The sequence below is a fragment of the Varanus komodoensis genome, unplaced genomic scaffold (assembly GCF_004798865.1).
Source record: "Varanus komodoensis strain SLA01 unplaced genomic scaffold, ASM479886v1 scaffold34_3, whole genome shotgun sequence".
Taxonomy (NCBI): Eukaryota; Metazoa; Chordata; class Lepidosauria; order Squamata; family Varanidae; genus Varanus; species Varanus komodoensis.
Window position 1 is genome coordinate 1,144,641 of NW_025335855.1, and position 68,152 is coordinate 1,212,792.

Here is a 68,152-nt window from a genome sequence, read left to right on the forward strand (position 1 = left end):
CGCGGGCACGGCGGGGCGGCGCAGCTGGCGCGCAGCTCCCGGCGCGGGGGTCCCCTGCGGCAGCGCGCCTGGCCGCGGCCCGGACCCGCGCCCGGAGGAAGAGGCTCGCCCGCGCGCAGGGAAGCCGCTCCCGCTGGGCGCGGAAGGCCGCCGGCGCTGCCGGCCCCTCGGACTAACCCGCGCCGTGGGAACGGCCGGGCGCAGCGCGGGTCCGGGTCCGGGGCTGCCGCGGTCCGTCCCGCCGGCTCGGGCTTTCGCGAGATGCAGGGCGCGGGTGGCTCCCGGGCATTCTGCGACTCGGCCTGCCCGGTGCCGCCAAGCCTCAGTCGTTCAGGCACTGCTGGCTGGCCTCGGGCTTACCCCGCAAGGCAGCCCAGAGGGAGCACCGCGGAAACGGCGAGATGGCGCCCAAGGTTGACAGAGAACTGGTCAAGGAATTCCTGGATGCCACGAACACGTGCAAATCTCCAGGGCTCATGAAGGAGCTACTGGAGGAACTCTCAGAACCACTGGCTAGTATCTGTCTTGATAGATCCTGGAAAATAACCAGAGAAGGGTAGTCCCCATCTTCAAAACAGGAGAAAAGATGAACCTGGGAACTATCGGCCAATTAGTAGTCTATAATCAATACCTGGAAAAATGTCAGAGCAAATTATTTAAAAAATCAGTTTGCAAGCATCTTGAAGAAAATGCAGTATTTAATAGAAGCCAACATGGATTTGTCAAAAATAAATCCTGTCAGACTAATTTAATCTCATTTTTTGACTAGGTAACCTCCTATATGGACAGAGGGAACACTCTGGACATATTCTACCTAGACTTTAGCAAAGCTATATAGTGCCTCACGACATTCTGATAAGCAAAAACTGGACTAGATAGAAAAGCTGTTCGGAGGATCCAGAATTGGCTGCTAAATCGGAGTGTTCATCGATGGCACCTTCCCAGACCGGAGGGAGGCAACCAGTGGGGTGCCGCCGGGTTCAGTCTCAGTCCCAGCGTTCCTCAACATATTGATTAACGATTCAGATGAGGAAGTGCAAAAAATGATCAGATTTGCAGATGGTACAGAAGCGGGCTGAATAGTGAACACCCTGGAAGACAGAATGAAGATCCAGGGGGATCCCGGGAAGCTTGAGCTCTGGGCTGGAAGCAACCAAGGTGATTCGGCCGGGACAGATGCCAAGTCTCCCTCGGAAAAAGAAACCCGGTGCATCGCTCCGTGGTGGGGAACACGTGGCTCAACACACCCGAAAAAGAAGAAGACCTCAGAGTTACTTGGGCAACAGGCCAAACATGAGCAAACAATGCGATGGGCAACTGCTATTTTGGGATGCATAACCTGAAGTATGACTTCCAAATCATGAGAAGAAACAGTTCCCTTTGCTCCTCACCAGACAGACCTCATCTGGAATACCATGTCCAGTTCTGGGCAGTAGGGTCTAAGATGCATAAAAATTAGGGTTTGGAAGCACTGCCCTGCGAGGAGAGACTGGGAGGACTGGGCACGCTCAGCCTTGAGAAGAGAAGGCTGAGGGGGGACATGAGATCCCTCTATAGGAACCTCCCTCAAAGGCTGTCACAGAGGGGAAGGCCAGGTCTCTCCTTGCTGCTGCCAGAGTGCAGGACTCGGAATAATCAAGTCAAGCTGCGACAGCCCAGATTCAGGCTGGGCATCAGGAAGCGCTTCCTCGCTGTTCCCTGGAGAGGCATCTGGGGGCCTTCTGGCCCCTTCCAACTCTACTTATCTATGATTCTATGAAAGTCAAACCTTCTCCTTGCTAGATCAGGGTGAAGATTGCATGGTGCATCTGGACTGAGATAATAAATTCCAGCGCACAGTAATCTCTGTTCTGCTGAAATATTATGTCACTTCTGAGAACAGAGCATGAGCCTCAGCAGAAGAGCTCCCTGAGTCAGATGGAAACCACTGGGAGGAGGCAGGGAAGGGTCTGCAACTTCCAGCAAGCTGAGTCGGGCAGGATCTGAGAGCAGTTGACAGCATTTGAGCTGGGGGAGACCTCAGGCACCTGGGCCTGCTTTATCTGCAAATGTGCAAAAAACCCCTCTCTAAAGGAAAGGCTAGGTTGCATCTGACAGGAGGGCCGGGGGAGAACGCCAGGCCAGGCGGCAGGCCCAGGCGGTGCTGCACTTGTGTGTCTCGGGCAGGTGGCTGGAGGCCGGCGAGAGGCACCTCGGAGGGAAAGCGTGCATGAAGGAGGGAGCTTGGGCTCACTGAACTTTTGTCTTCTTTCTGTACTAAAAGTCAGTGAGATGTTTGGTGTGCTGTGAGTGCTGCCGCATGTCAAGTCACCCTTGCTAAGCTGGAAAGTTCCAGACCTGCGGCTGGAGGGGGGGCCACTGGGGGAAACGGAGGAGGTGGTTGGATCGGATGGCCTTACAGGCCCCTTCCAGCTCCACTTCAGTTCTATTCTATTGTGCAGTGGGAAGATAAAGTTCATAAATTGTACCAAACGCACTTGAGCGTTCATTATCGAGCCAATGCTGTGGCCATGGGGGCGGCAAAGAAGGAATTTTTCTCTACTTCCACAGCATCCTCACAGTGCTGTCCAGCTGAGCTTTTCTGGGTGGTGCGGGGTCTGTCACATTCTGGAGCAAAACATGACTTCATCACACCATGGGTGGCTCGCTGTGGTGACTTTGGCCATCGCTTCAGGAAAAAATCACTCTGATTCGCCACGAATTGGACTCCACAGCTGATATGGTCTGGAATGGGAGGTGCCCAGCGGGCCGCCTGGTCCACCTTTGATGGGTAGGTTTCAATTACTGCAGCCTGAGGATATGGACAAGGTGCCTGGACAAGTCTGACCCACCACATGTTCACTTGACCCTTGCCCTTCATGGCTGCTCACCAAAGCCTCGGACAGGGTGTGTACCTGGGTACAAGAAGTATTTAGTGCCTCTCGAAGGGAGGTTGGGTTGGGTTGGGTCCCCACATCCTTGGAGGAGGTGGTGATCAGACCCATCTTGAAGAGGGCAAACCTGGAGCCAGAGATTGCCTCCAATTAGAGACCAGTGGCCAACATCCCGTTCTTGGGCAAGGTGCTCGAGCGGTGGTGGCAGCACAACGCCCAGCTCTCTTAGAGGAAACTGATCATCTGGACCCATTTCAGTCTGGATCAGACCTGGCTATGGGACTGAAACTGCCTTGGTCGCCCTGTATGATGACCTGTGCAGGGAGAGGAACAGGGGAGGGCGTCCCTGTTGGTTCTCCTGGACCTTTCAGTGGCTTTCGATACCTCAACCAGGGTATCCTTCTGGACAGGCTGGCTGAGTAGGGGGCTGGAGGCGCTGCTCTGCAGAGGCTCCACTCCTACTTGACCCTACTGGACGGCTGATTCCAGAAGGCGGTGCTGGGGGGCTGTGGCTCTGCGCCATGGCAGCTCTGCCATGGAGTTCCGCAGGGGTCCATTTTCTCCCCCTTGCTGCTTGACATCTACGCGAAAACACTGGGAGAGGTCATCCAGAGGTCTGGGCTGCGGAGTCGTCAACTGTCAGATGCAGCCCAGCTCCACCTCTCGGTTACATCTGATCCAACCGAGACAGTGGCTGTCCTTAACGGGTGATGGGCTGGATGAGAGCCAACAAGTTGAGGCTTAATGCAGACAAGGTGGAGGCCCTGCTGGTGGGTGGTTCAGCTCTCCAGGCACGGGATCTTTGCCCTGTTCTGCCAAAGTACCTCCCCCGCTTTTTTTCCTCTTGTTCTTTTGGCATTGGGAATTTGGAACTGAAATGTTGAAAAAGGACACCTTTTTAACAGCTTCTATACATTTCATCGTTATATAAAATAATTATATTTGTTTATGTTTAATTTCTGTATCACCCAGTAGCTCTCTGGGCAGGCAACAATCGTACAATACAATAAAATACAAAAAAAAAAAAAAAAAAAAGGACCCACACACAATAAAGCACCATAAGATTTCAGTTTAAAACAATCTGAGCTACTAAACCAAGTTTCTCCCCAAAAGCAAACCACCCCTCCAGCCTTGCTTTAAACATCTTTAAAGGGGGAGCAGCGGGGCCAGCTCGACCCGGATGGCGCTGCCTCTTTCCTCGCAGGCCGCGCTTCCAAGACTTCTCTGCCTCACGACCATCTAGCAAGAATTACTGAAGTGATGCATTTGACGCATTAAGGTGCTCGGTGTAAAGCATAAAACCAAGTCCTGGAGTTGGTGCTTCCAAGGTTCTTGCCCTAAAAGTCTTCATGTAGGGAAAGGTGCTCAAGTCCGGAGCAACAGGAGCTGCCGTTCCCAGATCACGCGGTGTCCCCTAAATTCGGTAGTGAACACGAAGTGGCCTGAAGGGCCCACACACATCTGACCGACCAGCCGGTGTGGATTCTGTGTTGTGCTTGTCTTCACACTGGCCACAGTTTTACATCCTGTTTCGCTTGGTGAGAAGGCCTGGACAGCCAGACGGCTAAATTAAGCGGAACCAAAGCACGTGCTACGGGAAAATGCAACAAGGCTGTCAACCGGCCGTCCCCCTTCCTGATCACATGACGGGTTCCTGAGAAACCCATTGCTGGGTCAGCAATCTCTTATGCACATGCCCTTGACTTAGTAGAAGAGATTGGTACCGTTTCGGACTCTCACTAGATTTTAAAAAGCCCCCAGTAGGTTTGGTTGTGGTCAATATGGCTGAGTCCTGCGTTGATTTTCAAGTGCAGCTTCATCCCGCTCTCCAGGAAGTAGGGCCTCCCCATATTTACAAACGCACGTGGATCACTGGGCCCCTTGAGCAGGCTGAGGACGTCGCGTGAGCCAGCAACCAGCCGAACGGTGAAGTAGTCCTCCGTACGGACCTCCTCCAGGCGCGCCGCGTACACGTAGGCAAAATACACGCCCGTCTCCCGGATCTCCACCGTGGAGTCCTGCGCTTTCAGTGCAGAGCCCGTACAGTCCTGAGTCCACTTCCACAGGAGCTCTGTCTGGGCTGCCGCCGGCGCTTCCGTCCGCGAACCAGTGTGGGGAGGGCAGAGGCAAAGCATAAACAGCATTGTTACCACCAGTCGTCGTCGTCATCGTCCTTGTCTTCAGGCCCTCTTGCCTGCAACACTGCACCCAGCAAAGGAGCCCTTGCAGCAAGGCGCTCTCTGGGCCTGCTGGACCCCTCTGGGGAAGGCTGTCCCATCACGGGGGGCCGCTCCCAATCAGCCACGCACCTCCCGGCAGCTGGCACGGCCCCTGGGGGAGTCCTTCCGAGCCGGGGCACTGGGTGGCACTACAAAGGGGGCCCGGGAAGGAACTGCGGCTGAGGACCCGTGAGGCGGGATGGCCGGGCCACCCCATAGCGGCTGCCAGCCTCGCTGGAGACTGACTGGTTTCTGGGCACCCTCCACAGGCCGAGCCACAGCAGGATGCAGCAGCCGCCCAAGCGAGAGGCTCCCGGGGTGTCTCTCCCAGGCCGGAAGCAGCCGTGGCGCCTGCCAAGCTGCCCCGAGGAACCCTGCGGGGCAGGTTTTGCTCGAGCCCCCAGTGGCGGCGCTGCGTCAATCTGCAGCCCGCAGGCCCGGCTCAGCGTCACCCAGGCTCAGCTCTGGGACCAATTTTGTCCAGCCTCTTCACATGCCGCAGTTCGGAAATTGAGGAAGGCAAATGTCCAGGAAAAAGAGGCCGAGGCCTCTTGCCGCCCTCTGGCACCGCCAGCCCTGGCAGAGAGCAGCTGCGCCCCTTAAGGCGCTTTGGCCTCTGGCCTCGCTCTTTCTTTCGCATATTCCTGCCCTACTTTGGTTCGTCCAAGGAACCCAGGGCCGCTTCCCTATTTCCCTCCCCCTCTCAGTCTTCCCCTCACAGCAACTACCCTGTGCAGTAGGTTAAGGATGACGGGTGCCCGGCTGCGTGGGGACTGGAACCCAGACCACCGCCTCTGAACCACTATGCCACACTGGCTCGCTCTTCTGTGGGGTGGGGCAACTCGAGGTCCCCCGATCTCTCAGCCCACAAGTCGCATCAGCCCCGGCCAGCCCAGCGCATGGTGCCAGATGACGAGGACGGCAGGCAGAAGCATCCGGAGTTGCCCAGCCCTCAGTTAAGGGTTCCTTCTGGCAGCACAGACCCTTCGCCTGTCTCAGGAACTTTGGACACACACGAGTTCATGCTGCAGAAGCTGCACTTTTAGGCAATGTTGGGAAATGGGCTTGTCTGGGATTCTGTGAAAGGGAAGGTGATCTGGGCACTCTCAAGATACACGTTTCATATCTGACCGCTGTGAACAGCAACACCTGGAAGGGCGTGGGAAGATCAGTCTTGCAAAATACCTGTTAATTTATCTCAACTGTTACAGGTGGAAGAATAATCAGTTTTTTTCAATCTCATAAGTGTGTTCAGTGATAAACAAATGCAAATGGTAATAATCGAATTTCTCTTTGTAGCTTTAACTGTCATGAGATTTATCTTCTGAAGGGCGGTACAGAAATATCTTAGGAAGGAAGGAAGGAAGGAAGGAAGGAAGGAAGGAAGGAAGGAAGGTGTTCAAGATAAAGATGGTTAAAGACAAACAACACTGAGTACTTACAGAACCCGTGAACCCAGCACGTCTTGGGAGCCTGCAGGGAAGATAAAATGGAGCATTTTACTGGGCTGCAGCCGTCCAGGCTCTTGGCTTGGGGGGACCCCAGACTCAAACGTGTTCTTAGCAGCCAGGCTTGCTGACTAGGCTCAGACTAGAAGGGGCTTCTCTGCACAAGGCATTTCTTGTGTGCTTGTGGTTCCTCATTGGTTGAAGTTTGCTGGCCCTTTCCACGATGCCATCGTCCTCCAGGCCTCTCCCATGTTTCCCAACTATTTCCAAGGAAAGTGCAGTATTACATTTCAATCCAGAACAAACGGGAACGAAAGCAGAGTTAAATCACAGTTCTGTTTACTGTGGCTGCACTGCAGCGCCTCCCCACAGTTGGATAATGGAATATGCAGAAAGGCAGAGAAACAGGGCCAAGGGAAAGCCCCGTGGGAAAGGGCGGTGAGATTCAAAACTCCGTTAGACAGGATTCGAGTAGGTACAGGCAGTTTACTCCATTCAAAAAGCGTTTACAAAGGCTGGCTCAATGTCTCAGTAGTCTGAGAAACAAAGAGCAATTATTTCAAACATCAATGAGATTGTACACATTCCTTTCCTTGATGTTCAGCACTATCCCCACTTCGCCATTGGCTGGTTACGAGGAAGTCACAGTCTTCCCCATCTTCCTTTCAGCATGCTCCTCCTCGATATGCTCCCCCTCCCACTCACCCATCCCATGTTCATGCTCACAAGCCTGTTGCCCACGAGGGGGGTGGCAGTGATCATCCATGAACCTATCAAGTGTGCGCAGTACCTTTTAAAAGTTCAACAGGCCGGAGTGGCCTTGCAAATCCTTACTTGACGCCAACTTGCTTCTTAAATCTTGTGGGAGGATGAGACAGGAAGAACAGCCCCTCTTCCGAGCTCCTTCCAGTTTCTGTTCATTTGGATATGTGCCTGAATACTTGGTAGCAAATGGCGTCTTACTATGAAGTAGCTGTGCGTTTGCCAGTTTTTTCCTTCTTAAAAAGATCCTATCCTTGCTCTGTTCTCACAGGGCTGCCTTCTCCTCCACAGTGAAACCAGCAGCAGCAGGCGGGGCCCCCATCCCGCGGGCCCCAGGCCTCGCCTTCCTCGCAGCCGGGCAGCCATGAGGCTACAGGGCCCCGGGGATTTCCGTTGCCCATTGGGAGCCCTCCGCTGTCCCGCATCGCCAGGGTGCCTCCCCACTCCGGCGACCGTGGGCACGAATGGCCCTCCAGACGCCCAGGCCTTCCAGCCCTGCCCCACTCCTGCGGATGCCAGGCTGGGGCTTCCATCTCGTATTTGGTCCTCCTCCTCATCTTCCTCGTTCGACCTTCCTTCACATCATCACTTTAGCACACAGACGGTTATATGTTGCTTTTATGTATTTCAAGAACGTAATGACTGCCTGCTCCCAGTTCCTGCAGGAAGCAACGGGCTCCCTCTGTACATCTCCACATCTTTTGTGCTACAGCTTGGCACTGAAATGGATCTAACTGGCATCGTGGCCGCTGGATGCACACAAGAGCCCCAGCCCGGTGAAGGCGCGAAACACTTGTATTATGGCCCAAGCGTTAATCGAGCGAGCTGTGGTGGATACAGGAGTGGTCGCCCCTCTGCCGGGACAGGACGAAACAAGCCCTGGCACAGCCCAAGGAGCCCCGCAGCCCGAGCAGAGGAATGGCGCCCACCCGGATGCAGTTCCAGGGCTGCAGGGTCTCAGGCACGGGCCCCTTTCCCTGGAGGCCCCGGAGTGCGTCGGGGGACTCGTCCACAGCATCGGGAAGACCGAGGAGCGATCGGAGCAGCCCGGGGTAAAGCTGTGCCGAAGCCCCAGCCCAGCTATGCACGAACCCCCCGTGTGAACGCCCCAGAGCACAACTGCGCGATGGACGGCGCGTGGCTGCACCGTGTTTCTGCCTGGAGGAGGCCACCCCTTCTCCCTCAGGCTGGGTGGGCAGGGCGTTAGCCAGAGAGGCAACCAAGAGGCCAGTGGCTGCTCCTGGGGGGCTGGAGACCCACAGCTAAAACGGGAGGAACCATGCCTGGGGCAGCTGTCACCCAGGGGCTCCCCACCGCGGCGAGAAGAAAGCCGCTGCCGAAGCGGGCCCCGTAAGGCCTGTCGGGCGTTCGCGAAAGGCGTGTGGCAGGCAGGGCCGATGTGCAGAAAAGCCCTCTGGTCTGATGGGCAGAGGAACGGTCTGCGAAATGGCAGCGTGGTTCGGTGGAAGCGCGTGCACGGCAGCACATGAGCCCCCCCCCCCCAGGTGGCCCTTACGCCCTTCCGAAGCGGCTCTCCAGCCTGCGTGGATGCACGGCCTGAGGCGTGGGCCTGCCAGTGCCGGTGCCTCCAATCACAGAGCTGCCCATTCATTTCATGAAGCTCTCCTTTTCCCACCTCCTACTGTTTCTGACTGATGCATGAAGCCGCAGCAACGGCCAGCAGATTAGAAAGTAACTCTGAATCATTTTTTAAGCCTTCGGGGCAGGGAGGGCTGTGCACCCTAAGAAGTGGATGAAACTTCATTTAAAAAGCAATCTGGAGACTGTCACTGAAACTGGGCAATAGTCAAAAACAAAAGGCAAGAAAATCCGAGCAAAGCACTTCCTCCTTCAATAAAAATTGCCCCCTGCAGCATGAGCACACGCAAACCCAACCGGATTCCCAAGGAAGCCAAGCATTTTGAGTTCCTCGCTTCCCTTTCCTCTTGAAACAGACGCACCAGGCTGGACTGGGCTGGACACCTGCCTGTTCAGGAAACAGACTATAACGCGGTGCAGGGGCCCAGGGCTTTGATCCCCACCTCCTGCCCCATGTTCAACAGAGAGCTAGACGGGTGCTGCTGAGGCTGAGCAGATGTCAGGAGGAGGACCCCCGGCCCAGTCCAGAACCCCCTTGCCCTACATGGCCATCAGAGCCGCTCCCGTAAAGTCCCCAGGCAGCCTGGCATGGGTCGGTCGCAGTTAATAATCAACCGGGAAGAATGCAGCAGGCGGCAGCAGATGCGGCCTCGGGGACTTCGCCATCCGCTCCACGAGGCCTTTGCGTGCCCTCAACTGCCTCCATCTGGCCGGTTGTTACAGGGCCTGGCAAGGCAGAGGCCGGGCATCTGAGCTCGCATCTCTTCCCTGCCTTTGGTGCCGGGGCTTCTGGATGGGACCTGCCAGGTAGGACCAAGCTCCGTAAGCAAGCGCACAAGAGATGCCTCTGCAGAGGCCATGCTGTCTGCTTACCTGCCTGGGATGGAGAAGACAGCACGTGAGACACAGTGGGAGCAAACCCAGAACCAAGGCGACCCAGCCGGCCACCAGGCACAGGGGGATCCAGCCGCTTCTCACCCTGTGGGGGGCCCTGGGGAGTTGCTCCCCCTCCACCAAAGAGAAGGCCTTCATTTCAAGGAGCTCAGAGCAGGGCAGCACTAAAGATCCCCGAGCATTTCTTCAGGAGCTCGCAGCTCCACTGCAAAGGTATTTATGTCCTCTGAGATTATTTAGAGATGGGCGGAGATTGCATTTCATCACCATATGGGCACAGAGTCAACAAAACTGACGTAAGAGCGGAACTCTCACCGGCTTTACAGCTTCGACTATGAAATGAAACTTGCTGCATCCCAGAAAAGCACAGGGAAGGGGAAGCTCTCATGCAGCCCGTTTCTGAACACGAAGCTTGGTGAAAGTGCAAAGTGCCTGGAGAGTCTGCTATGATTTCATGGCATATAAAAACTTAAATAAATACGAGCTGCAGGATGGCATATGCTGCACTTTTGGGCACACGTTTATTGCTATTTAAAGTGCAGCTATCAACACTCCCTCTGAAAAGAGGGGGCGGGTTTCCTCGTGCAGCTGCCCACGTCTTGGAGTCCTGGGAATAGCCGAGGGTGGCCAGAGAACTGGCCAGGGTGTGAGGCAGCCCTGTGGCCCACCAGAATGGCCCATCCGCGGTGCCGTCCTGGCAGGGTGAGCTGCTCTTGGCAGGGTCCCCCGGAGCCCAACTGCTGGACCTGCCCCCCCCCCACCTTCAGCTGCATAAACAGCCTCGCCCCCATTTGCCCAGGCAGTGGAGGGACCACACCAGCACTGCCTAGTGAGGAGCGCAGGGGAACTACTACTTCTTGTGACTGGGGGTAGTACTTCTGTGAATGCATTCCAAAATAGCACTTGTGGTTTTGGCATTATTGGCTCATGTTTAGCCTGTTCTCCACAATTACTCCGAGGTCTTTCTTTTTCAGCCCTCTGCTCCGCCAGCATGGGCTGGGTGCTTCGTGGGCCACCATGGCTGGTCAGCTACCCTGCGGTCACGCGAACCAGGGGGTGCTTCTGTCTGTCTCTCTTTTGCACCTGTATTTTGACCAGCCGCTTCTGGCACCCTTGCGGACCCGCTGTGATGTCCCTAGCGTGAGCCTTCTTCAGAACGCTCTGCCCCCGCTCCAGCTAGTCCAGTGGCCATTTCTGGCTGACTTCCCAGCCTCCCCGTCGTTTTTTCTGACTTTATTCTCGAACTATGCTTCCTTCAACTGAGGACAAAAACAGAAGTAGCATTCAATGGCATCAAAGGAGAAGTTGCAGTGGCTTCTCCATCCGACCCCCTTGCCCCCCAAATGTGAACACCGCTTCACCCTGTCCCAGATGGGGGTCCCTTCCAGGCGGCACAGAAATGTGATGCGGGCCAGTGAGTGAGTGTGTTGGGTGCCATGAAGCCACGGAGGCCGGACGACACGACTCAGAGGTCACCGAGGCCTGAAGGGCAGGCCCGAGTCCCCCCCGAGAGGCGCCCTCACATGGGGGCAGCCAGGAGTCAGTTCCGCCACCCGAAAGGCAAGGCCGCCAGCCTGCTTTCTCTCCCGTGTTTTCCCTCAGGGCTCCACGCTGCGGCTGCTGCCCCGGGCCTGTCCCACTTCCGGGGGCCGCAGGCTGAGCCCTCCTTCCAAGCAGCCGCAGGGCGCCCGCCCTCGCCCTTCCCCGCGGAGCAGCGGAGCGCCGGGGCTGGCCGGGGAGGCCGGCGCTGCAGGCTCCACGAGGGCCTCCCTTCTGGAAGCGGCCTCTGGCGGCGCAAGCCGGGCTCCCGGGAGAAAGCGGCCGCCCGTGAATGGCCGCGTGTGCGCCCGGGGCGCTCTTCCCGGCGGCGGCAGCGGCTCGCGCCCCTGCCCCGCTCCGCCAGCGGCGCCCACGCAGCGCGCAGCCCGGCGCGGACGAGCGCTCCCCGGTGGAGCGGCCGCAGCGTGCCGCCGCCCGAGGCAGCAGCCGATGCCCGCGAGCCGCCCCGCCGCGTGGGTGCCTGGAGCGCCGCCTTCCCCCAGGGGGCGCCCCGCGCACGGCTTGGGCGCAGCCCTGACCTTCCGGGCCATCGGCCCCGAGCGCCAGGCTTGCTGGGGTTCAGGGTCTCGGAAAAGCCACCACTTCCTTCCCTTCCGGCTGCTTGACGTGAACTGACAACGCAGCTTTGGCAGGGCTTGAATTCGGAGGTGCTGCTGGAAGCCACAGTCTGTCCTCGCCCTGCAGTGACCCTCGGGCCCATGGCCTGCTGCGTGAAGGATGTGGCACATGGGAGGGACCCTGCTCAGCTGCCCGTCGCTGGTGGGTCGGCTCTGCATATCCACGGGATGTCCATGGACTTCTGCAACATGTGAGGATGGATCTACATCTGTGGAGCTGCAAACTGTCCCCGCTCCTAGGCCCATGTGGGGAGAGAGATGGGGAGAGGCTTCACCTGGGCAACCTGCCAGCACCACCTGTGGGAAGGACCTTGGAAGGGCCAGCCCCAGGGCGCATCTGCCCCACCCTTCTGTTCTCACAGTTGCCCACCAGATCTCTGGACTATGCGCGGTTTCATAAGCAGAACCACTGAAGGGAATTTTCCCCTGGAAGGGAGCTGAAAATCATAGTAGAGTTGGAAGGGGCCAGGAAGGCCATCGAGTCCACCCCCCTGCCATTGCAGGACACCACGTTACACCACCCACTCAGAGGGCTGTCCAGCTTCTTCCTGAATGTCCCCAGTGTGGGAGAGCCCCCCACCCCTCCGGGCAGCTGGTCCCACTAGCGCATTGCTCTGACCGTGAGGAAGCTTCTCCGGATGCCCAGCCTGCATCTGGGTTGCTGCAGCTTGACCTGACTCTTCCGCGCTCTGTGCTCCGGCTGCACCTCTTCTACCAACTTGCTATTGGAAAGATCCTCCGTGCTAGTCAAAGCATCCCAGGTGGTTTTTGAGCACCGAAGTCATCGTGAACGGGTGTGCGAGTGTGCCCGTGAGCACGCACGCAGACCCCTTCCCCTTCGCCCGCCACGGCTGCCTCTGAGGGGGCCCTTGCACTCCACCCCCTGCGTGGTGGCTGGGGCTGCCTATCCTTTTGTAAACCCGCTCGGGTTTTGTTTCTAATGAGCAGCAGCAGTCGGGCACTGTTGTAAAATAAAGCATTAATGGTTTCAACCTACAGTTTGTTATAAAATAATTACACGATTTCTCTACTGCTCTACATGCAATAAAATTCTGGAAAGGTGAACAAGGCCGGAGGAGAGCAGCCGCTCCGCGAGGCAGGGCAGGGCTGCCCGGCGGGTGCCCCGGCGGTGGCGGCCAGCAGGCCGGCTCCGCATCCCGGAAAGCGGGCGGAGGGGCGGCTGCGCGGGGTCGGCCGGGGTGCCCGCCTTCCTCAGCCGCGAGGAGGCGGCTGCGGGAGCGCGGCGCCCTTTCCAGGAGCTTCTCTGGCGGCGACGGGCGCGCTCCCTTTCCTGAGCGGGAGCAGCTCGGAGAAACGCGCTGCGCGGCGCGGCCTCTCCTCTCCTGCCCTGTCGTCCTGACCTGCTCTCGCCGCGCCGCGCCGCGCCTCCCCGCCTCGGCAGTTTCACCGGGACGGCCGAGCCGCGCGGGCGTTTCGCTTTCCCTTTCTCTCAGGAGCGCGCCAAGTCAACCGAGGGCGAGCCCGGCGCCTCCTCGGCCCTCCTCGCTCGCCGCGCCTGCCTGCCGCCTACCTGCGGCCCGGGCCTGGCCTGGGCTGCCCCCGCGGTGCGCCCCGCGCCTGCGTGGGCAAGAGGCGCCTCCGGCCGCCCAGGAAGAGCGAGGCGGGGAGGCCGGGCCACGACGCGCCGCTTGCTGGGGCGGCCCCATTCTGGGAGCGGCAGCGGAGGCCGTGCCGGTGCATGCCCTGCTTGGCACGCGGTGGGGCGGAGAGGGGGTCGCTGCGCTGCCGAGTGCCAGGCAGCCCCACGAGGCAGCCAGGCCGAGCGCAGGCCGGGCGTGCGCTCGGCCCACAGAGGCCGTGCCTGGGGCGGCCCGGGAGGGATACCCCCTTTGCACCGCCTTCTCGGGGGGCCCTGCCGCGCCGCGCTGCCAACTGGCGGGACAGGCTCCCCGACCCTCCCCGGAGGAGCTGGCTCCCGCCCACGTGCGCCTCGCTGCCCGTCGAGCTGGAGCCCGAGCCCTGGCGGGGCGGGGACGGCGGGGCCCGATCCGGAGCGGACCCTGGCGAGCACTCGGGCTCAACGTCAGGACACGTGTGCGCCCCGGGGCAGGAGCGGGCGCCCACTGACCGCTGCTTGCCCTCCGTAACAACGGGGCCTGCCACGTGGGGAGGGGCCAGCTCCTCCTCCTGCCCTGCGGGGCCCTCCCACGGGCTGCACCTGCCGCTCGCATTAGGAGGCCGGAGGCGCCGGGCCGGGCGGCAGGGGCGCCCCCTGGGGGCTGCGGCGAGGCCTTGCGCCGGCCGCGCCTGCCTCCCCCCTCGCGAGAGCCTTGCTGGGCCTGGCGGGAGCTTCGCGGCGGGGATCGGGCCGTCCACACGCGTGGCGTGGCGCGGCGCGGCCACGGAAGGCCACCTGGCCGCCCCGCTCAGCGGGAAGGGCGGCTGTGAGGCGCGGCGCGGCGCGGCGCGTCTCCCAGCGCGCAGCCAGCTGAACCGCGCCGGTGCGGGCAGCTGCCTCCCCAGGAGAGGCGCGAGGCAAGCCTGGCGCCGAAGACGTGCGTGCCTTTCGGCGGGGCCAGGTGGCCCACGGGGGGCTGGCCGCTTGAAAGAGGGTTGCGCCGGTGCTCCCCCGGCCCTCGCACAGGCTGGGGGGCTCCCTGCACCTCGCCTTCCAGCATGAGGCGCAATGGAGCTTCTGAGTGCGACGGCCCTGCTCCGGCCTCCCTGCAAAACTCCGCGGGCAGCACGTGAGCAACTCCCTTCTGGGCTGCAAGCCACCCTCTTATCTCCCGTGGCATGTCTGGCACAGGAAAACCTGCATCCTCTGTTTTAAAAAAGAACTGGGGGGGGGGGTGGCGGCGCGGCTGCTATTTATGATGCATCCTGCATTCCTCCTGCCTTTCCTCCTTGTTAAGGTTGGGGGAGAAATTCCCACATTGGGGGAATATAATTTGCACTAATTGATGTAAAATTTAGAATTAATCAGAAATACATTTCTTTTCTTTTGCCCCTTTAAATCGAGCCATCCATGCTACTGCAATGTCTGTCTGATTCCTGTAAATGATGCTGAGGGGCAGCTCAAACTTCTTCTGCCCTGGCAAGCTGCCCATGCCAAAAGGTCATCTGCACCACTCAAAAGGGCAGGAGGTCTGCCCTCTTGCATCCGGCCACCTTACACAAGGCAGCAAGAACCACATCAAGCGGGAACTGTATCACTCGCTTCTGTCTGTGGTCTCTGTTCGAGGACCTGGCAGAAACAGAACTGCCCTAGAGTTCAGGGCTGAAAGGCAAACACAACTGAGAGGAAATCCCCAGGGAAAGCCGGGCTGAAGGTCATGTTGGTCTAACTGCACTCAGTCAAGAAAGCTCATAAAAATGAGTCCTCTGTGCGGCATCAAACGCGATGATTTAGCGTGGTGCGAAGCGTTCAGTGCCGCTTGCCATCAGACGCAAACGTGCGCACACACAGCAGCAGCGGCGGCGGCATCGAGCAGGACGGCGTAAAGGACGAGGCCCGTCGCCTGGGGTGCCCAGCTGGAGCGCCTCCGATCGGCTTTGGCTGCTGCGCCAGCCACGCTCCCGTTTGGGTGAGGGCCGCCTCACCACGGCCACTCATGCACTTGCTGGCCTGCTCGAATGACCTCAACATGCAGCTTCCCTTGAAGACCCAACCCTCCATAAGTCCCTCAGAGGCTGCCACAGAGGGGAAGGCCAGGGTCCTCCTCGCTGCTGCCAGAGCGCAGGACACGGAGGAATCTGTTCCAGCTGCGGCAGCCCAGAGTCAGGCTGGGCATCAGGAAGAGCTTCCCACTGTCCTCGCGGCTGACTATGCCGTGTCAGGCCGTAAACAGCTTGGGACCTCACTGGCTCAAGGAGCACCTTACGGGAGGCACGTCGTCCGCACCGGTGCTGGAGTGCCCAGGGCGCTCCGGGGCGACCCCAAGGCCTCGGTCCCCCCACCCCCCGCTCAGCATCTCCTTTACTCTGTCCCTCATTTCCGAGATGTTTCCTCTTTTGAAGTCAAGCGCAATGGTACCTGAGCTCTTCAGGCATCTTCTGCCAAACCATGTGCTCCGTCTGCCCCCACTGCGCCCCTTGTTGGCTGAGGCTCGGCCTTTGCACCTGGCGCGATGGCCTGGTGGCTCCCGAGCCCCTGGGGACACGGGCTCCGCCTTCCCCTCCAAGCCCTACGCCTCCCGCACAAGGGGTTCTTGTGGGTTTGCAAATGCCACGAGAAGGGGTGCTGGGGCTTCCTAGCACCCGCTCAGCCCCCCGGGATTCTGCTTGGAAATGGAAGGACTGAAGGAACGACCCCAAAGTGCCCTCAGCAGGCAGCTGCAAGGTTGCGGCTTGGCCCAGGCGGGCGAGTCTCCACTGCTGCCTATTCCTTGGGGCTTTCCGGAAGGGGCGTGAAGGGAGCCCCCTGTGTTGCCACGAGGCAAAAGAGTGTTTTCGCAGCAAGAGTGAAAGCAGCGAGCACAGCCACGCGGAAAAGAAAAGAGATTTATTGCAACAGAAAGACAGGCAGCAAGAACACAGCACAGAATGTGCTTAGGGCGCCCCTTCGGCTCTCGTGAGCCCCAGGACGAGCGATCTCCTTCGGCCAGCCTGCACAGCTGTGCCCTGCAGGTCAGCCTGGGCTGCGGCTGCGGCGGAGCAGAGGAGGGCATCCCCCACCTGTACAGGTGTAACTACCGAGGTCGTGGCTGCGAGTGAGGGGAGAGGACGGTTGCCTGCTCAAGGCCAGGTTGCCAAGGCCGGCCGGCCGGCCGGGATAGCGAGCGCTTGTCCCAAAGGAAGTGGAGGGGCGCTTCATCCTCCCCAAACCCCCCCGCTGAGGGTTACTCGAAGGGATGCAACAGGCCGGCACAGGATTACACAGGCCAAAACTAAAGCAAAACTCTCCTGTGTGCCAGCAGAACAGCAGAGGAGGTCCAGCCAGGGAGCAAAAGCCCGGCCTTTGTCCGGCTCTGGACATAAGCTGCGCATGGGTGAGGCTGGCAGCGCGCAGGAAGGCGCAGGGAGCTTTCTGTCACGGAGGCTCCGACAAGGCCCCCCGCTTCACAGGCTGAGCCCCTCTTGCACAGGGAAGGCTCTTCTCCGGAGGCAGAGGGACCCCTCCCTCCCCCCTCCCCCCCCCCAGTCTCACTGGACTCGCTCCGCTTGCTCGCTGAGGGCTCGAGGTGAGTCCTTCACACTCGTGCCTCAAATGAGCTCCATGAACCGCAGCTGGGCTGTCCGTGTGCCAAACTAACCCCGGGAAAACCTCCGGAGTCTCGAGAGGCTGCCAAACAGGAGAGTGGCGGAGCTGTTAGCCAGGTGAAGCGCCCTCCTTGCTCTCACCTGGGCTCCCGGCAGCCCCACCGCTGCTCCTGCCCTTCCACCCTGGCATCCCTGAATCTTCTCCGAACGCCCTTCCCTGACCCCAGCCAGGTCAGCCAGCGAGTGAGCAGAGCTGTTGGGGGCAGAGCTCCTGGGCTGCCTTGCACACGCCCCACGCTCCCCCACTGCTTGAGGGGAGCAGCTGATCGGCCTCATCAGGGAGGAGGGTGGCCCCGCGCAGCTCACAGACGGCCTGGGTAAACAGGGAGAGAGCGGGGAGGAGAGGGGGCAAAAGAAAGAAGCTAACTCTGGGTTGTTTCCCATGTTCTTTTCTCTGCAATTGGCTGGTTTCCACTAACTGATCCTGAGTCATTTTCTTCTTGAGTACACCCTGGGTGAGGTCAACTCAGAGTCAGCTCGTTGGCGCAGGTAAGCATGCGAGCGAGCGAGCGGCAGCAACAGCTTCGCTGGGCGTGCGCGCCTTTCTAGTGGTCAGGGGAACAGTAGGAGCGAGGAGTCAACATGACGAGGCTCAGCGTCAGGTCCTGGGAGGAGTTTTCCTGACTGTCTGGGTTGTTGGGTTTATACTCCAAGAAGATCTCATCCTGAGAGTGAAACTTGTGCACCACCAGCTTTTCCACTTCCGTCATCTGGCTGCTGCAGTTTACCACCAAGAAGTCCCGGCCAGGCTGAGAGTAAGCCCTCAGGATCAGGGGGTCCTCGGCCTTCTTCAAGGTGACGGTGCCCTTCAGGACGACCAGGTAGAGGCCATCGCAGTGGATCGGGATGGAGCGGTTCAAAGCACCCACTTCCATGGTGCCGTACCTCTTCCTGATGCCAATGGGCTTCCTAAGGACGATAGACTGATCTGGAGGAAAGAAACGCCACGGACCATGGTGGGTGCGTTGCCTCGGCGCCCCGGGGCTTCCTTCCCACCTCCCACAAGCAGATTTTTTTCCCTGTGAGGAAGGGCGAGCAGAGATCCTTGTCCGAGGCATTCGCAAAGAGTCCCCTCGAAAGGAAGCAAAAAGGAGGGCACCCCGGTTATGGAATCAACTTCCCAAAGAGGGGTGCCTGGCACACACCCTTTATTCCTTTCGCCTCAGGTAAAAGCCTTTTTTTTACCCAATATTTGGCAGGGAGAAACGGCTTCCTCTCTCGGTGGCAAGCCTGCACTCTCCCCGCGCGCCTCGATGCGCTAGAGCATGGGCCCTCAAACTATGGCCCGGGGGCCGGATGCGGCCCGCCATGCCCATTTGGACCTGCTGTGCACGCACACGCCCGCTGCCAGCCACCTCGCCCCATGCGCAGGGAGGCAGCGGGCTGGTCACTCGGAGAAAACGATCTCCAAGTGAGCAAGCCGCTGCCTCGTGCCCCCCTCACGGAGCGTGCCCGCCCCCCGCCTCCCCATGCTGCGTGCCCTGCCCCCGCCTCGGCGCATGTGCCCACAGGCACCGCCCCCGCACACAGGCACCGCCAGCACCTCCTTTCCGGCCGGTGCCCCGTACCAGCACCTTTCACCTGCCCCCTGGTGAAGAGGTCTGAGGACCCCTGCACGAGAGGGAAGAGGGGCAGAGGAGGGCCGGATTCCGCTTCCCCTTGTCGGGGGGGGCGGGGTAGGCATGCTTGGGGGGGAGAGGAACTGCCCTTGAGCCTTTCCGTGGGACAGAACACCTGATTGCCGGAAACGAGCAAGACTTGGACTCTGCCAACTCACTGCTGGGCCTGATGAAGATCCACTGCGTCTGCGGACTCGGACTCTGGAACAGAAGCGGAACGGAGCAGCGTGTCAGGGGCGCCCCTGCAGCCAGGCTGGCGCGGCCAGGGCGGCTCAGGGCACCGCTGACCTGCCTCGTTCTGGAGCCCCGGGCAGCTTGCCTGGCCCTCCGCCACTCCGCCTCCTCCTGGCAGGGGCAGCCCGGGGGGGGGCAGGCCGAGAAGGAGCAGCTGCCCCAGGACCCCCAGCACCCCCCAGCACCAAGCAGGGAGCAGAACCCGGACCCCTCCCCCCCACACCGCATGGGCCCCTCGTGCCAGTGGGAGCGGGGCGGGCCATCAGCAGGAAGGTCCCGCGGGGCGCCTGGCAAGCGGTGGCCGCAGTCCTCCAGCGCCACCCACGCAGTGGCGCCCCATGCGCCGCCACAGAGGTGCCAGCTGGCCTCTGGTCCACCGCCAGGCGCCCAGGCCGGCCCATCCCTCTCGCGTATGTTCTGCATCTGCGGCTTTTCGCAGAAGAAACGCCATTGCTTTTCCTTCGGAAAATGTGAAAGTTGCGGGTTTTCTTCCAAACACAGGATTGTCAAACCGGCACGATACTGTTCCCATTCAATGTGCAGTCCACCCAAGATGTGGCCAAGTCCACGCAGGACGCCACGCCACCCGGAGGACGCCCCAGGGTGCAGTCCGTGGCTGCTTCTCTGGATGGGTCGTGGTGCTCCTGGCGGGTGGCTGGGGGCCACCCCCCCCCGCATGTGCCCCAGCTGCTTCCAGGGCAGAGCTCCCCTTCCCTCCTTCCCGGTCAACCCCCCCACCCAGAAGAGCTGCCCCCAAGGACACCCCTCCGCCCCCCCCAGGTGCGAAAGGGCAGCGATTCACTGAGCCTTGCGAGGGAGCGCAGCGAGGGGTGTGCAAGCCAGAGAAAGCTGGGGACGCCCTGCACTGCGCAGGGCTGCCCCGGGCACGGCCCCTGGGGGGCTTTCATGCATCGGGCCGCCCTAGGGCGCGGGTGACGTGCCGGCACAGACCACCAGCAAGCGCGTCTGCCTCCCCCGGCAGTGTTCTTTCCAGTTCTCAGCAGGTGGGGGGGTTCGGCTGGGGGAGGCACCGCCACGCTCCTGGGCCACAGGAGGCTCTGCTGGTCCAGGCCCACGCCTTGATGCCAGCCCATGGCGATCCCCTTAACGAAATGGCCAGCGAGGAGAGAGGAGGACGGTTGACCTGCACGGAGAGACCAGAGGGAGAAAAGGTCTCCTGCAGGGGCGGGGGAAGGGGTCGCTCCTTCCACAGGGTCCCCGGACGTACCCCCGGACGCCCACGGGAGACCAAGGGGGAAGGGGCCAAGGAGCCTGAAGGCGGCCTGGTCAGCAGCGTGTGCCGCACTGCCAGGGCGGGTGGGCGTGGCGTTCGAATGCACACACCGCGTCTCCTCCTGAAAGTTGCTGGGGCTGCTGCGGAAGGGCTCTTCCCACGGACTCGCAGCCTTGTCCATCGCCTGCAGAAACGCAGAACCTGCCCGTGGAGGAGGAGCTCCTGCGCCAGATGCAGAGGGCTCTGGAGCGCGGCTCCACTTGCCCTGAAGCTCCTACAAGGTGTCCAGTGCAGCAGAACTTCTGCAGTGCTCCAGCCCAGCTTTCTAGCAGCCCTCTGAGCATTCAAGAAACATATTGAGCACGCTATCTATCTATCTATCTATCTATCTATCTATCTATCTATCAAGTTTTTATATGCCATTCAATACTAAAAAGTCTCTGGCTGGCTTACAAAAAATTTTAAAAAACCAAAGCGACCATATACAGCAAACCACACACAACACACTGCATCCGATAAATGATGATAAAAACAAGGAGAAAACCAATTAACTGGGAAAACCAAACGGCTGAGGCCGAAAAGAATAAATAATTGCTTAGCCCCTGTCATCACCGCCTCGTTGATTCATGTCCCTTGACAGCCACGCTAATGCTATTTCAGAGCCTGAAAAGGGGGAAAGACAAAAGAAATAGGGATTTCCCCATCGTATCTCAGAAATAGCCCCCAAAAATGTCAGTACACTTTGGAATCCACCTACTGGGGCCTGATATTTGTAATGGGCATCTTCGTGGGGAAGAGCGGGAGCAAAGCCCCAGCCCCCTCAGCATGCGGCCGAGGAGCGGAGCTGAAGCATCCCTCTGACTGATGCTGGGGGGCAACTGCCCCCCCGCCTCTGATGTTGCAGACATCTTGTCTGAACCGCATCCCAGAAGCAAACCTCACCGAGTTCACATCCTCAGCCTTGAGAAGACAATTCTGTACCTTGAAGGGCCGAGTTCTTCATACTCCGGAGTGGCAGCAGAAGCTTTTTGCCTCTCTGACTCACTATGTCTCTATGTTTGCAATGATTTCTCCCATCCTACAATAATCCTTACGGGTCAGAAAACCTTCTTCTGACACCTCCATACCGGAAGGCTCTTGCGGCCTTCTCATCCATGGGTTCCAGACGCGCGAGGTCTGTCTTCTCGTCCTGAGTGCTCCGTGAGTGGAAGGATCACTCGCATCCTCCGAACGCTGCAAAGAGGCCTCAGCGCCAGGTCCAGCTACCGGGATAGCTCTGAAGGCCAGCAGGCCCCCATCTTGCCAGGTCACCTTTTTCCGGCTCTCCCAGGAGTGGCCCCACTCATGTAAGACACGCCAGAGGAGTGCCTCGCAAGGAAGCCGTGACGTTCTTCAGGCGGGATGCAGAGCCCAGCTTGGCCGGGAGGCGCTGAGCCCTCGCCCTGTGGCCCCCTCCCTCCCCGAGAAGCATCTGCCACAATGGGCAGACCTTGCCTTGAGCAGTGGGGGGGCTGGAGCCCCCACCGAGCTGCACAGTCCCACCCCCCCCCCCCCGGCTTGAAGCGGTCTGTTCTGCCAACCCATCATCATTCAAAGCCCTCTTCTGGCGGAGGGCTCGAGGAGGGCAACGGGGGACAGGACCCGCACAATTAAGGCATGCGCTCCACTGAGCCAGTCCTGTCATCCCTTGGGCCCTCCCAGCCGTTGGTGCCACAAAATGCCATTTTAGCGTGTCCCAGTTTTACAGCTATTTCAATTTGTTTTCAAAATGCCCATGTTCTGGTTCTTAGATCATGTTAACTTTGTCACTTTTGCAAACCCCTCCGTAAGTTTTGGCCGTCGTGGGGCATAGAGATAAGCCATCAGAAAGGAATGACATGAACCAAGAGTTCAAAAGTGGATATAGTTTTAGCCGCTAGCATGTTCTTTTTACATTTCTTGATCAGCACCCTCTGGAAGCCTCTGAAGCGTAGTGAAGATGCAGGCGCGGCGGCTCTTCTCAAGGCCCTCCGGGGCTGAGGCAGCCATGCCCGGCGCTGCCACCAGCGCTGCAGCTTCCTGCACCGTGAGGCTGGGCAGCCTGGCCACGGGAGCTTGGCCCGCGTGCCTGCGCAGCCCGCGGAGCTGTTTCCATGGCCGGGGAGTCGGCACCGCCCAGCCCAAACCGTGCTCCTCATCCCGAACGTGACGAGAGCCGGAAATCAGCTGAGCTCTCAGCCGCCGCCGAGGTGCAGAGGTGTCCTGACGGTACCTGCCCTGGCAGTTCAGAAGTTTCCCATCACCAGCTGGGGTCAATCCATGAGCCCAACGACCCCAACACCTCGCCTCCTCCCATCTCCCATGGCGCCTGCAGTCATAACTGCAGGCACAGGGCCTGCGCGGCCTGCACTGGAGCACCGCCACCTCTGAGATGGGGGCGGGAGCGCCCTTCGGCCCCCTCCGGGGAGCCTGCGTGGGGGTGCGGTGCTGCACGAGCGGATTGCACTCCCGCGGGGAGGCCTGTCCCTGACCGGAGGAATCTTGCCGGCTCAGGACGTGGGGCCGCTGCTGCGCTTGCCCACCTGGTCCTGGCCCATCACCCCGCCTGCCACTGAGCCAAGCTCTGGTGCTTTACAGATGCCTTGCGGAGGTGATTGATACAAGACTTGTCTAGAAAACATTCCAGTGTGCTTTGATAAATGCTGATATTTCCTAATAAAGAATAAAAGGCAGAATGACGTGTTATAATTGTCCAAAGACCTCAAGATTAGCACTCCTCAAAATTACCAGCAATTTAAAAATCACTGGTTCAGTTTGGCTATTGGACAGTGAGGTGTGCAGAATTCTGACTTTTCCCAATAAATGATGGGAATTCAGGTGAAGTCCAAAATGATAAAACCATGGAATGGTAGAGCTGGAAGGGGCCAGAGGACCACAGGGTCCAATCCCCTGCTCACGTAGAGCTGTCAGTGAAACCACCCCTCGCAGATTAGTCTTGAGATTTCCAAAATGGACCACCCCCCAGTGCGACTCACATGCCCCCGCGGGCCTCATGCCTGAGGTGAGGAAGCCTGCAAGGCGCCCCTCTGCAGGAAAGCAAAAACGGGGCTGCCCCCTTGGGCAGCCGCCTGTCACCCCAGGAGAAGGCACGGTCAGTTTTCTCACGATTTGCATGCCAGCTCGCGTGCAAACTAACTCAGGATAAAGTTACACTTAAACAGCCAGGCTTTGCATACAAGCGGACCTGCATACTCCAACCCCACGCCGCCCCCCGCCCCGCCACGCACCCCCGCGCTCTGCACATGGACGCGCGGCTAAGGAGCGCTTTTGCCAGCTCGCCCGCCCGCATGCACGCCCGCACGCCCGCACGCCCGCACGCCGGGGGAGCGAGTGGAAAGAAGCCCCGCGCTCGGGCCGGCGCTGTCCAAGCGCAGAAGCCGCGCCGCGCCGCCGGGCGGACTCACCCGCAGGTAGCACAGGCCGACGAGGGTCAGGCACGCCAGCAGCAGCACCCACTGGGCGGCGGCGGAGCAGAACAGCAGCGGCACCGGCCGGGCGCGCGCGCCCCCCGGGCCCCCCCGCGGGCGCTGCTCCATCGGCCGCCGTGCCGGGCGCGCGTGCACCAGGGGCCGCCGCCGCTGCTGCCGCCGCCGCGCAGAGCGATGCGCCCCTGCGGCCCCTGAGGTCCGGGGACAGGTGCTCGGTGCGGCCCGGAGGACGTCCGGCGCTTTATATGCAGACAGAGGTGGGGGACTTCTTTCTGACTAATCTGAAATTTCCCTTCGTTCTCCCTTTCTCTCCCTCCCTCCCTCTTTCTCTGTGGGTGATTGTGGTGGCTGATATTTAAGATGCTTCATTTCTGAATCAAGGCAGATACACGATCCCTGAAGTCGTTCTTGTTCGCTGTCAACAAAAAAGCCGCAGCTGCCTTTAGGAACTTTCTCCTCCCTGGCGAAATTCCCCTTGATGTGAAGGCGAGTTTCAGAGAACTGCCATACCTTGAAGCTGATGTTAAGAGAATACGCATTTCCAGCAATACCCTGCAGATGGGATGCCAGAAGGGCCAGGGCAAGCGAGAGTCTTGGGATCCAGCCCTCCACACGCCCACCAGGACCGGTTTCTTTGTGAACGAACGGGCCATGTGCTGCACGGAGGGTACCGTGTGCGGATGCTGAGGGAGCCTGTGCCCCGCGTCCACGGCACTGCCCACCTCTGCACAGCCCGAGACCACCGCTCCATGCTCATCGTTATTATTGGGGCAACTACAATCGCACCTATAACTACATGGAGTTTCACTGCAACGAAAGCATGGCCAGATATGGACCACTTCTACCCAGACCTTGGTACAAGGTCAATAAAAATCAATGACTTTTCAATCATTTTTAAAACTGTGAATCTGATGTTTAAATGTAAGCTACAAAAAATAAAATGCAATCTAAATTTCTCTCTTAAAAAGAAACATACTTAAATTTCAACATAGACATGCTTAAACCTACAGTCTGGTAAAAGCATAATGACATACGAACTAAACATAGGCATCCTTTCTTGAAAAAGCTTTGTCCAGCCTATTAGCCTAAATATGCATTTAAATAATAAATATTGGTGTGCTTATTGCATTTCTAGTCTGCCTGATGATCGATGATCTCTGGCTGGACGGCAGCGCTCTGGCCAGGGCGGGCTCTGCGAGGCCGAGGCCGAGCAGCGTGCGCACCGTCGCCATTGCGGGGCCTGTTTTCCGGCCAGGGCTGGGCCAGGAGGGCAGGGCAGGGCAGGGCAGGGCAGGGCAGGGCAGGGCGCGCACAGAAACGGGCGTTCCAGTGGAAGGGGGGGTTCTTTCAGCCACTTCAAACCTTGACCCGACCTGTTGGTCATGGGCACCAGCTTTCCTCCTACTGCTTTGCCGCCACTGTTTTCTGTTTGCTTGGCTTTGCTTCTTGCGAGGCAAGCGCATGCGGAGCCAAGCGGAAAGGGTCGCTGCCGGAGGGAAATCGAGGGGGCCAAATGCCCAGGGGCCCCTTCCTGCATTCCCATTCGAAGAGCACGACCACATACCCCCTAGCCTGCAAGTCAGTCCCACTGAATTCTGGGAATTTTCACTGTACCTTGTCATGGATTCCAGTCCTAAGAAAGACCCTGTGGAAGTATTACAAAAACATTCTCTCTACTGATATAAAGGGAAGCATTTTATCAGAGCATGCAGTGAAAGAAAGAACTGCAAAGGTTGCTTGTAAGAATGGAGCAGTGTACGTACACAAGGTGCAATTCATTGTAAGCTAGCAAGGCTGCAGTGGTCAATTTTGCATCATGGCTCAGGAACCCGATCGATCGATCGATCGATCGAGCTATCGTATTTGTATGCTGCCCCATAGCCAGAGCCTTTCTGAGTGGCTCACAGTGCAATATATTTAATTGGAAATGTGACTTCCATCAACTTTTTGTCCTGCTGATTTAAAGCACCGAGTTAAATCTGCACAATCGATTTCAGTCAGTCCGCCCTGAACGCATCATTCCTGTGCGGCAGGGAGGGGATCAGAGCCCTGGGGGCTGCATTCTGTTTCCAGCCTGAGGTTCGGGATCTGAAGACACTGACTGGAGGGTTGCAGGATCACACTCCATTTTTTAAAAGACCACATACTGCAGATTCCCATACTGAAGCATTGTTCTGTCTCTGTGGGTTTAAAAACATATGTTCCGGGGTCTATTTCCGAAGGCTCAAGCAGGCAATCTGCGACACCGTTCAAATCACAAAGCGTATAAATGACCACGAGAGGAAAGGGGGATTAATCGCGGGTCCAAAGGGAAAGCGGGCTTCTCCGGCGGGCGGCGCATCCAAGGGCGCCCCCTCGTGGCTCGGCCCGGTCGTTCTTGCTGCGGCGGCGGCGCCTCCGTTCCTAGCGAGCCCCAGGCTGCGGCCGGCTGGTGGCCACGGACCGGGAAACTTTGCCCGGAGAGCTCCTCCGAAATCGAGGGGCCGGGGCGCCGCTTTCATGCTGCAAAGCGCTGGTGCGCAGGGAGAGGGAACGGGGAGAGAGGAGGGCGCCGCTGCCCCTCGCCGGGGCGAACGGCTTCGGCGGAGCCTCCCGGCCCCGGCGCTTTGCGATGCTGGTGCCTCGCGCACGAGCTCCGCCCCGCGGGGAACACAACGAGAGGGGCCGGCGGAGGGCTGGGGTGCGGGAGCGGCGCACCGGGCGTCCGCTCGGGGGCCGGGAGGCGCTCCGCCCTGCCCCGCGGGCGGCACACGCAGCCCCCGGCCGTGCTGCCCCCGGCGCCGCGAGCCCGGCGCGAACTGGGCCCGAGCGGCTTCTCGGGCACGCGGACTCCCTCGCAGGGCATCGGGGGCCCAGCAGCGGGCGCCGCGTTCACGCGCATCGCCAAGGGCTGCACGGGAGTGGCTCCCTCCGCCCCACCAGCTCCGCGACGCTCCAACACGCGCCGCCTCTCGTCCCCTGGAGTGCTGCAGGTTCCTGGACTTGCTGCTGCGAGCCATTCAGACGACCACCGCACACGGAAAACAGGAAGAGGTGCGCCTGCCCTTTGGGGCCGCTCTCACGCGGAGCTCACTGCGCCCGCTCAGCCGCTACCGCCGAGCGAGGCTCCAGCCCAGGAAGGGGCGCCTCTCTGGACCGATTCTGGCCAGCTCCTGAGCGCGCCCTTCCCGCGGGAGCGCGCAGCGCGGACACCCGCCCCCCGGCCGCGCGCGGCCCCGGTGCATGTGCGTGGCCGTCCAGCGGGGGCGCTCCGCCCGGAGCAGTCTGCGGGCCGCCGGAAAACTACACGTCCCAGAGTGCCCCGCGAGCCGCGTTCCCGGCGGGCCTTGCGGCGGCGGGACGGAGGAAGGGCGGCGGGCACCTGAGCGCCGCGGACCGGCGCGCCATGTCGGGGCCGGGGCTGGGAGCGGGGCCGGACGCGGCGGGGCCGGGCAAAGGGGCCGCGGGCGGGGCGGCGCGCGCCCGGCGGAAGCTGCTCACGGCGGAAGAGGCGGAGCTGTTCGAGCTCGCGCAGGCGGCGGGCAGCGGCCTCGACCCGGAAGTGTTCCGGTGAGCGGCGGCGGGCGGCCAGCATGCGGGCCCGGTGGCGCCGTTGCGGGCGCCGCGTTTGCATCCCGCTCTCCTTCCTCTCGCGCGGGGCCCGCCGTGGGCTCCTGCCCCGCGCTTCGCCCCTGGCGCCCTGCCAGGCGGCTCCCGAGGGCCCAGGGAGCGGCTGGCCGAGCCGGGACTGGGTCGCCCTGGCTTCCCATCGCGCCCCCTCTCGGCGCCGGCCGTGCTCTGGTCGCGCGCGGCTCCGAATGGGCCGCGTTAAACAGGCCTCGAGGGCCGGATCATTCGCGGCTCCACATGGGACACGGTCGCCTTCCCTGCCCTGGAAGGGGAGAGCTGCCCTGGGCGGCCGTGCAGAGGGCCGCTCACGAGCGGGGAGGCGATCCGCGGCTGCTGGGCCTGCCCCGTGCGCCGCCCTCTCTGCCGCAACTGGCACACCTGCGTGCACCTGAGGCGCGGACGGGGAGCGCCTGCCCCCCCCCCCCGCTTGAGGCGTCCTGTGGGCGGCTGGTGTGCCGCCGTGGATGCGGAGTGCGGGTCTAGATGGGCCTTGCTGGGATCCCCCAGGGCTACTCTTACGTTCTCCCTTTGCGGAGGGGAGGTGAATGTGCCCTCTAGTCACATCTAGAATAAAGGCTTAGGTTTCATTAGCATTTTAAATACGCAGTTGTAACTGCTGTGTGGCAGAGAAGAAGCGGTGCACTGAAAGTTCCTACGAAGGCCCGTTTCAGGACCATGAAGTGGTCCGTATTGTGTTCTCAGGCTCTGTGTTCTCTGCTAGGATTTTGCTGGACCTTCTGCGCATGAATGTGGCACCTTTGGCCGTCTTCCAGATGCTGCGCTCCATGTGTGCAGGGCAGAGACTTGCTGGTGCCGAGGCTGCTCCAGAGCCAGTGCGAGGTCAGTGGTACCCCTCTTGTTGCTCATGGCCCCCTTCTGAGGCTCATTCACCTCTGTGACCCTCCTCATAGTTGCCTTTAGATGGAAAACATGCCTTACCATCTGCACCGTTTATTACCTAAACTGTGTTATAGTTTAATGCTTGGCTTCTAAGGAATATAATATTTCATTGTTTACAGACTGCCCTTTTTGTTAAAATGTTTATTGTAAGCTATAGTTAATTTTCAATATATATACTACCGAAATTAGTACAGAGAGTAAGATATGTGGATTAGTACAAATTGATTATACATATGACATTTCAGTTTGGATGGCCCCTTCAGAAACTTATTGTGGCCCCTTAGAAATATGGCATTTGGAGAACCACTGTGCTAGAGAAGTAGTTTAGCAAGACCTGCCATTGGTCAAGGTTTAATTAAGCTGGGGGATCAATGGAATCAGAGTATCTCCGAGCATCTGTGGAGTGTCTCGCCTCTGGTTTTTTTTTTTAGTTTGCTTCTATATAGGCGGTTGGTTTTGCATGCATGAGCTTCAGTACAAATTTATTTCTAGATGTTAATTACTGCCTTCAACTGCTGTGCCCAAAAGCTATAAAAATTGTGCAAATTTAGGCTTCCTGCCAACACTAAGAGTGGGACTTTGGATATTCTGTGCTGAATGAACAGTGACTGAATGCTCCAAAAAAAAAACCAAACAAACAAATTAATCAATAAGGTTCCATAGACTTTTGAAACATCCAATCCTTTAAAAAAATTTCTCTTGTTTATGTGACTAGAATTAGAATGTATAGAACACGTACTTCTGATTAATTCTTCAGCTTCAGCAAAAGAACACAAGCTTCATGTTCCCTTGCAGAACAGCTATCAAGATATGTACTTTAAAAAAATAGGTGACACACTTTATCTACTGCAGGCAAACTTCTCATTTTCAATCTGTAAGTGACACCCTTTCTAATAGGCACTGTGGTTACTACAAACATAGGAAGCTGCCTTGTGCTGAATTGGGTGAGTCCCCCGGGGTAGGCAACTTGAATGGATGCAGCCAGCAGTTTGAGTAAGTGTCCTGGGCACCAGTGCAGCGTGCCGCTGGGGGAGGTGTGGCCAGGCGTGAAGAACAGGTAGCCAGCCCACAAGCCGCAGAGGTGAGGCCTGAGCCCCAGCACGCCAAATGCCTTTGAACTCACAGCGTTCAGCATCGCAGAAAGCAACCCTTTCCTCGACCCCTTCTCACCAGCCAGCTCACCCCCGCCGGCTTTTTCCTTGCTCTGGCTTACCGCCTTCTCTCTCTCGGACGGGTCATGACGAGCGGGAGTGGGGTGGGTTTGCCACACAGAAGAGAGTCACCGGCTCTGTCGCTCCCTGTCCCGCCCCCTGCTCTTGCCACATATCCCAGCAGCCTCTGTTGTTCCCCTCAGCTGCCTTTTCCTGGCTGGTCCACTGCGGTTTTGGGCCAGGCTGTCCGTTTCCTATTCCTGCTTGCCTCTCCGTCTCTTCTTAGCCCATCCAGGCCCCCAGAGGGATTTTCCCCCACTCAAATAAGCACCTTTGCAGTGAACTGTCTGCTCTCGCCCTGTTTCGGATGGAAAGCAGGGTGGCAGGCACAGCCTGTAGGAACAGAGTAAGTGGTAGTGCGCGCTGCCAGTATCCTCAGGGTAGCAGAGAGCAGGTGCCTGAGGCAGTCCCTCCTGCTGCCACTCCGAGGGAGGGTGGTTCATCCGGAAAAACGCTGGAGCACTGGGCCCGGATTTCGCCACAGACCAGTGTAGTAAGTGGGAACTGTGCAATAAACTGTATCTGGGCAGCAAAACCAGTTGTGAAGATACAGTGCAACTGGGTCTGGGGGACGTGAGAAGCCCATGGTGGTAAATAACCAAGCTCTTGCAGTGGATGGTGGATGCGCGCTTTGCCTGCCTCCCCCCTCACAGATTGATCTCACCCCTCCCCAGTTTATCCTTCCTCCTTCCACACGCATAAAATTAACTCCGGTCTCCATCATGCTTGCATACGTCCACACATGGACAAGTGTCCCTTCCTTCTAACTGCAGGCATGTGTGACACCATGCTGCTTTTGGCACGCCCCCCCCCCCCCCGCTTTCTTGCGCAGGTGCAGCCCACAGTGCTCCAGACTTGCAGGCGCACAGCTCTCCTCAGCCGGCTCAGCCAGCCAGCTCGCCCTGCCCCACTGGGTGGCCGGCAGCCCCGCGGCCCCTAGCCAGTGCAGCTGCTTCCCTTCTGGCCCCACTGCCCTCCTGCTCCCCCAGGCTCCTGCAGCTTGCGCGGGGCTAGGGAGCCGTCACCAATGAACCTTTGTGCAGGTAGCGAGTCTGTGATAAAGCGTGTTTTTGGTGAAGGCAGCACAGCTGCACACACTTGTCTTGCTTTCAGTTTGGACCTAATCACTCTCGCAAAGCTTTTGACATAGTGCCCCACGACATTCTGATAAGCAAAAACTGGACTAGATAGAAAAGCTGTTCGGAGGATCCAGAATTGGCTGCTAAATCGGAGTGTTCATCGATGGCATCTTCCCAGACCGGAGGGAGGCAACCAGTGGGGTGCCTCCGGGTTCAGTCTCAGTCCCAGCGTTCCTCAACATATTGATTAACGATTCAGATGAGGAAGTGCAAAAAATGATCAGATTTGCAGATGGTACAGAAGCGGGCTGAATAGTGAACACCCTGGAAGACAGAATGAAGATCCAGGAGGATCCCGGGAAGCTTGAGCTCTGGGCTGGAAGCAACCAAGGTGATTCGGCCGGGACAGATGCCAAGTCTCCCTCGGAAAAAGAAACCCGGTGCATCGCTCCATGGTGGGGAACACGTGGCTCAACACACCCGAAAAAGAAGAAGACCTCAGAGTTACTTGGGCAACAGGCCAAACATGAGCAAACAATGCTATGCAGCCTCAAAAAGGGCAACTGCTATTTTGGGGTGTATTAATAGAAATACTAATTTGAAATCATGAGAAATAGCTGTTCTCTATACCCTTCACTCGTCAGACCTCATCTGGAATATTGGATCCAGTTCTGCGCACTAAGATTTAAGAAAGATGCAGAAAATCTAAAAAGGGTCCAGAGGAGGGCAGCAAAATTGATCCAGGGCCTGGAAAACTGCCCTTTGAGGAGACAGTGCGAAAGCTGGGCATGTTCAGCCTGGAGAAGGGAAACTGAGCGGGGACATGATATCCGTCTATAAGTATCTGAATGGCAGTCACAAAGAGGAAGGACAAGGTCTCTTCTCACCAGAGTGCAGGACACGGAATAGTCAGTCCAAGCTGCAACAGCCCAGATTCAGGCTGGACAACAGGAAAGGCTTCCTCACGGTCAGAGCAATACGGCAGTGGGACCAGCTGCCGGGGGGGGGGGGGTCTCCCACACTAGCCATTCAGGGTGAATCGGGAAGGTCACCTGAGTGGGTTTTGTGAGCTGGTGTCCTGCAGCAGCAGGGGACTGACCGAATGTGTCCTAGCAGCCCTTGTTCTTAGCCAAGGCTTCTTCACAGCATTAGAGCCTTGCTTGTGCTTTGCATTGCATACTGTCCACGAACGGCGCCCTCTCTGGCTTGCACTCTGATTCAGAAGAAGGGCAGTAAGAGGGCCCGATACACTGAGCGGCAGAGGCCGGGGAGCCAAGATGTACCTGACTCCTGCCTCTGGAAGAGCTGGCCAGCCCGAGGAACGCATGGCGGAAGGCAGGAAGGTGGGATCAGCCAAAGGCGGAGCAGGACAGAACTCTGGCACAAGACCCTGCACTCCATGGCCACCGCTGTGCCTCATGCAAAGCCGGATTCGCTGAGCGCCACGAGGGAGCAGGTGTCCAGGGGCGCACTGCTCGGTCACTCCTGCTGCCTGCAGAACTGGCTGAGCACCCCAGGGAAGCTATGTCTGTAGTTCGCTTGCCATTGCACCAAACCAGTATCTCTAGTTTATTCCTCTTCGGGCAAGCCAGAATCATGAGCCAGGATTGCAAGCCTGGCTTATGCTTTTGGCTTGTGAGGAGAGCGGCCGAGTTCCTGGTCTGGGAGTCTTGAGTCATGGTTTCTTCCCTGGCTTAGCTGCTCGTGCTGACGGAGGAGCCACGTAGGGGTGATCCATGTGCTTGTGTGCTGACCATCGGCCTGCATTCCTGGCTGTTCTGAAGCAGGCCCATGTTTCCTTTCTAGTGCCGCTCCTCAGCCTCGTGAGTGCTTGTTTGTGGGTCCATTTGCCTCCTGCTTCTCTTGGCACTCGCTTGTCTAAGCTATGGAATGGGACCACTTGGCTGGATGCCCCCCCCCCCAGCAGATAGTGAATTCTTGCGTAGGTATGGCTGAATTCTGTCTAGTTGGCTTGCTTGCTTTTCTGTGTGAGATCTGATACCGCAGCTTCTGTGCTCATGTTCGCTTCAATTCTGGCTGCTTCTCATGCTATTCGCTCGCTCGTCACCTCTGTAATCCCACAGTCCTCATTCTTCCCAAGTCAAAAAAGCAACTGGGAGGGTCTAACGGGGCCCAGGATACAGTTTTGTAGCATCATTTTGTGCTTTCTGAGAATGAAGAGGAGTGCCTCTAGCCTGCAGCCGCTTTCTCCTCGAACTGGGAATCTGAGAAGTGAGGGCTGACCTGCATACTGAACAAGCAGACATAACAAAGAGACCCTTTCTGCTGGAAAGAGGAGCAGCGGGCTGGGAGCCCAGAAGCAGCAGTGGAAAAGGTGCTTGCCCCTTTCGGCACCTGCTGCTTCTCCATCCCATAATCCCGCTGCCAAAAAGCACTCTTTGTGGGTTTCAGCTTTGTTTACCCTAACAATGCGTCTGGAGACCCACGTGGTGCCGGGGGTTCGGCAGCAAAGTAAAACTGGCAGGCAGGGTCCTCGGCTGATTCTCCACCCTCAGTTGCGCTTCACGTGCCTCCGCCAGCCGCTGGTCTTCCACAGCGTCGTGCCCCAGCTCTGGATGCTTTCTTGAGCTGGCGTCACAGAGACGACATCCTGTTGGAAGTCCCTGGTTTACTGAGGGTGGGCCTGGCCCCCAGGGCTTGTCCATCCCCTTTGAAAGACTGGCGCAAGGGACCACGGCCACATCTTGCGGCACAGAGCGCAGCAAGATAATGACTCCTTGTGTGAAGAAGCGCTTCAGCTTTGTTTCTCCCGAGCTCAGAGCTTGGCCCTGAGCTCCAGTATTTTGAGAGAGTTGTTTTCACGCATTACATTTCTGTACCTCCTGTTAGCCAAATATTCTCCACAGCAACCACAATTTTTATAAATGTCTGTAATGCTTTCCTCCCCTCCTGATCATCTTCATTTTCGGGACAAAGTATATTTCAGATCTTCCTCCATTGGGAATATGCTCCAACTTGGTCATCTCTGGGGTGGGTAGCCAGGGCAGCCTGTGGCACTCCCTCTGTTGCTGCACCCTCTGTGATATGTGCTGTGGCTGTCTGGGTTTCAGGCCCCTCCCTAGTCGTCTTCTGTGTAGAATGAGTCTTTTCCATGATTGCTGCACACCAGGCCAAGTCTCCATTGGGGCAGCCCCCTCAGCACGGATGTGGTGGGCTAGGAGGCGAGAAGGGACCCCCAGAGCCCTGGCGTGCATCTCTCTGTGTCCTGCAGGGGTGGCACCAGATGTGCGGCACCCGGTGGCGCCTTCTGCTTCTTCTGCACCTCAGTAGTGCAGGCACTCTGGAAGCATCGCTGCCTGCATTGTGCGCAACCGGCCCCGACCCCGGGGGCCCACTGCCTCCCTCCCGCCTTCCTGTGCCCTCTCAGCCCTTTCCTGTCCCCTTTCTTGCTCTTGAACCAGGTGCGGCCTCATAAGATAACTTTGCCATTTTGAAAGGAGGGGTTTAGTTCCAAGCTTCTTGAAACTCCAGGGCCTTCGTCTGCCTACCCTCTTGAAGCATCCCAAGAGACTAGGGAGGTGAGAAAGGCTTCCCTCCTCGGACTCCACCCTGATGCCTTTTTGCATATGTTCTTTCATATCTTTCCACCAAACAGGCTGAACAGCCTGCAATTTTCCAGCTCCCAATCTCTTTTTGAAGTTGTTCTTTACGTGAGGCACCTGCCCGGCTCCTTAGCCAGAGCGACTTACAAGCAGCAGCGGGGAGGCTTGCTTGGCCCTCGGGCTCTCCGTCTGCGGACCCAGCGCACAAAGCCAAAGGGAAGAGGGCGTGGGAGGAGAGACTGCAGCCCTGCCTCTCAGTCGCCTTCCCGGCCTCTTCTTTTAACGAGTCACTTCTTTTTGAGAGGCGATCACTAGTTCCACACTTGCTTTTTGGGGTATGTGCTGTCTCAGCCCACATGGCTCCACACTTCATCAGTGGCAAAGTAGGAATGCATGATCGTTCTTTTATAAGGTCATATAATTTTCGTTTTTTTCTGTGAATCAATGCTGCTTCAATCATGAGGCTTAGAGCTGTGTGAAGAGTTAACCCCTGGGTGACACTGACAGATACTGATCCTTGTCTGGCAGGCTGTAGGGCACGGGGATGCTGCAGCCTGGCCTCACGAGCTGGAAATCCGCCACCCCAAACCCTGCAGCTGGCATGGAAAGAACGGCCAGTCATGGAGGGCGGGTGAAGTGCTGGAGGACTGGAGCAGGGCTAACATCGTCTCTCGCTTCCCATCGCTAGTTGAATATGAGCCAACAGTGTATAGTGGCTGCAAAAAGAGCCAGTGCTATTTTGGGCTGCCTCAGGAGAAGTATAGCTTCTAAATTATGTGAGGTGCTTGTTCCCCTAACTCTGTCCAGCTCTAGGTAGGCCCCATCTCAAGTCCTGTGTCCGGTTCTGGGCACCCTTCAAGAAAGACGCAGACAGACTGAGCAAAGTTCAGCGGAGGGCGGTGCAGGTGATCCAGGGATCGGAAACGAAGCCCTGGGAGAAGAGGTTGTACGAGCTGGACATGTTTGACCCGGAGAAGAGAAGGCTGAGGCGGGATATGACAGCATTTTTCGAATGCGAGGCCAGGATACAACACTGGACTCCAATTACGGGAAGCCGGGCTCCCGCTAGCCGTCCGGAGAAAGGTCCTGCCTGTGAGAGCAGTACGGCGATGGAACAGTGGCCTGGGGAGGGGTGGCCCTCCCACCGGGAGCCATTCCAGAGGCAGCCAGGCAGCCGCCTGCTGGGAATGCTTTGACCTGGAGCCCGGCGTCGAGCAGAGAGCTGGACTGGGAGGCCCCTGCCTGCTTCCAGCTGTTCTGTCCTATGAGCCCTGGCCGACCTCTGAGGCCAGATGATTGGAGGTGATGTTCAGGGAGCTGGGGAGGCGGAAGAGTCTGGAGTGCGAGGGGTCCTGGCTTCGTCCCGCTTCTGCCCGAGCACCCATGGCAGGGGACAAGAAGCCCGTCCAGCACGATCCCAGCAGCCAGCGAGTTGGGCGGTGCCGGCTCCTCCTGCCAGTTTGTCCTCCCTGCAGCTTCAGCCTGGCAGGGCATTCAGGGCCACGGGAGCCTCCTGGTTCCAAGGGTTCCATCTTGCACGGCACACGGCACAGGGCTGTGCTCTGAGCTGTTTTGGATGGAGCATAGACTGAATGAGGCTCTGGGAAGCAGAACTGGTGTGAAGGCGTGTATATAGAGCCCCAGAAGCAGAGTGAGTCAGGAGGGGCCTCTGGGGCCATCTAGTCTCGCCCCTGGCGCCAGCCGGCTCCGCCCATGCAGTCCCCAGCGTGTGGCTCTCCAATGTTCCTCGGCTGGCCTGGATGCCGCGCAGGGAGCAGCATGGGAAGAGGAGGCATTGTGTGTGAGGCTCTACAGAGGAGGCGCTGCGGAGATGCCCAAAATAGCGTGGCGTTCCAGCGCGAGAACTTGCGCCAGAGAAGGAATTGGCTCTGTTCTGCTTAGCTGAATGCTCTGGGGCTGTACTGACTAGGCGTGGAGGGGGGACTTGGCAAGGAGGATCCCCCAGGGAGGTGGCGATGGCTGCAATGGCTGCAGCTGCACTGTTGCCGGAGGAGGTCCGCAAGGCGGCACCTGCCCAGAGAGCCGCCCTCCGGCAGGTAGTGTGCCGCCCGGGAGAGCTGCAGCTGAAGTTCCCAGTGGGCGCAGCCAGGATTTCCCTCCACTCACGCTTTTCTCTCCCACCCTGTGTCTCTTTTAAGGAGGGTTGATCAAACGTCGCTTAGCATCTCAGTAATAGAAGCTTATACGTAACATGTATTTATTTGCAATATTTAAAATCATTCAGTGCTTTGCATGTGGAATGACCAGAAGAAGGTTGAGGAGCTCAGAACAACCGCTCTGCACAGCTCCCTCTTTCTCCTGACGCCCTCAACCTGCTTCGAGCACAATATCCTAGTTCAAGTATTTGTGTCTGGACTTTTCTTGGTATACAGGTATGAATTGTATAGGCAGAAAGAATGTAACCGTGATAGTACCTTATGTAACGGCATTCAAGTTATCTGACTGTAAACGTTTTCTGAGCTTTCTGCACATGCACAAGTTTGTCTCTGTATCTCTCACCATGTGGAGTTTCTAATTTGTTTCTATGTCTCTCTTTGAATTAGAGCCCCCACTTGTCTCTGCCAAGACCAGTAAACTCCCTGCTCCACTCTCATTTTCCTCTGTCCTTCGACCGCCACGAATAAGAGTCACTAAGGCTGTGGTCTACAGTCCAGCTGCAGCTTGTTCGCCTCTCTCTCAAGGTCCCCCTGGCTCTTTCCAGTTTTCTTGCTGCCTGTTCTCTCCTTTTGCAGGTCGTGTGTATTAGTTGTCTACTGGGTTTTAGTGCAGTCCTCCGTGATAAGAAAGAATTCTCTTTTAAAAGTAGTTCAGTTGCCTCCTAAGAATGCTCGCTTGGCAGTCAGAACTGTGAATTTCAGCAAGATTTGCCTCTAAGTTAACGTGCTTTGCATTTTAACTTTAGACTTAAAACACGGGGCACTACACAGCGCAGTTAACCCCAGTTCTAACATCGGGGGGGGGGCGTGCGCATGCGCATGAAAAAGGATACCCTGAGTGTGGCTGACTTTGGGTTGGATAGCTGAATTAAGAGCCTGGCAGGACTGCGGCCTGTGGGGCAGAAACGCCTTGCGGTTTCCGAGGGAACCTGTGCGTAGTGCAGCCTGCAGACCTCCGAATGCTCTGGCGGTGGTTAGCGCCGCTCAACTGTGTCTCCTCTGACGGCTGCCCCAAAAAGGGAGTGGCATGTGGGGACTGAGCCTGATTGTGCCCTCGACGTGGACCCCCTTGCTCCTTTGGGGTCCAGCACAGCACGGCTCCACGTCCCTCGCAGTGCAGGCCCCACCTTCTGGAGTGCCCGGACGTTGCTGAGACGCTGGCCGAACCCAGTCCCTTAGTCTGCGGGGTGCCTGTGCTTAGTCCACGCTTTCTGGGAATGTCTGGCTGAGTTATTTTTCTGAAATGTTTCTGCTGAGTATGGATAACCTTGTACTCCTTTTCAACCAAGAAAATGCTGCTCTTTGTATCAGGGTAACTGTGCGTTGAGGCACTCAGAATTCTAGCTGATGGGCTGAAGTATTTTATCTTTTGTGATACTTGAACTGAATGTTCTTGGGAAAATTCTCCGGGAAAGATTACATGGGAGCACGTCGATCGGAAGTCGATTGTACTTTCTTCAAAAATAATGGCCAGACTACTGGCCTGTCTCCTTCACTGTGCCATTGCACGTTTGCAACAGAGACGGCTTCCTCCGCTCCCAACCCACCTTGTGCCCTCAGAGCTGGCAGCTCGCAGCAGCGGCCGTCTCTCCCTGCAGCCCTCCCTGTGTGCAAGGAAACGGGGCGGCCGGAGCGGAACACCGCCGGGGCAGACGCAGCCACCTGTGCAGGGGCAGCTGCTTGGGACAGGGCGTGCCCCCCCGCCCTTTAACTGAGGGAGGCTGGTTGAGCTCCTCAGCCCCACGGGGTCTGAGGGCAACCCTGCATTTGCCGCCTGAGTGCAAGCAAAAGCTTCCTCCGACTCTCGGTTTGCCCACCGCGGTGAGGACCTGGGCAGCTCTGTGCGAGGGCAGCAGAGCACGGGGCGGAGGCGTGGGACCCAGTGGATCGCTGGCTTGCCTTTGGGGTGGGGTCGTGTGCCGGCTGCTGCCCGAGAGGGCTGCTCAGGAGGCTTTGGGGGGGGGGAGCAGGAGGACTTCTTTATATTCCTCCTCCCAAGAAGAATTGATTTCTACTGTGAAATTCAGCTTGGATTCCAGGTAATGCACAATGTTAGGAATGCTCTTAACGCATTTAGCAAATGACACAGGAGAGTACAAACTCCAGGCCCACCACTCTGGAACCCAGGAATGACGGGGCACGTGAAATGCCTCCACCCCCTTTGGAGAACTCGGGCTGACAGGAGTGGCCCTGTATGTTCAAGCATCCGGTTGTGTGGGGGGCAAGGAGAGGGTCATGCCCATGGTGACCTGCCTGCTCCACCCGTCCCGCCAGAGCAGGAAGCCAGAGCCAGCCCTCCTGTGCCCCTGTTCTGCCCTCCTCTCACTGGGGATGGCGAGTGTGCGGCAGCCGGCACTGGGCGGGGGGAGGGGGGGCTCCTGGCCGTACGGGGCCCTCGGCCAAGACTGTCCTCGCTCGTGAGTGGCCTTAGACTGGCTTTTCAGGAATCAATGGATTATTTAAAGGATGGTGGCACACTTTCAGTCTCCCTGGATGACATTTGAGAAAATAATATTGGTTACATTGCTTCGAACCAAATTATTGCTAGGACTAGTTTTTGCCCTAAAATACAAAATATTTTCTAGAGCCCTTTTTCATGAAATTAGACCCAACGAGGAGGAACAGGAGGTGCCCGTGAACCTCTGCCCTACCAAACATCTGGAGGATGCGTTGTAATCTATGATTAAAGCTTTGATAGGTTGACCTACCCATTTCAATGGACCTAAAGCACGGAACCTTAACTAAGTGTGGAATAGTACATTTCGTAATACAGGAAGCAGGACTAGTTCAGAAAGTGCCACCCGTTCCGCTTCTAGAAGACCTTCTGCTTGGGACCGTGTTGTAGTTGTCGCTGCTCTCAAGCAGCCGCCCACAGCCACAATTCCATCCCGTTGTTCCAAGAATGGAAGCACAAGTGCTGAATCGAGAGGTCTTTGGCTGGGAAGAAGCAGAAAGAGGCCCCGCTGCTTCTCTTTCCTGCCTAGGTGTAGGAAGCGCTGGTCACTGGAAGCAGCGGCTTGGCAATGCTGCCAGGTAACTGCTCTTTCAGCAGGTGGGGCTTAGGAAAAGAGCCCGGAATAAGTGCCGATTGCTCCAGAGGACCCTTGGAGCAGGCAAATGTCTGCTCAAGTTGAACTGAGCGCCTTTACTGGTCAGAGTGCAGCTCATCCTCGTGCGGGAGGCTTATTAAATCCGCGTCTCCTAGGTGAATGTTGACACGTCGGAAACACTTGAGCAACTCTCGCACTTGCTGCCTTGCTCATAAAAAACCCTGAACTGAGCTTCTGTTTTCCTCCAGGGAGAATGAGGACCATTTCTGCAGCCGCCGCAAACCAGGCGCTTTCGGATCACAGCGGCCGAGAAGGCTCCGGCCAGCGCGTGCCTCGGCAGCCGAGCGCCAGCAGGCCGCAAAAGGCCGGGTGCCCCGGGAAGAGCGCGTAGAGGCTGGGCGGGGGGCCGCGGAAGGCGTGTGTCCCGCTGCTGCAGAGAGTGGCGACGCGGCTGCCGCCGGCGCTGGAGAGCGAGCGGGAGCACTGCGGAGGCCGCACGCAGCTCAGACCAGGGAAGCCCGTGCCCGGGAGCCGGCGGACCGCCGCATCACGCGTCCACTGATAAAGTTGCCAGTGGAACCATCCTGCTTCGTGTTTATTTCCTGTTTCACCGTGTGTGGTTGCGGTTGCTGGCGTGTGTGTACTTTTCACCTGCATTGTGCCCGTGCTGCTGCCTCATAAATGCGTATCCTCCCCATGTCCTGTTGGGCAGCTCGGTATGTGATGTGCTGCCACCGCCACTTCTTTCGCCGCTTGTGACCCAGCACTATGCAAAGCTGCTTGCTTCTGCCTAAGCTGACTCAGGCCTCGGCCGCAGCCCGGCACACTCTTCCTGTGGGAGGCGAGCCCGTTCAGTTTCAGGCAGGCTGTTACTGGAAAAAATTCTTAAAGAACATTGAGCAACTGACCAGGCAGGCAAGACAGCCTCCTCAGTTTGAGATTAGCATTGTTGAGTTTTGCATTGTAGCCCCTCCTGTCTGTGCCATGTTTCTCCTCGGGAGTAGAGCTGCTCCATCTCTTCTGGGTTTGTCATTTCCAGCATAAAACACTTTGTCTGACGGGAAATGCCCCATTCCAGCCCACTTTAGTTCTCTCATACCAAGTGCTGCAACGTTTGGCCACTCCACTTCCTGCCCCTCGGCAGTTCCGCTCCCCTCGTCCCCATGAGCAAGATCCACCCCCTTCTGCTGATGTGGCTGCTCAACCGAAGAGGAGGGTGCACCTGGGACTGTGTCTCCCCTTTCACTGCCCCGCCTCGGGTGACCCTGCGAGGAGCTCGCCTGCTGAGGCAGCCTCGCCTCCTGGTGGCATCGCGCTCGGTTTGAGCATGAGCCCGAACTGTGGACTGAAGCCTGAGACCTTGATAAGGAAGATACCAAAAGATGATTCCCGTGGCAAAAAGCCTAACATTGTGCACTACCTGGAATCCAAGTTGAATTTCACAGTAGAAATCAGTTCTTGGGAGGAGGAATATAAAGAAGTCCTCCTGCTCCCCCCGCAAAGCCTCCTGAGCAGCCCTCTCGGGTAGCAGCCGGCACGCGGCCCCACCCCAATGGCAAGCCAGCGATCCACTGGGTCCCACGCCTCCGCCCCGTGCTCTGCTGCGCTTGCACAGAGCGGCCGGTGGGGCTGGTTTGACTGCTTGGGGAGGGGCTCTCGGGATGGGGGTGGGGGGTCTCGGCGCGCAGAGTACAGGAGGGAGCAAGAGCTTGTGGGGATGGCTCGCCAAGCAGGCGTCCTCTTGGGTAACGCGGACTGAGCACTGCCCCGTGGCTTATCCGAAGGGGGTGCTGGTGTGGGTGGTGTGTGGCTGCCTGGACTCTGGCCAGCGCTGTTTGCTCACCCTTGTCCCTCGAGCTGCAGCCTGTGCAGAGTGACGCCATCTGGCATCTGGCAGGGACTTCCAGTCCCCTGTCTCATCCCTTGGACAGCCCTTCCAGCAGCATTGATCCCGCTCCTGCGCTGACCTTTCCCCTGCATTTCCCGGCGGTCTTTCGGCCCACCTGGGCAGGCAGCTCCTCGCACTCGTCACCGTCGCCCAGATGCCCCCTGCTGTTCTGAGGGCTGCATCCATGCAGGTCCCCTTTCTTCAGCACACCTCAGACACGAGGGGCCTTAGGGTGCTACCTCTGCACCTCGCGGCATCAGCGTGAAGTCAGCCATGGCCTGAAGGACGAGCTATTTCATTCCCTCTAAATGTTCCTCTGCTTGGAAAAAATCTTACAAAAGACCCGGAATTTGAAGCTGAGGCTTTGTGCCCTTGAGGCCTCCCCTGTGAGCAGTCAGTGGGGCTCAGGGCTCTTTGTGTCCGTTCCACAACAACCTGGCTAGCAGCTAGAGCGAAATGGGCCAAAAAACAACTTCGTTAAACACTCCCAGCCCAGCTTGCCATTGCCGATACCCCAAAAGTCGCCTTCATTTTTGAGGCTGGCTAGGGGGGTTTAGGAGAGGTGTTTCAGCATCAGCCCTACTGCTGCATCTCTAGCACAGCTGCCATAGAAACGGCTTCAATGGCGTTCTGCACATGGATTGCTGCTTTTCCTAGCTGTGTGCTTAGCCAAGAAAAGCGCAGCTGAACGAGCAAGTTTAGGCGGTATGTTTGCTGCATCCTCTCCTACTCTGAGCAGCTGCCGCTGGCATGAATTGCCTGCTAGGGCAGGGTCAGGTTGGGCGAGGTGCAGGCCCCAGGTGATGTCCAAGGCCAATCCCAAGGGCATTTCGGGACCGTTCCCGCAGCCGTCACGGTTTCCCCTGGCGCGCACGGGGCTGAGACGGAGCTGCCGAAGCGCGGAAGGGAGGCGCTGAGTGAGCGCAGCGTGCCACGGCTGCACGGTGCGGCATCAAAGGGTCCCGGGCGGTGCCTGCCGGCTTCCCAGCGCCTGCCCTCCAGCCACCGCTCCAGCTGCTCCGTGGCTCCAGCCCTCCAGCAATGCGGAAGGCAAGTGGGGCATAGAGTCGAGCTGGACAGAGACCCGCTGGGGCTTCACGAGCAATGGCCATAGCAACCTGCAGGCTCCCTGGAGACCGGGTGACCCCTTTACCCTCCGGGGCTGAGCTGGCACCCCTGCGGGGCTGAGGCGCCTGAAGCCTTTTGGGGGCCTGGAATGCTGGCCAGGTCTGGGTGGTCCTCAGAAGTGCGTGCGCATTCACACTAGATGAGCAGAGGTGCAGGGCATGGATGGGGGAGGTGGTGCTGGTGAAGGGGGGGTTTGCTTCACCCTTCCCTGCGTGCCATGTCCCTCAGTTTAAATCCCACCTGCTTGGGTGCCGCTTGCTTACCTGGGAAAGCATCCCGGCGCCATGCAGAGGGAATCCACCTTGCGGCGGACTGGAGTTACGCAAGGGAGAAGGAAGGGGTGTAGGGGGAATGCAGCAGGCCTTCACGGGAAAGGAGCCCACGGGGGCCAGCGGGAGGGAGAAGCGGGAGGGCGTGGGAGGCAGCGATGGCCAGTGCTTTGAGTCAGCTGATGCGGCAGGAAAGCAGCCCAGGCCTTCTCCGTCCGTCTGCTGGCTGTGACCTTTGGTTGCGCAACCGTGAAGTAGACGTTACTGGCTGCCCTGATAAGGCCAGGATGGACGTAGCTGGGCTTCGGGGGCGGGGGGGCAGGGAACATCCTTAAAAGCCGTGGGCCGGGGAGGCACATGCTCCGGAGCCTAGCCTGACTGCCCAGCAAGCCGTGAACATGTTCCGGCTCCTCAGCCACACCAAGCGCTGCTTGCAGGCGCAGCGGGTGCTGCAGCGGCCGCTCCGGCCAGTCCAGCTTCCGGTGATGGTGCAGCAGAGCAGGTGAGCAGCTTTGCGGGGCCGGAGCATCCTCTCTTCTCGTGCCTTAGCTTGGCTTGGCTTCCCGCCTAGAAGCCCTGGCAAGAGAATTGCACTCTAGTCAGCGTGCGTCCTGGAGTCAGGGTGGACATTTCCTGTAGGTCACCCCAAATCCTTGGAAATGGGGGAGGTGCCCTCCTAAACCCCTTTCTGATAACCACACCTTTGCCTCTCTCTGCATGCCATGGCGTCGAACTCCAGGGTGGTTTTGCTTAATACCTGCAGAGCCCACTCCTGTGTTTTGTGGTTCCCTAATTCATGGGATGCTGGTCCATGTCAGTGCAAATGCAGGACAACGTTGTTCTGCTCAGCCGCGTTTTTCCAGGCGATGCGCAATATGAACACCACACCGGAGACCAGGCTGGCAGCCTGGGGAGCCCCTTGCTCCACAGCTGCGCGTGAGCGTCACGGGCACAGCCACGTCGCTGTGGCACTTTGGGGCACCTGGATGCATCGCAGCCCCAGGAGCCCTGGCCTCGCTTCGTCTGCACATACTCGCGCTTGAGGCTCTCCCTGTAAGAAGGCATGAGGCATATTCACAACCTGTCGCACCCCCGCCTGCCAGGCACGCCAGGGAGCTAGCCCTGGCGCCAGGTTTTCCACTCCAGAGGAGCACGCGTGCAAATGCTGACTGCAGAGGGTCCGCATGTCCCACCTGCGTTTTGCAGGCACAGCCCCCGTCCGAGGCGAAGTTCCGCCACGCCTGCTTATAGGTTGCCCTGGCAGAATCCAGGCGGGTTTAGCTCTTCGACCTGATGTTTTCCCGCACAAGCGTTCCTCCACGGAGGAAAAATGCTAAGTCCAGGCTGGCCTTACAACAGGTTATTACAAAAACCCGGGACATTGATATGCCATTTTTCCTTACAAAACGAACTCGGCGTGGCTTTCAAAATGTTCATAAAAAACATGAATCACAGTACAACCCGCCCAAATTACTAAAATCACTTTTGGGTTCATGAAACCAAGAGCAAAGGAATAAAAAGGGAAACAGAATGGTTAAACTATGAATTGTGTGGGGTCTGTGTTAAGGGGTAACAATGAGAATCTAGTTTTTAAAAACATTTGTCCTTTGGACCTGACAGCCTAGCTCTGTCCAGCGCTGTTGACCTTGCACTAACGTGATCAGTGGCATCTGTATTAAACATTAACCTCCCGATAACACTTTATGAATAAGGATGGAATTTACGCATAGGAAGACACTGATGCTGGGGTTGTGATACGGAAAGGAAAGGCGATCAGTAAAGAGGCAGAGGCCGTCTAGAGTGTTCCTCAGAAGGCAGCTGGGGGACACGGGAAGGGCCGGTCCTAGGCGGAGGCCCGGCAGAGCCCGCCTCTGGGGCCAAAGCTGCTCCGTAGGCAGACCGAGCGTGAGACTTGGGTCTGGCAGGGGCCCCCCACCCTGGATGGCCTGCGCAGAGGCTTTGAGTGGGTTGCGAAGCAGTGGGGAGGTTGGACCCTCCTCGAAGGGGAAGCCAATGCAGGTCCTCATCCGAAGAGCACCGGGGGTGGGTCACCTCCCCCGAGAGCTTGGGCTTGTGGGGCAGCCTTCAGGTGTCATAAACGAAAATAATCGGGACTTTGGGCCAGGAAGGGAGCCGAGGCTGAAGCAGACCGGCCCCTACTAAGAGCTTCCGCGTGATCTGAAATGCCAAACCCGAGTCGCCCGGGAGTCACCAGTGCACGGCTGGCCCTTGCGTCACTGCCCAGGGCCAGTGACCCGGCGCGCCTCCCTGCCTCTGCCGGTATGTGTCCGGCCCTCCCTGAGGGTGGTGAGGGGGCAAAGCGCCAGCACGGAGCGTGGGCCTGCAGGGAGGGGGCTGCCAGCTGCCGGGAGAGGACCCTGTGCAGCCCCTCCCTCCCTCCCACCCCTGTGGATTTTTCTGCAGTAAGGAAAAGGGCAGGAGGAGCGGGGGGGGGGGAGGCGCAGGCAGGATGCAGGGGGAAGAGGCTTGTCCGGGCCCCGCAAAAGGCCCAGGCGTGAGCGAAGCGGGACGAGGGCGCAATGCAAAGCTCACCTGGAAACATCCCACACTATTCCACAAATAAGCCCCTGTAGGTGACAGGTGGCTGTGGAGCCTGTGCTTCATTGGCCACAGCTGACAGGCTGGCCTTAAAATGGGCTGAAACGGTCCTGCACAGGCCGCGGGGGGGGGGGGGGCTCTGAGCATCCCCTGCATCGTCTGAGCGAGGGAGATGCAGCTGCCCTGTGGTGCCTCTGCTGCTTGGCGGCCCTGTCCCAGGGAGCCTCCTTTTCAGCACATGTCCAGTCCTGCTTGCAGCCTCAGGGAGTAAAGATCCTCTTCGTTTGTGGACGGCGAAGACATTCATTCCCTCTCTGCTTCTCTTGCAGTTTCTGCTCAGCTTCGGTGCAGCCCCAAGCACAGACGGCCTCCTTGTGGCCCAAGGATGTGGGCATCCTTGCTCTGGAGGTATATTTCCCTTCCCAGTACGTGGACCAGGTTGAGCTGGAGAAATACGATGGGGTGGAGGCAGGAAAATACACGGTGGGGCTCGGCCAGAAGCAGATGGGCTTCTGCGCAGCCCACGAGGACATCAACTCCTTGTGCCTGACCGTCGTGCAGCGGCTGGTGGAGCGGAGCCAGCTCTCCTGGGGCTCCATTGGCCGGCTGGAGGTTGGCACAGAGACGATCATTGACAAGTCGAAGGCTGTCAAGACGGTGCTGATGCAGCTCTTTGAAGACTCGGGGAACACGGACGTGGAGGGCATCGACACCACCAACGCCTGCTACGGGGGCACCGCCTCCCTCTTCAACGCCGCCGACTGGGTGGAGTCCAGCTCCTGGGACGGTAAGCGGCGCCCGTCCCACCAGGGCCTGGCCCGGTGGCTCTCGTGGCCGGGCCGTCCAGGGAGCGGCACAAGTGCGCAGGTTCTCCGGGGCCACCGGCGCCAGTGCCCTGTCGGCCTGCTGCTGCGCGTGCGGAGCGAGGGCCGAGGCGAAGCCGTGCCCTCAGGAGCGAAAGGCTCCACTGCAGCACTGGGGCAGGCCAGGCGCTGCCCAGTGGGCCGCGCTGTTTCTCTGCTGCATCTCCAGCAGCCGGGCCCAGGAGGCAACGACTGCCGGGCAGCCAGCTGAGCTGCCGCAGAGCCCTCCTGTGCACCCCGGGGCTCGCCGTCGCAGAAAGGAGCGGCTGCGTGCGTGAGGGCCACCTGCCGCCCCAGCACTGCTGCTTGCGCCCGGCAGAGACGGCCTCCGCCGCCTGGGCCGATGACCGTCCCGCACGCAGAGCGTCGCAGAGCCTCGCGCGGCAGCCCGCCGCCCCCCGGCCCTCTGGGCAGCTTTCGGTCCCCTGCGGAGGGGCCTCCCGGGGCACAGCGGGAGCAGCCGCCTGCCCTGCCGGCCAGCGACGTCCCTCCTGCGAGCCAGGGCCCCGGCTGCAGAGCCCCTCGAGCGAGCCCTGGCGCCGCTCCTCTGCCGCCCCACTTCCTCCCTGTGAAGAGCGGCATCCCGGCCTGCCCAGGGGCTTATCAGCCTTCTGCCGGGCCAGATGGTGGGCGGCCTGGCGCACTCCCTCTGCCGCTCTGGCCACCCAGCACCCGGCACTGTCGGCCGGAGCTGGCTGAGTCCCGCTCCTCTCTTCTGTTGCATTCTGAGCCGTGTTTTTATGCATCTGTTTTTATGCTCTGTTTTATTCAAGGGTTTTTAAAAAAATAAAAACTATGTTTTATTATTGCTAGTTACCTTGAGTAACGTTTTTGGTGAAAGGACAGGATACAAATCCAGTCCATCACTCCATCAGTCTAAGCAGTGGTGGGTGCAGCCCCCCCCCCCCAGAGCTACTGGAGGGTCCCCTCAAGGCACCGACCTGCTTGCTCCCCGTAGTGGCATTTGGGGGCAAATACCCCTGCTGGGCACCCTGGGGTGGGCAGCACCCCGTGGGCTTGCGCACAGAAAGTGCACGCGATCCAGGAGAAGCCCTTGCGCTCTGCTGGCCGCGTCCAGCGGCAGGCGATGCGCATCCGTGTGCAGGGAAGCGCCCGGCCCGGCCTCTCACGGCCCGCCTTCCTGGGCTCGGGCGGCAAGGCGTGGAGCCTCAGTGCCACCAGAGCCGTCCGGGGACCTTCTTGCACGTAGAGACAGGAAAGCGCACGCCCGGTGTGCAGCGCTGCCGCTGAGTGGGGGGCAGACACAGTGGCCGCGGGGGGGGGGCAGAAGCTGTGGCCCCTCCGTCCCTGAAGGCGCAGGTGTGGGGACCCCTCGGGTGCCCCGGCCATCCTCATCTGTTTGCTCAGGCTGTACCGCATGGGGTGGGTGTTCAAGGAGGGGTGCAGGTCCCCCTCTGGGTGTATGTCCCTAACCACAGAGTTCCGCCCCACAGACTGCCGCTTCCTTGGAAGGCCTGTAAGGGGAGGACCTCCCCCCACACCACAGCTTGGCTGGCTGCAGGAGCCTGGAGCTGCCCTCAGACACCCCTGGAGGGCCGGGCTGGGCAAGACTGCCTGGGGCCATGCAGGCTGCACCCCCCCCCCCTTCCTCCACCTCTGCACTGGCTGGATTGTCAGCTCCTTGGGGCAGGGAAGCTTCTGTGTGAGCATTTGCTTGTAAAGCTCTGTAAAGTCCTATGTAGATGTTCGGGTGGCTGGTCGCTCACAACTCGCTGTCCCTGGCCAGGAAACCAGGACACGGCCCCAGTGAGAGTGGCTTGGGTTGGCCTCCTCACCTGGGCCCTTTCCCTGTTTGCACACCAGGACGCTACGCCGTGGTGGTTTGTGGCGACATCGCGGTCTACGCCACCGGGAATGCGAGGCCAACGGGTGGAGCAGGAGCTGTCGCTATGCTGGTTGGACCCGATGCCCCCCTGGCTTTGGAGAGAGGTCGGTACGAAAGCCTGTCCTCCGGGCCGTAAGCCGTTTGCTGTCCTTGACTGAACCGTGGCATCAGGTGGGATGGTAGTATGAGAACCCATGAGAAGAGGAAAGGACAGGACGGGACGGGACGGGAGGAGAGGAGAGGAGAGGAGAGGAGAGGAGAGGGGTGCTTGGGCTGAAGGGACTGCTGCAACTTGACTTCTGCCTCAGCGTGAGCACTGGGGCCCGTCGCGCTCACGGTGCCAGCATCTCGAGAAGGCCAGGCAGTGCAGACGGCTGTGGCAGGGCTGCTGATGGGGTTCAGGGGAGGCGACGGGGATGATCCAGGGACTGGATCCTTTGAGGAGAGATGGAAAGAACTGGGCATGTTTAGCCTCAGGAAGGCAAGACTGGGGAGAGGTGGGAAAGCACTCTGCGCGTGCTTGAAAGGCTGCCACACGGAGGAAGGCCAGGACCGCTTCTGATAAGCGCAAAGTGCAGGATGCAGAATGATGGGCTCAAGTTGCAGGGAGCTGGAGTCCAGCCAGATATCAGGAAAATGTTCCTGGCTGTTAGAGCACTGCGACGATGGAGCCTGTGGCCTCGGGAGGGGAGCGCTTCTCCACCCTGGACAGCCATCTGAGAGGGATGGTTTAACTGGGAGTCCTGCACTGAGCGGGAGGTTGGGCCCGATGGCCTTCTGGCCCCTTCTGACTCGACTATTCTGTGATTCGATGAAGCCCATTTTGTGGCTTTGCTTTATTGCAAATGCAAAAGAAATCAGGCTACTCAGTGGCAGAATTCCATCGCGCGTCATGTGCCCTGCGATGTGTACAGCAGGCGCATTACACATGCGTGAATGCATGCGTTGAGAGTTGCTGGGCCGGACTGTGCCTCACAAAAGTCTCGCTCGCAGGGAAAACACAGCTGCGCTGCTCTGCGGAGGCCCTTCTCCCACCGACAGCAGCAGCAGCAGAGTGGCCAGCTTTCGATCCAAGACACTGGGCCACAGAGGCCAAGCTTGAGAGCGTGTCCTCCAGCTTCTCTTCTCCCCCAACTCGCTCACACAGCAGCAGCAGCGGCTTTGGTCTCTACCCCAGCTGAGTTTAGGAGGAGTCAGGGCTGGCTTCCCTTGGACATGGGTGGCTTCTGGACAAGGCTGGGGTTGGCTCAGGGCTTGTCTTCGGGGGATGAACAACCAGCCCCCACACGTCCGGGCAGCGCCGGTGTCTGTGCCAGGCCAGGCAGCCTGGGCTAGTTTGCAGAACCACCCGCCATGCACCCCTCCCGCTTCCCCCACCCCGGTCTCCCAGCCGATGCGCCACAGTCCAGTGTGGCAGGCCCCACCTCGCCCCCCTTGCTCGCTGCCATTGGGACCCCTCTGTGCTTTGTTTGGTTTGCTTTCCCCGAGCGCCACAGGCCACCCGTGGCGGCCGCTCCGCCCATGCCCAGTCGCCACTTCGGGGCGAGCCGTCCCCAGCTCTTCCCCTTCCAAAAAGGGACAGGCAGCCCCGTCCATCATGTCCCCCGATCACGCAAGGTTTCTCCCTGCTCTTGAACCCTTGCTTGGTTCCACCCGTTTTGCCTCGGAAACCTGGCCCTGTTCCATCCTCTTCCTCCTGCGGTCAGGCAGCTGGGCTCCAAGAAGCCTCCCGCCCGGCTGCTGGATGAACCTGCCGCTCCAGCCCAGCGTGAGAGGCTGGCGGGCCTTGCCTGCGGAGCAAGAGCCCAGTGCCAGGCGGAAGCGTGTCGGCAAGGATTTTTTTGCAGTCCGCTCTCGGGTGAGGCGGCACAGTGCCGAACGGCCGGGGATGCGCCTGCCCCTCGCTACTGCGAGCGCTCCCTGGCACGCCCCGTGCCTGTTTCTCCCCCCCAGGTCTCCGAGGGACACACATGGAGCACGTGTATGACTTCTACAAGCCGGACTTGGCCTCGGAGTACCCTGTGGTGGACGGGCAGCTCTCCATCCAGTGCTACTTCCGAGCCCTGGACCGCTGCTATGCCACCTACCGCAAGAAGATCGAGAGCCAGTGGCAGAAAGGTCTGTGCGCCCGGGGAGCCGTCGGCTGCGCCTGCTTTGCATCAGCCCTGCCCTCTGGGGGGCCCATTTCCACCCCCACGGAAATGGAGATGGGCCGTATTTGCACCTGTGTGAGATTCTGTTCTGGGGGCGTGGAGTGGGGCTCTCAGATGACGCTCGGCCTTGAACCTCCCCCCCACCCCCCAGCAAAGAGGGCTGACTCTCCTGTCCACCCGGATAGTATTTGTTACAGGGAATTGTCCGTCTTGCAGGTCTGAATGCCGCCAGGTCTTTAGGGACTTTTGTATTGTATTTTTCCTCCCACTCACACCCTCCTCTTTCCCCCCTCACTTTGTCCTTGCCTCCCACTCCTTCTGCTGGAACCTTCTCAGGACAAACCTTCCCACAGTTCGAGACACGGAAGTGCCCGTAAAGATGCTCCGCACGGGTTCTCCTGCAGCTCCCCGTCACCATCGCTTTCGACCAGCCACATTTTAAATGTTCCTAGGTGTTTCTTTGCCCCTACATTTGTTCCTATATTTGGAGAGACACGGAAGGGCAGAACAGCCTGTGTCCTCCTTCCTTGTGGGGCCATTTAGGCTTCCGACCCAAAGGGGAGACACAGGGTCCTTTCTTTGCACCCCAGCAAGCCTCGGGAGGTGTCCTCCCCTCCTGTCCTTAGGCCAGGACCAGCGGCATCTCCTCAGAGTCCCTGGTTGGTAGATGTCGTAAATGCCTGGAGCACCCTCGCTTGAATCCGGAAGGGAGCTCGCTCGCGTGAGCTCCCAGGTTCGGGCTTGTGAGCTCCCTCCTTGGCTGACGTGCCATTCGTGTGGTGGGTCTGTGTGAGACGCGCTCCCCGAGTGCCGGACCGGCACGCGGCGAGCTCCAGCGTGAGTGGGCAGCCGTTCGTCCTGCCCCGGCTTCGCCGGCTCCATGATCCTTCCGTTGCCGGGCGGGGAGCTGTGGGGGCCGAGGGCACACCTTGCAGTGGTCTTCCCATGGGGCCTTGGCTCAGCGGGCCCGCTGTAGGCTCCCCCTTCCTGGAGAGGCGCACACTCAGCACTCTTGGGGAGAGGGGGCCCCGAGGGTGGCGCAGGCGGGTGGTGATGGAGGAGGCCAGTCCCTGCACTCACGGCCTCCCTGTTCTCTCTCCCTCCCGGGGCACGGCTGCCGCGCACTCCCTGCGATCTCGACCTGGCAAACCGGGAGGCAGCTGGGGTAAGCAGGCCCTGCAGCCTGCAGGACTTCCAGTTCATGATCTTCCACACGCCCTTCTGCAAGCTGGTCCAGAAGTCGCTGGCCCGCATGCTGCTCAACGACTTCCTCGCCTCTCCCCAGCGCGACACCGAGAGCGGACTCTACGAAGGCCTGCAGGGCTTCAGGTCAGCCGAGGCGCCTTGCCGCCGGGGCCCCACAGTGGCCCAGCCAGCCCGGCGCTCCCTTTCCACGAGCCGCACGGCGTGGCCAGGCACACGCCTAGGACGCCGGGGGGCGCGGCGTGCAGATCGCCCGACTCCCGAGGTGCCCGGCAACTCCGGCAGGCACTTCCGGCCCCGCTGCCCTGTGGCTGCGAGTGGCAGGGCAGCGAGGGCCTCACCAGCTGTCCCCGGTGCCGCCAGGCCTGGAGCCGCCGGGCACACTGCGTCCGACGTGGCCCGGCTGGTCCGGGTTCGGGCGGCCGGCTATGCCAGGGCGGCTAGGGAGCCCCGCTGCAAGCCGCACCCTGCCGAGGCGGGGGAGAGGGCCGGGGCAGACGCCACGCTCAGGTGCGGCCCCCTCTGAGGCGGCGGGGCTTCAGTTGCTGTGTGAACACAGGCAGGGCCCGGGGGGGGGCACTCGCAGAAGCCCCCATTTGGGCAGGCCAGCCGGCCCCTTTAGATCAAACCCTTGTCCCCGCCTGCCTGGGGGTTCCCTCTGGCTTTGCCACTTCCACAGGTGCCCTCACTCAGGGTAGATGCAAAACTGAGGGACAGGTGGGGCTTCTTGGCCCCCCCAAGCCCCTCCCCTGGGGACCCTGTGTGGACGGAGGGTGGCCTGAAGGGCTGTCCCTCAACATGCGCATTTATAGGTTCTCGGGAACTTTAGGGGGATCATGCCTTGGGAAGGTGAAGCCCGGCCAGGGCTGCAAGGCACCCCCAAACTCCCTGCGGGCCCTGTGGCCGGGAGAGCCTCACGCACAGCAGGCCACAAAGCTGCTGCCTTTTCAGCTTCACATTTGGGAGGCAGGGGAAGCACGTGTGGCCGTAGGATCCTGGGGCCCGGCGGGTGCTGAGCTGAGCTGAGCTGAGCTGGCCGGCCAGCTGTGGATAATGCAGAGGCGCCCCGTCAAGGGGCCACACCTGGCTGGCACTCAGCGCTGGCGCGGCACAGCAGGCGCCTCGGGGCCCCCGCAAGAGAGCGAGCCTGCGGGACGGCACCTGCGCGGGCCGTGCTGCGGGTGACGGTCCACCGCAGGCGCAGACCTGACCGGGCCCTTCCCCCCTCAGTGATGTGAAGCTGGAGGAAACCTACGCCAGCAAGGAGGTGGACAAGGCTTTCCAGAAGGCCAGCCAGGAGCTGTTCCGGCAGAAGACGCAGCCCTCCCTTTTCCTGTCTGCCCGCAACGGCAACATGTACACGCCATCCGTGTACGGCTGCCTCGCATCCCTCCTGGCACAGTAAGTGGCGCACTCCCCGCCAAGCCCCGTCCGCGCAGGGAGGCGCCCCCAGGTGGCTCCCCCTGTGCAGGTGCTGCAGCGCCTGGGCACGCCTCCCGCAGCCACGCACTGGCCTTCGCCCGTGAGCCGCCCTGGCGCTTCTCTGGGGAAGATGCGACCCCGAGCTCGTGTGCGGGTTCCCGCTCCAGCACACCACGTATTGACAGTTCCGCTGGGACAAAACGGTGAAGCCTCGGCCGTTCGCGCTCAGTGGGAGTTCGCTGGACGGCGGAGGCTCCCTTCTGAGCAAACATCTGAATGTCCACCCCGAATGCCGAACTGCAGCACAATCCCAAGGCCAACAAGCCACCTTTCGAGGGCTGCGGGCGACCCAGCAGCACCCCTCTGGCTTCGTGGCTGGGTGTCCCTGTGAGTCGGCATGAAAAGCGGCACACTCGGGGACGGGCCACCTGGGGAGGGCAAAGCGGCAAGCCAGTGCCCCCAAGGCCCTGGCAGCCTGGCCGCCCTGCAGCTCCTTTGCATCATGGCCACTGAACGCCTGGGGCGATGCACAGGCCCCTGGCGGCTCAGCGCATCGCGCGCACCGAGCCGTCTCCGCAGATCCCCGTGCCAAGGAGCGCAGGCGCTGGCGGACGACCCCTCCCTCCTCACCAGGCGGGCCCACTGAAGGGTGGCTCTGTGCTCCCACAGGCATTCTGCCCAGCAGCTGGCCGGCTCCAGAATCGGGGTGTTCTCCTATGGCTCGGGGCTGGCGGCCAGCATGTTCTCCCTGAAGGTGTCCCAAAATTCCGCCCCAGGTGAGTCCCACCTTCTTGCAGAGCTCCCTTTCCCCCTCTTCCTAAGTAGTTTGCTCTGTGGGGAATCCCAGGACCCCTGAGGCTGCTTGCGGAGCCACGGGAGTGCTGCATCTCGGATGCGTTGGTTCTCACACTCCCTTGGGGCAGAGAAGCCTGAGATCAGACTCGGCCCGCATGTTGGGGGTGGCGACTGCGGCTGGAGGGGGGCCTGACCTACTCCCTGCCTCCGTGGTGTGGGGCAGCCTTGTGCGCTTCAGGAGCCGGAGGGAGGCCCAGACCTTCTCTGGAGGGAGCTCCCGGGGCGCTGCATTCGGCCCCTCTCCAGGAGGGCACCTGGAGGGCAGGCGGGCCCTCCGAGTGCTGCCCGGGCTGTGCACGCCCGAGGTGGGGCAGGGGCACCCGGCAGAGCACTGGGCGGGGGGGGGGGCTGGCCCTTCTCATGGGGGCGGATGCGTCTCTCCCACCCAGGCTCTCCTCTGGAAAAACTCGTCTCAAGCCTTTCCGACCTGGGGGCCCGGCTGGACTCGCGGAAGCGTGTTCCCCCCGAGGAGTTTGCGGAGATCATGCAAGTCAGAGAGGACACGCACCACCTGGGTCAGCACGGCTGGACCACCTGCCACGGGCTGGGGAGGAGGCGTCAGGGCGGGCTGCCAGGGTGGTAGACCAGCCCCCGGGACACACAGGCCGTTCGGGGTTTGTGGGTGGCCTGCATGGGACCCGCTGTGGCACGCCCCACCCTGCCCAAACGCTCCAGGTGGCCGGGAGATCCGTCCGGGGTGGGGGCTCCTTGCGAGGTGCAAGTGGGGCCGGATCGTCTGGCAGGCACGGCACAAAGGGCTCCCGGCTGCCCGAGCCACCCGGAGTCACTGGTTACACCTTGCAGGCAGAGCAGCACTCGGTGGGAGAGTTGGGGACACAGTGCCCTCCCTCTCGCGTGCCCTTCCTCTGCCGTGGCTGCTGGTCCCGCTCACTGGGTAGCTCCACGGGGCTCCAGGATGACCCTGCCCGGGCCTGGAACACGTCCGTGACCGGGAGCGAACACGGGGAGCTCCCCTGGGTGTTGCAAAGGGAATCGCCATTGTCCGGAGCCGCGTGAGGCCTCGGCCCTCTCCCATCACGGAATGCCAGAGGGAAGCCGGGGTGCCTGGCCGTGGCCCAGAGGCCTCGGGGGTGGCCGCCCCTGCACTGCTTCTGCGCGCTTAGGCGCCTCTCGCTCCCCCGTTTGCAGTGAACCATACGCCGCACGGGGCCAAGGAGGACCTCTTCCCGGGAACCTGGTACATAGAGCAAGTGGACGAGAAGAGCCGCAGGAAGTACACGCGGCGGCCCCTCTAGGAGAGAGCGGAGCTGCTACCCACCGGCCACTCCCGGTAAGTCAGAGTCCTGGGCGTGAGGATTCCCCGAGGACCCCCGATTGCTAGCTAACACTCATGGCATGATCTTACGGGACCGGAGAGGGTCGCCCGGTTCCCTGGAAGAGCCGGTCGGTGGCCTGCGCCTCGTTTGTGTCCCCCCGGATCCTCCGTGCCTCGTGGGCAGCGGCCGAAGCAATGGCACCGTCACTGCCCCTTCGCGGCTGGCTGCTGGGTTCCCGTTGCACTACTGTTTCCTTTTTTCTTTTTAAATAAGTTTTATTTGAAATTATAATCCTAAAAAAACAAAACTGCAAACAACATCCATCATCAAAAACATCGAGCCCACTGGGTCAGCCCCCACACCCTTCTTTTTCCACTTATGATAACTTTAAAAACACATTTAAATCTATGCGAAGTCCCATTCTCTAGCCAATAATAAAAAGAGTCCCAAGTTTGATAGAAGTCAGTATCTTCTTTCTCCTTCAATGATAAAGTCAATCTATCCATTTCTGCACAGCCCAGGATCTTTTTTAGAATCAGTTCGTTGGTGGGTAATTCTTCACTTTTCCAGTGTTGAGCAAATGCAATCCTCGCCGCGGTGATTGCATGCAAAATCAAATACATTTCTTGTTTACTAGTGTCCTCCGGTATAATGCCTAATAAAAAAAACTTCAGGTTTAAAAGCTAAGGATTTTTGTAACATTTCCTCCAGCCATTTATGTATTTTAATCCATTACTTTTTCACGTTATCGCAAGTCCACCACATATGATAAAAAGTACCCAATTTATGTTTACATTTCCAACATCCATTTGACATATTTGGAAACATCTTAGCTAATCTATTTGGCGACAGATACCATCTATAAAACATTGTATACAAGTTTTCTTTATACGAAGTTGCTAATGTTACCTTGATATTTCTCTCCCACAGCTTTTGCCACTTTTCTAATGCGATATTATATCCAAAATTTTGTTGCATGACTGTTTCTGCCCATGTTTGCTCACGAGGAACTCTCCCATCCCTGCCTTTGCCCCCAGGGCTTGTGCAACCTGTGGATTTGCGTGCAGTGCACCCGCGGCTGCCGCCTCCCACGTCCGCTTTGCTGGAAACATCGGCTGCTTCTCTGAGCACTTCTGTACACTTTGCTGGGTTGGGAAAGTTTGTTTGAGCACAACACGTATTTTGACACCAATGGACGAGGTGTGTTTCTATTTCTCCGAGGTGGGAGAAGGGGAGGCCCGAGGGGGGGCTTCTGACGCCTCCACCCAGGAAGATCCTGGAGCGGCAGAGCCCCTGGAACGCCAGGCCCGCTCGTGTGGCCGTGCTAGCTCTGTCCTCCAGCGCACGTTCCCGCCTCTCCTGGCTCTGTGTGGCCCTTCATTTGTGGCGGCCAATGAATCCGTTCCCAGCTGCCCTGGAAATGTGGCAGCAGCCCAGTAGGTCTAAAACCTGCGACAAGCAGGCAGGCAGGCAGCTGCAGCTGAAGCCTCGTGCGCAGAGCAGAAGCATGCTGCGACCTCTGGCGCTTTACTGCCACAGATACCCCTCAGTGGAGCAGAAGGAACAGGAATGGCGTCCGAAAGAAGCTCATCCAGGCCGAGGTGAACCTGAGCAGCCGCCCGCCGCCTCCCAGCAGCTGCCCACGCGAGCCACAGTTGCAGATTAGCGGAGCACATGTGCCAAGCACTCCCACACGGCCCACCGATGGCCCAAGTCATGCGCCTCCCATCTGGCGACGCCATTCCCACAAGGCCGCTCCCCGGCTGGCGCTGGCCGCCCTCCCAAGGCCGGGGCTTTCGGCGAGCTGGCGGCGGAAGCTTCAGCGTAGTTTGCATCCCCTTCCCCCCGGAAACTCAAGTTACCCCCCTGCACAGAGGACCCCAAAGGCAGTCAGGAGAGGCCCTCGACGCTCGAGTCTCTCAGAGCTGCCCTCTCTGGCTCTGGTTTGCGGAAGGAGCGGCACCCACGGGATGGCGGCCAAGGTCCGGCCGGGCCCTTCGAGGTCACGCAGCTGTGCTTGGCGCAGTGGAGGAAAGGAGCAGCCGGCCAGAGTTCACGTGGGCCGACCTCTCCCCCAAGCAGTATCTGTCGCCCCAGGGTTCCTGTGCTGAAGATGTTTATTGCTACATCTGAGCCTCTGGGCATACGCAGAGTGAGGCATTGAACACTTTCTTGTTTACACCGTTCATTTCCCAAGGCTCTCATGATGAACCCATCTGTGACCCGCCCTCCGGAAGCCAGTCCACCTCCACTCCTCCCCTTGGGCGCCTCCTTGGGCTCCCTCCAAGGACGAGGGCTCCGGGGCGGAGAGGCTTCATTGGAGGGGCTTCCCGCGTCATGGCCCCCTCCTCAGTCTGTAGATCTTCCCCGTTCCCACAGCCCAGGAGACTGGCCCCCCACCTCCCCGGGCTAGTCCTCCCTTCTGGAATCCTCCCTTGGGTCCCAGGGCCTTGAGTGGCACCTGGCGCCTGGACTGCTTCATCATCAGGCGCATCATTGCGAACTGAGTGCTCAGCGCGGGGAGCCCCCCAAGAGCACGACACCACGGCAGTGGGGAGGAGGAGGGCTTGCTCTTAATCCCCGGCCCCGCTCGGAGCTGACGGGCCACAGGCCAAGGGCGCCTGCATCCCCCGAGACTGGAGGGGAGGCTGCCAGGAGCACCTCGCACCGAAGAAATGCAGCAGGCAGCAGGCTGCCGGGGACGTGTCTCCACCTCGCGCCTCAGGGCGCACGTCTGCGAGAGCCAAGCAGATCGGGCCATCTAACCGGGCCAACACGAGGCATGCCCCCCAGGGAGTGCCTGGCCCCGGGGGGCGTGGAGGGCCCCATCCATCCTCCAGCCCACCACAGGCCCTTTGCTTGCCCCAGTGGGCCCCACGGGGAGCTCCGCCAGCACCAGCCAGACTGGGGAGGCCGGCTCTCCCCTCCGGAGGGCCAGCAGCGTTCCCTGCGTCTGCTGCCAGCCCTGCCGCAGTCGCCTGCCTGGCACAGCAAGCCCCTCCGGCGTCGGGCAGCCTGCCTGGGTGGCCCCAGATGGCCGATTCCAGCCTGCGAAGAGCAGCCAGGATGGTCAATATCCGCAGCTCTATTCCATGCCTGGATGGCGGGAACGAGGGTCGTGTGCAGCAGACGTGTTCCCGCAGCAAGCCAGGAGGCGAGGCCACTCACTGCACTCGCGAAAAGGGGCAGAGACACGCCAGCGTGCCCGTGCCTCGCACACCCCTCAGCGTCCCCAGCCAGTGCCGGCCCAAGCACCCCCAAAGCCGGTGCCACACACTCCTCCTACGTGGCAGAGGCGGGGCGGGGGGGGGGGGTCTCGCCATGTTCCCCTGCTTCCAGGTAGCTTTGCTGCCTCGGCGCCACTTGCAGCCTCCGTCCCTCCAGAGCCGCTTACTCCCTCCATCTCCCAGTGCTGTGAGCAGATGTGCAGCTGGAGCCCCCAGGCCCCGCGGGGCGACGGTGGTGCTCTTTCGCTCGCACGCATCAGCACCGCGGCTGATCAAGCCACACACGGCAAGACTCGCTCCGGGCCTGTGGCACCACCCTTCCGCTCCTCCCTCTCCCCAGAGTGTCTTGCTGGCCTAGAGGCTGGCTGGGCTGTTTCTTCCCGTGCAGTGGAAGGAGATGGCACGTCAGCACATCCGGGGATGGAGGTGGCAGCCGCCTCGGGGGGAAAGTGGCCCCTCAGCTGGGAGCCCCACAAGGACAGGGTGGCAGCGCTTGCCCCATAGCAGCAGCCCTGCTGGCTCCTTCCCGGTGTGCCCAGCGGCTGCCCAGGCCCTTGCAGCCCAAGCTCAGGACGAGATGCATCCCGCTTGAAAGCAAGACCCTGGACTGCAGAACGCTGCCAGCACAACTTCAGCCATCTTTCCAGAAGCCTTGCAAACGCGCGGCTTTGGCAGTGACCCGGTTCCAAAGTGTGGGGTCAAGTGGCTGGTGGCTGCTCCACATAGAGCCACACCAAACACAAGCAGCTCGGAGGGAGGGGGAGCAGCTGACTTTCATCGCACCGAAGAAATGCAGCAGACAGAAGGCCGCCGGAGACGCGTCTCCATCTCGCAGCTCAGGGTGCGGCCAACTTTCCACGTGCTGCAGGAGCCCCTCGGGGCAGGGAGAGCTGGCCTGCCGACTCAGGCACACCCCACCCTTGCCGGGAAAGCAGCGCCCTCTGGAGCCAGGGCACGCGGCCATCTCTGACTGGCCTCTCAGCGATGGAGGCCCCCTCGGCGCAGCCTCCGGAGTGGGGGGGACACGCGGGGCTCGAACGAGTTGCGTGGCCGTGCAGCAGCTCCCAGCTCACTTGCCAAGCAGCCCCTTTCCGTGTGCCACCCCGAATGCAGGATTCCCACTGCTCGTCCCCCGCCCCCCCCCCCAGGCAGGACTGCTGCACACGCACAGGACAACTTCTGCAAATTCCTTTTATTGGCAGTGTCGCATTTGCACGGACGAGGCTGTCGGCCGGGCAGGTTCTCTGCCGCACCTAAAGCCTGACTTGGGCGACCTCTGCCACCTGCCGCTTCAGCTCCTGCAGGTCGCGCAGAGGCGAAGACAAGCTCATGACGGCCCACTCCTCCCCAGACACGGTGCGCGAGCGGTGGAACGACAGCAGCTCTGTCTCGGCCTTCCCCAGGAGCCCTGCGGAAAGAGCAGCGCTCAGTCCCCGCGTCCGGTGGGGCCACCTCCGCTTCAGCAGAGCGGAGAACCAGGCGGAGGCGGCAGGCGGAGGGGCACGAGGCAGGCTGCCCAACGGACGGGGGCACGCTCCCCGCGGCCGGAGGGAATCGGGGCCTCCACCGGGCCTCCACCCAAGCCTCCCCGACTGCCAGGAAGCCCAGCCTAACCGCAGATGCCGCCCCCCCCTCCCCTCCCCTCCCCTCCCCTCCCCAGAGCCCTGGGATGCCAGCCTGCTCCCCCGCCCAGCGCCTGGAAGCATCTTCAGCAGCCCTCCTGGGAGCCCCCCCATTCCCCTCCCAAGCCCATCCCTTGTGCACAAGGGGGGAGGACTGGAGCCCTCTGTATGCCGCGGGGAGGGCAGCGCTGGCGGCAGGGGGGGTGCCGTGGAACTTAGCCCCAAGCACCATTTCCTCGGGAAGAGGCTCCGGCATGAGGGCATCCCCAGCCACCACCAGGCGCCGCAGGCCGAGCGGGGGAGGCGCCTCTCCTTACCCAAGACCGTTGGCAGCAGACCGGCCCCAGAGGCCTTGCTCCTGCAGAGCAGCAGCGTGCCGGCGAGCGGGACGGGCTGCTGGAAGGCTGCTCCGCCGAGCTCAAGCAGGACCGGGACGCTCCCCTGCACGGAGCCGGCCAGTGCGGGGGGCACGCCTTGCGCATGGAGCTGCAGCAGGCCCTCCTGCCCACCCGGAGCCATGTCTTTGTGGGCCATGACGATCTGTGGAGAAATGGCGGCACTCGAGTGGGCCTTTCCCCGAGAGACCTGCCCCAGGACTCCCCCTCAAGGCCCCAGCCCAGCAGACCCAGACGCAGTGGGGAGTCCAGCGCCCGCCATGGGGATGGGGGGCAGCAAGGTCAGGGGGGCTCCAGTGCAGCCACACGTCCGCGCTGGGAAGATGGCGGCAGCAGCAGGATCGCGCAGCCATGGATTCAGGCCGTGCCAGGAGAGGACGACCCAGGAAAGATAGATCCCAAGGAGACATCCCACTGGATGGCCCCCCGGCTGCCTTAGCGCCCCCAGACGGACAGGCAGGGATGCGGGGCAGCTCCCTACCTTCAGCCCGGCCTCCTCCGCCAGGAGCATCCCGTTCACAAGGTTCACCTCTGCGGCCGTTTCCTTCAGCAACCCCATCGCCACCGCCGGAGTCAGGTAACCGGCAGCCTTCTGCAAGGCCGAGCCTGGCGAGCAACACAGGCAGTCAGGGCCGCCCAGAGCCCTCGCCGGGCCCCTCCACCCCGGAGGCGGCAGCAGCAGCAGCCGTCCCAGCAGCGCCTGCCCCCCAGCACTCGCCGAGCCACGAGCCGCTGCCTTCCTCCAGCGCGGCTCCTCTGGGGAGCAGGCCCCCAGCCCTGCTCCTCCCTTCCCCAGCCCACGGCTGCACCTCCACAGCTGGCGGACAGACCTGCAGCAGCAGCAGCAGCTTTCCTGGCACAGAGTAAATTACAGGGAAAGCACCGCTCGTTTAATTGTCAGGCTACAGCCAAACAGAAAGGGGCAAAAGCCTGCAAAAAGCAGCAGAAGCAGCAAGGGGCACGCGGGCTGCTCTGGGGGGCCTCTCCTCCGACGCAAAATTCACCAAGCTGGCTGTGCCCCCTCTTCTGCCTCAGCCGGGGCCAGCAAGGAGGGGCTCCCCTCAGAGCCAGGGAGCGCCGGGCAGCTGAGGCCCAGCGTGTGCAGAGAGGTGAGGCGGGAGGCAAGCAGAGCAGAGCAGAGTAGAGCAGAGCAGAGCAGAGCGCCCAAGCCGTCAATGGGCCCCGCGTCCCCCAGAAGCTGCCTTCAGACAAGACCTGACCAGAGCACGTGCGGGGGCTGCAAGGAACTGAGCCGGCTTTCCCAGCCGCAGGGTCACGCAACGGCGCAGCCAAGGGAGACGAGAGCGCAAAAGCAGAGCAGTGGGGAGGTGGCGGCCGGCGCCGGCGGCCGCTCCCAGATCTCGCCTCTCACCGTGGGTGACGCACTGCACGCTTCCGCTCGCTTGGCCTGTCAGCGCGTGCAACAGCGTCCCGAGGGCGCTCGCCAGCGCGATCCAGGGCTTGGTATGCGGGGCGTAGGCGCTGCTGAGCGCCTGCCCGTTCACCTGGGGAAGGAAGAACAGGCGTGTCCGACCGCTTGTGGGAGCCCCTCGGCCCGTTGCACGCCCACGCGACCGGGTTCGGCCCGGCCCCGGCGACGTTCCTGCCAGGGGTGCATTTCCTCAGCCGGGCCGGCCTGCTGCCTCCTTGCAGGGTCCCCCACGCAGCCACCCCGAGGCTCGTCTCCCTCTGAGGCCAAGATGAGCCGAGAGCTGATCTTCCCCCACCGGCTCTGGCATGTGAGGATCCGTCGCGACACGAGCGCCAGCGGTCGCAGTCTGCAAAAGGAGCTCCTGGCGCGCAGGGGGCAGCCGGGCCGCTTCTCTGCAAGCAGAGCCGGCACTTGGTGATCCGGGCAAGCTGCCGCGTGGGCCAGCGTGTCTGTACGGCATGGGGCTTCGCCTTCTCCCACGAACTCCGCCGTTATGAGCCTGGCAAAACTCAAGGAACGGCAGCCACGCAAGACCTCAGCTATCCGGCAAGCAAACCGAATGCAGCAAGCTGGGCCACCTCGACATCACGCGGCAGGCACCCTAGGCAGCCCTGCCGGCAGCCGGCCTCTCCCGGGGAGGGGCGAGCAGGACATGGACCGCAGCGGCCCCAGGGAAGGACTCACGGCGCCAACCAGGGCCCTGCCCTGAGCCAGGTCCACCAGCTGCATCGCGATCTCTCGGCCGCAGCGGCTCTGGGCCTCTCGGGTGCTGGCGCCCAGGTGGGGGCAGCTGATCACGTTGGGGTGGTTCACCAGCGCCCTGTCCTTCGGCGGCTCCTGCAGAAGGCGGGAGAGCGAGCTCGTGCCGGGCCCCACACCACCCCCGCCAGGCCATGGGGCATCGCGAGCAGCGCCCCCCCCCCCCCCGGCTGTGCTGAGCTGGAAGCGCTCGCTGTGGAGGAGCAGCCTGCCCCCACTCCGGGAAGGCAGCCGGGCCGGACCCCCAAGCGCGGCCTGCCCAGGCCCCTCCCCTGCCTCCTCTGCACGGGGGAGGCTGGCCGCCGGCCGACCTGCAGCTCTGTGTGGGGAGCTGGCCAGGCCCCCCCTCTGGAAGGGCACGAGACGGAGGCCCTTCCGAACGCAGCCAGGCTAAGGCCAGGCCAGCCCAGCCTGCACGGGGGCTCCCGCACCAGAGGGCAGCCCCCCCCCAGGAAAACCAAGTGTCCAGAAGCCCGACCTCTGTGAAGACATCCAGGGCTGCTCCTCCGCACTGGCCAGACTGGAGGGCTCGCAGGAGAGCCCCCTCGTCCACGATGCCTCCTCGGGCACAGTTGACCACCTGCACCCCACGGCGGCACTGGGCGAATGTGGCATCGTTCAGGAGCCCTGGAAAGGAAGCGGGCAGGCTCACGGCCCCCTCCAGGCCTGCCGGGCCCTCCCCACGGGCTGGCATCGAGCCCCCCGCCCGAGGGAGGCCCCTGGGCCGCACATCTGCACGCAGAGCAACCACACCACTGTGAGCCCCCGCGGCGCCGGTTTTCAGAGCCCCTTTCCGGCCGGCAAGACAGGAAGGGCAGCGCTGCGAGCAGGGCGAGAAGCAGCGGAGGGGAGCCGCTCCGAGCAGCGCGCAGAAGCAGCCCCAGTGAACACCCGCTCCTTGCCAGGATTTCCACCCTCTGCGGAGCCCTGCGCTTCGTGGCTCGGGCTCGGGGCTCAGCACACGCACGCACGCTGCCTTGCGCTGCCGCGGCCAGAGCCCGCCTCTCCTGCGCATCGGACCGGCCGGCCCTCCGCCCGCCGGCAAGCAGGGCCTGCACACGCCGCTCACCTGTGGTGGAGGGCAGGAGCGGGGTGTGGACCGTGATGAAGTCACACAGCGGCCAGATCTGCTCCAGGGGCAGCTGCTCCACGCCGAAGGCCGCGGACTCCTCGGGCAGGATGATGGGGTCATAGCCTACGGTCTGAAGGCACCAGGCGGGGCAGAGGCGCTTTCAGTGGTCAGGGCGCCCCCACCTGCCCTGCCCTGCCTCCTCCCGCAGGCCACGGGAGGCGGTCGGGTGGCCCCGGCCCTCCTGCGAGGCGGGCCTGGGAGCGACCAGACCGGCTTCCTCCAGAGCCCGGACGGCTGCCCGGGGCGCTCCTACCTTCATGCCGAAGGCCTGCATGCGAACGGCCACCTCTCGTCCGATTCTGCCCAGGCCGAGAATGCCCAGGGTCTTCCCCTGCAGCTCCATCCCCATGAACTAGGGCAGAGAGCACATGCCGTCATGAGGAGACCCCCGGCCATGCCCGCCCCCACTCCCCGCATCGCGTCGGGGCCGCCGAGCACGGACGGCCCGGCCCCTCACCTTCTTGCGGTCCCATTTTCCTTCCTTCATGGATGCCGCTGCCTGCGGAATTTGCCTGGAAGGAAGCGCCCGCTTAGCCGATCCCGAGCCACACCGGCCCCGAGGGCGCAGGGGGCTCGGGATGCCCTCCCCGGGGCTCTCTGCCTGCCGTGGGCGGCCCTGGCCTGGGGCACCCGCTGGCGGGACATCAGGACCCCGTGTGGGAGGCAGCCCCCTTCTTGGCCGAGCAGCAGCGGCCCCCACCGGCGTGCCTGTTGTGCCTGGGGCTCCATGGAGATCCAGGAAGCGGCCTCCCACAGAGACGGGATCCGCGGGGGGGGTCCAAGGGGGGGGGGGGGAGGGGGGAGGAGCTGGGGCAGAACAGAGGCTGTGCGGGTGTTGCGAGGCCTTCACCACCTCCTCCTGGGAGGTCTGGGGCAGAGGCCTGGCAGGCAGGCGGGGTGGGCAGCCCTCCTCCCCCCCAGGGCTGCTCCATGCGGCTGGGGGAGCAGCAAGGCCTTGCGGGGCCCCTGGGCCGGTGGCGGACGGCACTGAAGGGCCCGGGGGCAGTGGGGGCCGCCGGGACCTGCCCGCCCCCCAGGCCCCACGGCACTCACCTGGCCAGGCTCAGGATCATGCCGCACGTCAGCTCCGCTGCGCTGAGGCTGTTGCCGGCAGGTGTGCTGCGGAGCAAAGCGCAGGGGAGGGGATGCACACGTGTCGTGATCGCGCGAAAAGGAAGACGCTTCGGGGGCCCAGGCTTCCCACGCCCTGCAGCTGGAGGGCCTGCTGCAAGAAGGGAGGGGCTCACACCCTCCCCCCCCCCCCCGGAGCTGCTGTTGCAGTGGCCCTTCCATTCCGTGCTGGATGTGGATGCTGGAAGGGCATGCACTGGGTGGAAAGGACCCGTGCCCTCCAGGGGAGGCCCCCCACCTGAGGCCCACTGCCCTGGCAGAGCAGCTGCACAGCCAGAGGCAGCTCTAGGGAGGCCCCCGAGCTCAGGAGGCGGCCATGGGGCAAGCAGGCCCTCCCATCCCCAGACCTGGCCGAGCAGCTTTCCGGAGCTTCCAGCTGGTAGTTCCCCCAAATGATCCCCCAGATGAGGGCCACACACACGCAGGCCACTCCAGACAGTCCGTGGAGGGAAAATTATTTGGGCTGCTCTCAGAAGGCACGGCCAACCGTTTCCACGTCTCTGCTAAGCTCCCTGCCGTTCCCATCGCCAAGTCCTATTGAAGCCCCGAAGCGGGCAGGGCAGAGCAGAGCACCCCCTGGGCCGGGGCCCCGGGGCTCCCCCCCCCGCCACCCGTGCACCCCTGCTGAGGCCGGCCGGCCCTTACTTCATGACCAGGATGCCCCTCCTCGTGGCCGCCTCCACGTCCACGTTGTCCACGCCGGTGCCTGCTCTTCCGATGACGCGCAGCCTCGCGGCGGAAGGCGCATTGATGATCTCTGCAGTCACTTTGGTGGCAGAGCGGACGACGAGCCCATCGCAGTCCTAGGGAGAGCAGACTCGCCGTGAGCGGGGGCCGGGGGCAGGGCAGGGCCGTGGCGCCAGCTGCACTCTGGCAGGGGCTGGCAGGGCGCGTGTCCCTCGGCGCTGCTTCCGGCTTCTGGCCGGCCTGCTGGAAGAGCAGCAAACATCACGAGGACGGCCAACGGAAAGGAGACTCTCGGCCTCCAAGCAAAGTCAAAGCTTGCCGCCTGACTCGTGTGCGGAACTCAGAAATGATGCTCCACGCCCTCTTTTGTGGCAAAGCATGCTATCTTGTCCCATACCCCCAGCGTGCTTAGTGATCAGCATAAGGAACTCTGCAGGGCACGGAAGCCCACGGCCCCCGTGCCAGCATTCGGCGGCCCCAAGGGGCGCCCCCAGCGTGCCCTCGAGAGAGTCGCAGGCCGCCCGTGCTGGCCCATGGAAAACAGCCCCAAACCCACAATGTAAAGTGCGGGGGAAACCGCTTCAATTCAAGTGGTGAGCACAGTTTTAAATTTTTGGCACTCTGCTTTGGGCTTCTTTGGCAAAACAAAATGAAAGTTCAAGGAAGGAGGATAGAAAAATATTGTGGATGATAGGAAAGACCCATAGTCTGCCGTTTATGACAGTCCTGAGCAGATACTGGGTTGACTGAGTCAGTCTGGGGCAGGTTACAGGCGGACTGCGGGCTGCACCGGCGCTGCTTCCCCGCGTCAGCAGCCACGCGGCTCTGCACCCGGCGTCCCCCTCTTGGGCAGCTGAATTCAGCAGAACTGCAGGAAGGTGCTGTTCCACCACGTCCAACTGGGAACCCGCTTCGGGGGTTAACGCCGCATGCGAAACCCCAGCATCTGGCCTCAACCCCAGGCAAGTCAAAGCAGAAATATCAAAGAGACCACCAAAAGTCAGGTTTTTTTTTTTTTTTTTTTTGGATTTATATCCTGCCTTTTTCCTACACAGGGCTCAAGGCAGCTTACATCATTCTCCTCCTCCATCTTACCCCTCAACAGCAGCCCTGTGAGGTAGGTTGGGCTGAGAGTTTGTGACTGGCCCAAAGTCACCCAGGCGGCTCCATGGCTGAGCGGAGACTAGAACCCGGATCGCCTGAGTCCCAGTCCCGTGCCCTTCACCACTACGCCACACAGCAACGCCCTCTGCTCGTGCCCTTGTTCCAGGTTTCCAGCTGCGGCAGGAACATGGCAAGGGGCGTCTCGGCTGCCAGGAACTCAAGGGCCCGGCCAGGGGCTGGCTGCTTTGGAGAGGGCCCCGGAGAGGGCGGGCCCCAGCCGTGTCCCCCAGAGCCGCTGCTCAGCGTGGCCAAGGCAGGCGCGCGCCCCTGCGCTGCCCACACTGTCCTCCCCTTCCAGGGCCTGGTTTCACCCGAGAGAGCCACACATTTTCAGACTCAGAGGAACGGCCGCCCCGCTGCGGTTTGATGGCAGACTGTTCCTGATCCACCTTCAGACGCCAGAAACAGAGCAAACTTCCCACGAACGGCTGACCACACCGCAGCTGTGCCTCTCCGCAGCATCGACACCCCGAGTCAGCCGCTCTCAGGCGTCCTCAGCCAGGCCAGCCAACGCTGCGTGGGGGTGAGCCCTCGCCTGCCCCTGGGCGCATCTGCCCTCCTCCCATGGCTGCCACAAAGTGTGGGGCTCCTGCTGGGGGGGGGGGGCGTGGGTCCGCTCAGCGTGGGATGCGCAGCCCTGCCACCCCTGGCCTTGCCCCGCCGGGCCCGCGCCTCTGAGCACACGGAGGGTCTGCAAGGGCTCGCCCGGCCCGCAGCCCGCTCCCACTGCCATCCTTGTGCATTCCCCCGAAAACAAAAATGGGGGGGGGGCCTGCGGTGCTCAAGCCATTCAGCCACTGCTGTTCCGCTCCGGTACCCTGGCAAACGCCCTCCCGGTCGGGGCCGTGCCCCACCGAGTGGCTGCGAGGGGCATTCTGGCCCTCGTGGCCCAGCGGGGGGTGGGGGAGCACCCTCGGCACCATCTTGCAGCTCCGCCTGCACAGCCGCCGGCTCGAGGCAGTGCTCCGGCGCCAACAAGTCAGGGCAAGGCCTCCCCCGCCCCGCTGCTCCGCTCTGAGGCCACAGCCTTGCTCCCCACTCCTGGCCCCCGGCCAGGCAGGCAGAGTTTGCTCACCGGCAGCAGGCAGAGTCCAACCAGGTGCCACCGAAGCAGCAAACCTAAGCAAACTTGCACACACGTGTACAAAGAAGGAGACCGCCTCCCGCACACACACGTCTCTGGCAGCCGTCCCGGTGGGAAAGGAGCGAGAACTGCCACAGCCACGCCTCCCTCCCCGTCTGGGGTTTTGCTTGCTGAGACGCTGAAAACCACAGGCGGAGCTTTCCCAACAGCAAAGCAGAACAGTGCCCGGGCTTTGCCGAGTGTCCTGGGTGCCCCACGCTTTGTCCGTACCGGATTCCCGTCCTCGCAAAGGTGGCCTTCTGGGGTAAACACGACACAGGTGCGTCAGAGCTGGCCTAATTCCCAGCCCCACCTGGACGGGCAGCTTTGGCCCTGTCCTGTCGAGTCCCAAGGCAAGGGAAGAGGGCGTCCCTCCGAAGGTGAAGCAGCCGCGGGCTCCACACGCCTCTGCCGCGGAGCGAGGGTTCGTGTGCGGCCGCATGGCCGGCAGCTTTGTCTCCCGACTGCACCTTCTCATTCCGCTTCTCCAACCGTCCCAAGGAGGGCAGAGGAGCAGTGCCCTGAAGGACGGGCAGGTCCGTCTCCTGGTCCTGGCGCATGCCGGCCGCGGGCCTCTCACGATCTGCCCGGGGAGGGCACGGGGCACCCCGGCAGGGCCTTTCTTCCAGCATCGCCAGGCTTCACCGCGGAAAAGCCTCGGGTTGCTCTGCAGCGCTCT

General features: G+C 60.7%; 2 protein-coding genes across 4 annotated transcripts; both read left to right on the forward strand.

Annotated features, from left to right (window-relative positions):
• Positions 1-27,134: 27,134 nt before the first annotated feature.
• On the forward strand, positions 27,135-39,920 carry MZT2B (mitotic spindle organizing protein 2B). The gene is made up of 4 exons (XM_044439388.1): positions 27,135-27,298; positions 28,080-28,198; positions 36,676-36,864; positions 39,587-39,920. The coding sequence occupies exons 1-4, from the start codon at positions 27,135-27,137 to the stop codon at positions 39,727-39,729; spliced, it is 615 nt and encodes a 204-aa protein (XP_044295323.1). The 3' UTR covers positions 39,730-39,920.
• Positions 39,921-42,994: 3,074 nt separating this feature from the next.
• HMGCS2 (3-hydroxy-3-methylglutaryl-CoA synthase 2) lies at positions 42,995-55,993 on the forward strand. Of its 3 annotated transcripts, XM_044439379.1 has the most exons (11): positions 42,995-43,125; positions 45,512-45,590; positions 45,744-45,969; positions 47,870-47,995; positions 49,845-50,009; positions 51,205-51,373; positions 52,478-52,648; positions 53,339-53,445; positions 53,914-54,039; positions 54,674-54,815; positions 55,732-55,993. In XM_044439379.1, the coding sequence occupies exons 1-10, from the start codon at positions 43,022-43,024 to the stop codon at positions 54,778-54,780; spliced, it is 1,380 nt and encodes a 459-aa protein (XP_044295314.1). In that variant the 5' UTR covers positions 42,995-43,021; the 3' UTR covers positions 54,781-54,815; positions 55,732-55,993. The 3 variants fall into 3 exon arrangements, with proteins under 3 accessions (XP_044295314.1, XP_044295312.1, XP_044295313.1); XM_044439377.1 differs by having other exon boundaries at positions 45,512-45,969; XM_044439378.1 differs by having other exon boundaries at positions 45,512-45,969; positions 55,839-55,993.
• The last annotated feature ends 12,159 nt before the right edge of the window (positions 55,994-68,152 follow it).

What these genes read in the sequence shown, in the direction of transcription:
- MZT2B (XM_044439388.1), top strand. Translation starts at nt 27,135, where the DNA reads ATGTCGGGGCCGGGGCTGGGAGCGGGGCCGGACGCGGCGGGGCCGGGC. An exon ending in CTCGACCCGGAAGTGTTCCG is followed by an intron (nt 27,299 to 28,079) that starts GTGAGCGGCGGC and finishes GTTCTCTGCTAG; the next exon opens with GATTTTGCTGGACCTTCTGC. An exon ending in TGCTCCAGAGCCAGTGCGAG is followed by an intron (nt 28,199 to 36,675) that starts GTCAGTGGTACC and finishes TCTTTGAATTAG; the next exon opens with AGCCCCCACTTGTCTCTGCC.
- HMGCS2 (XM_044439377.1), top strand. Translation starts at nt 43,022, where the DNA reads ATGTTCCGGCTCCTCAGCCACACCAAGCGCTGCTTGCAGGCGCAGCGG. An exon ending in GGAGTCCAGCTCCTGGGACG is followed by an intron (nt 45,970 to 47,869) that starts GTAAGCGGCGCC and finishes TTTGCACACCAG; the next exon opens with GACGCTACGCCGTGGTGGTT. An exon ending in CGAGAGCCAGTGGCAGAAAG is followed by an intron (nt 50,010 to 51,204) that starts GTCTGTGCGCCC and finishes ACCGGGAGGCAG; the next exon opens with CTGGGGTAAGCAGGCCCTGC.